At 40.1% G+C, this 71756-nt stretch overlaps 2 protein-coding genes across 3 annotated transcripts; both read left to right on the top strand.

Annotated features, from left to right (window-relative positions):
- Positions 1 to 20421: 20421 nt before the first annotated feature.
- Positions 20422 to 46611, top strand: F11R (F11 receptor). The gene is made up of 10 exons (XM_043964665.1): positions 20422 to 20562; positions 42568 to 42636; positions 42775 to 42882; positions 43086 to 43232; positions 43957 to 44159; positions 44292 to 44394; positions 44624 to 44731; positions 44972 to 44984; positions 45481 to 45529; positions 45690 to 46611. Exons 1-10 carry the CDS (start codon positions 20505 to 20507, stop codon positions 45723 to 45725), a joined length of 894 nt encoding a protein of 297 aa, XP_043820600.1. The 5' UTR covers positions 20422 to 20504; the 3' UTR covers positions 45726 to 46611.
- A 10822-nt stretch (positions 46612 to 57433) lies between these two features.
- Positions 57434 to 71216, top strand: PDCD2 (programmed cell death 2). Of its 2 annotated transcripts, XM_043999677.1 has the most exons (6): positions 57434 to 57807; positions 60715 to 60957; positions 62355 to 62507; positions 65973 to 66076; positions 67425 to 67538; positions 70815 to 71216. In XM_043999677.1, the coding sequence occupies exons 1-6, from the start codon at positions 57513 to 57515 to the stop codon at positions 70971 to 70973; spliced, it is 1068 nt and encodes a 355-aa protein (XP_043855612.1). In that variant the 5' UTR covers positions 57434 to 57512; the 3' UTR covers positions 70974 to 71216. The 2 variants fall into 2 exon arrangements, with proteins under 2 accessions (XP_043855612.1, XP_043855613.1); XM_043999678.1 differs by lacking the exon at positions 62355 to 62507.
- The last annotated feature ends 540 nt before the right edge of the window (positions 71217 to 71756 follow it).

The raw sequence follows: 71756 nt of genomic DNA, 5'->3' as shown, positions 1-71756 counted from the left end.
GTTCTTTCTCAGTTTTTGAGAATAATTTGTGAAGTAGGGCTACCAACTATTCTTTAAAAGTTTGATACAATTCTCTGGTAATTCCATCAGGACCAGGAGGTTTTTTTGTTTGTTTGTTTTTTGTTTTCCCTTTGGTGGTTCCTTTACAGCTTGAACTATTTCCTTTTCTGACATCAAGTTATTTAAGATCTCCATCTGGTCTTCTGATAATTTGGATATTTTATATTTTTGAAGGTATTCCTCTATTTTGTGTTCTCAGCTTTGTTAGAATATGATAGTGTAAATTATGTTCTGATTATTCTTTTTATTTCTACTGGATTTGCTCTGATTTTACCCTGCCTATTTGAAATTTTATTGATTTGATTTTTTGCTTTCTTCTTTTTAATTAGATTAGCTAAGAGCTCAATTTTATTCATCTTTTCCAAGAACTACCTTTTTGTTTTTATCATTTCTATTTTTTCAAATTTATCTATTTCTCCTCTAATGTTAATATATCCTCTTTTGTGATTGTTTTAGCTTTATTTGTTGATTTTCTAATTTTTAAAAATGCATATTCAGTTCATTAATCCTCTCTTTTTCTACTTTGTCATTGTATGATTGTAAGGATATGATTTCCCTCCAAGGACTGCTTTAGCTGCATCCTAGAAATTTTGGTATGTTTCATCATTATCATTTTCTTTTACACATGTATTAATTGTCTCTATAATTTATTTACTGACCCACTCATTTAAGATTTCATTATTAAGTCTCCATTTGGGTCAGTATCTTTTGTTTGTGGTCCCTGAACCAATTTCTATTCTTAATGCAACATAGTCTATGAAGGATATATTGACTATTTCTGCCTTTTTTACATTTGTTTGCAATATCTCTATACCCTAGTACATGATCAATTTTTGTAAAAGTTTCACGCAGTACAGAGAAATATGTGTATTCTTTGGCTGTCCCATTTAGAAGATGCCATAAGTCTTTTAACTCTAGTTTCTCCAGAAATGTGTTCAGTTCAGTGGCCCCCATTTTTCTGTGAGTTTGACACCACTGAGGTAGATCAATTAGGAGGCTATTGCAATAGTTCAGGCATATAATAATATTAATTAATTGATTGATATAATAGTTCAGCTGGAACCTTGGAAGGTGCTGTTCAGGAATTAAGGCTGAAGAGATGAGAACCAAAGAGTACAGTGACCTCTATAAAGAATTATTGGGGGGGGGCAGCTAGGTGGTGCAGTGGATAGAGCACCGGCCTTGGAGTCAGGAGTACCTGAGTTCAAATCCGATCTCAGACATTTGACAACTTACTAGCTATGTGACCCTGGGCAAGTCACTTAACCCCAGTTGCCTCACTAAAAAAAATAATAATAGAATTATTGGGGGCAGCTAGGTGGCTCAGTAGATAGAGCACCAGTCCTAGAGTCAGGAGGACCCGAGTTCAAATCCAATCTCAGACATTTGACAACTTACTAGCTGTGTGACCCTGGGCAAGTCACTTAACCCCAATTGCCTCACCAAAAAAAATTTTTTTAATTATTGTAGATTCAAATATATCCCAGAATCCAGTCTAAAAGGAGAGAATAACGCCACGATCACTGCAAGTAGAAATTGTCTTCCCATGTCTCCTTATGGTCTTCGTAGTCATTAGTCCTTTAGCATAGTACCATTCCATCATGTACCACAATTTACTTTGCCTTTCCCCATTGGATGAGTATCTTTGTTTCCAATTCTTTGCTTCTACAAAAAAAAAAAAAAAAAGACAAATATACATACTTTGGTGTATATGTCGCCTTTTTGTCTTCAAACTTCTTAGGATTTATACTTATCTGTGGGATCTCTGGGTCATTTAAATCATTTTCCAAGCATAGTTGCAAATTGTTTTCTAGAATTATTGTATCAATTCAGAGCTCCATCAATTGGGCAATAGTATCCCTGTTTTCCCTGAGTCCTTCCAACATTGTTTATTCACATCTTTCGTAATATTTGCTAATTGGCTCTGTGTGAGGTAAAACCTCAGAGTGTATTTCTTGGAAAATGAGGATTTCTAATATAGCTCTTTTATTTGAAGCTACATACCATGGGAAAAGAGATCTCAGGTTTGCTACATATCTTCTTCCCTCATCCCTTCCTCAGCCCCTATAACCATGTTCAATGTAATCAGAATAGGATTGAAAAGATATTTACTTTCCACAACATTCTAAACCACAGGGTGCTACTACAAGTCTTAGTGTGGGGAAAGTGTAGGATCCCTCCTCCTACCTTTCCACTCTCCTTATGCCATACTCCCCACCACATACTCTTTGACCCAGCAACAAGGACCTCTTGGATTTTCCTCTAAGACATTCCATCTCTTGGCTCTCTGAGCATTTTCTCTGTTTTTCCTCCATGCCTGCAATGCTCTCCCTCCTCACCTGTGCCTGATGATTTCCCTAGTTTCCTTTAAGTCCCAATAAAATCCCATCTTCTACAGAAAGCCTTCCCCATTTCTTCTTTTTTTTGTTTGTTTCTTTTTTTGTTTTTGCAGGGCAATGGGGGTTAAGTGACTTGCCCAGGGTCACACAGCTAGTAAGTGTCAAGTGTCTGAGTCTGGATTTGAACTCAGGTCCTCCTGAATCCAGGACTGATGCTTTATCCACTGCCCCACCTAGCTGCCCCTCCCCATTTCTTCTTAAGTCTAGTGTCTTCCCTCTTTTAATTATTTCCTAGTTATCTCATCCATAGCTTGTTTGTACTTATTTGTTTGCTTGTTTCCCCCATTAGACTGTGAGCTCCTCGAAGGCAGGGTCCGTCTTTTTGCCTTTTTAGGGGGGAGGGTATCCCCAGCACTTAGCAAGTTCCTGGCACATGATAGGCACTTAATAAATGTATACTGACTTACTGATTTTCCTGAAGCAACTCCAGGTGGAGCCAATGAGTCAAGATGACCCTCATGGATTCGGTTCCATGGGAGCACAGAGTATAGAAGTAATGTGGGCTAGAATTTGGGTCAAATTAATTGTGAGTCAGGGGCAGCTAGGTGGCGCAGTGGATAGAGCACCGGCCCTGGAGTCAGGAGTACCTGAGTTCAAATCCGGCCTCAGACACTTAACAACACTTACTAGCTGTGTGACCCTGGGCAAGTCACTTAACCCCAATTGCCTCACTAAAAAAAAAAAAAAATTAATTGTGAGTCGTCCCAAAAGAATTACAAGACTCAGTGATTCAGTTTCCCAAGTTTTATTGCAATATTGTGGGTGACCACAGGGAGAGAACCAGAATATTGGAAAGGTATCTCTCAAATAAGGAAAGGAAAGACAGTTATATTTATAGTATGGATAAACTGATTATCAGTCTCTTTATAATAATCTCCACCTTGGGGAGGTACAGGGGAAGGCCTATCCTAATTTGGAGTTCCTAGGGTCCTAAGCCAACCCCTGAGGCTGGTACCTTTTTCAGTGGAGGTGTGTTTTGGGGGTTTACATGTCATAAGGTGAATCTGGGAACAAATTTGGCCTTTTCTGTGCATGTCTCTTTCTGATTCCCATGGCTAGTTTCAAAATATAATCATTGTTCATCAGAATTTCTATAGGTTGTCTTTTTCCTTTATTGTTATTTTGACCTGACCCATTCTGGTCCATTATGGATGTTGATCACTATGGGTATGAAAACCTAACATAAGTTATCCATTAACTGGGGTCTGACTCCCTTTTAGAGCTAATATCTGTCTTAGAGCTCGGGTCTTGGGTTTTTCTGTTAACCCCTTTTTGCCTCCTACATCAGAAGGCTATTACAATTCTCAGAGCAGTAGAAGTAAGAGAGGAGCCAAAAATATATCTATTGATGAATTGAAAGTATTTAAATAGATGTTGGAGTAAAAGAGAGGGAAATGTAAAAGATAACTGAGTTTTTTGAATAGGGGATAGGAAGGAAGATGGTGATGACAAAAACAGAAATAGAAGGGGAAGATTTGGGGAGAGTAGAAGGCTGGGTTGAGTTTTAGACATGTTGAATTTGAGGTGCTTCTGAAAAGCCTAGGTGGAATTATCTAGTAAGAAGTTGACAGCATAGCATTTTAGGGAAGACTGCTAGGAGTCATTTTCCTAGAGGTAATAATTAAAGCTATGGGAATGGACACGAACAGGAAAGCAGAGTCTAGTGATAGAAGAGGACTTAGCATAAAATGTAGGGAGTGGAAGGAAAATGACCTAATTAAAGGGGCAGAGAGGAGAGATAAGAAGTAAGATAGAACCAAGAAAGGACCTAAAGACAGCAAGCTTTTGCTAAGTGCCTGACTTTGTGCTAAGTGCTGGGGACAGAAATACAAACAAAAAGAGAGTCAGTCAGGGCAGCTAGGTGGCGCAGTGGATAGAGCACCGGCCCTGGATTCAGGAGGACCTGAGTTCAAATCCAACCTCAGACACTTGACACTTACTGGCTGTGTGACCCTGGGCAAGTCACTTAACCCCAATTGTCCTGCAAAAAAAAAAAAAGGGAGAGAGTCAGTCTCTGCCCTTAAGGGAGCTGAAGAGTAGGGCCAGGGTATGGTAGGTTGGTAAAGTCCAAAGCACAGCCAGGTGGGGATTGAAGAATGACCAGCCTGAGCCCATCCCCAAAATGGAGGTCCTTGTAAGGGACTCATGATGAGAGAAAGAGGTCTGCAAGGCAGAAGGATGTTCCAGAATGAGAAAGCCCCAGGCACAAAGGGAAGTTCCAGGGTAAGAGGCAGCTCAGTCATGGTGGTGAAGTGCAGAGATCTGGAATCACAGCCATGAGGGGAATGAAGGACAGAAGCATGGAAGCCAAAGAGAGGCTAGTATCGGCCAGGAGGGGTAGTTAAATGTGTAAAATTATTCAAAGCCCTCAAGGAAGTTGAGAACTCGAAAATAGGCCTTTGGATTTGTTGATAAGGTTGTACTTAGTGACCTTGGAGATACCAGTTTCTGGGAAGTGGTGGAATGGAAGCCAAATTATGAAAAAAGTGAGTGGGTGGAGAGATACTAGAGAAGGAGGAGGCAGCCAGTATAGACTAATATTTTCAGAGGTTTGGGGAGGGAGGAAGGGAAAGGAGGAGGGAGAAAGAAAGGGAGTGGAGGAAGGGAGAAAGGGTGAGGGGGGAAAGGTGGGGGTCCTTAGGTATTCTTCAATAAAGAATTACACTGGGGACAGGTAGGTGGTACAGTGGATAAAACACCAGCCCTGAGGGGCAGCTAAGTGGATAGAGCATTGGTCCTAGAGTCAGGAGGACCTGAGTTCAAATCCGGTCTCAGACACTTAACACTTACTAGCTGTGTGACCCTAGGCAAGTCACTTAACCCTCACTGCCCCGGAAAAAAAAAAAGAATTACACTCACACACAGTCCAATTAGAATTGAAAAGATTTTTTTATTTGCTGCTAGAGTAGGTTACCTAGAGGAAAGTCAAAGACTTCACTCACCTCAAGGCGGGAGGTCTTAGAAACATTCTCCCAGAACAGAAAGAAGGCAAAAGATAGAGGATAAAGGGGGTGTCTACCTGAAAGTGGAAAATTTCTTTTGGGGGTTGGATGGGGAAAGCCTGGATGCTTGTCATATTCCTGAGAGTCCAGGGAGATTTTTCTGAAATGATGTGTCTGACCTTTGGGGTTATCTCTGTCTCCTAGCTCCTGTCAGGTAGTAGCCACACCTAATTGATTTTCCTGCTATAGAATTTTATCTCCCCTAATTTCTTAGATGCGTGGGTCCTGATATCTAGTTGGCTAATCTAAATTTTAATAGTTCCTTGATTCCTTGATATGTCTGTCCTGTTATCTGATCATCTTTGGTTTTGCTTCTCACAAGAGAAATTTCTGATTTATCCTAAACCCGAGAGAGGGAGAGGAAGAGAGGGAGGAGGGAGGGAGGGAGGGAGGGAGAGACAGCGATTGAGAAAGCAGTAGGTTTGGTGTAAACCCATAGGATGACAGATTTAGAACTGAAAAGGACCTTGGAGATAATCTAATCTAACTCATTTTACTGATTAGGAAATGGATAGCCCTGATTGACTTTGGTTTGATCAAGGTGACACAAGTAAGTAGCAGAACTAGGATTTGTACCCAGGTCATCTGACTCAAGATCTAGCATTCTTTTCTTCTGTTCTTACATGGACTCCCGGGAGAGCTGAGCATGTTTACGTGCAAAGAAAAAGGATTCATTAGAGAAAGACTAGGATACAGTGATCATTTACCACCATTCACCCCAACCCCCCACCCCAGGGTAAGTGGGAGGATCAAAAGAGATAATTTATATAAAGTGCTTTGCAAGCTTTAAGGCTTTATATAAAAGCTAGGGATTTTTATTATTTATCAATGTTCCTTTTTTTTTTTTAAGTGAGGCAATTGGGATTAAGTGACTTGCCCAGGGTCACACAGCTAGTAAGTGTTAAGTGTCTGAGGCCGGATTTGAACTCAGATACTCCTGACTCTAGGGCAGGTGCTCTATCCACTGCGCCACCTAGCTGCCCCATTTATCAATTCTTAAACCATGGAAACCAGAACTTCACCTAGGACTCCAGATGATATCCAAGATGGGCAGAACTAAGCCCCACTTAATACAGCCTAAGATTTCATCAGCTTTTTGGCTGCCATATTACACCACTCACCCACATTTTTTTGTACTTCAGTATAAGAATTCACATTCAACCCTGTAGAATTTTATCTTAGTGGATTGATTCTAGTCTGTCAAGATTCTTTTTTAAAAAAATTAAATTACACTATAGTAAATCATTATAGTAATCTAGTATATCATAAACCCAAGGATCCAAGTTTTTGGAACAAAAACTCACTATTTGAAAAAAACTTCTGGGAAAACTGGAAAACAGTATGGCAGAAACTAGGTATATACTAACATCTCATACTGTATACTAAAATAAGGTCAAAATCAGTACATGATTTACACATAAAGGATGATACCATAAGCAAATTAAGAGAGCATGGATATATTTGAAAGTCAAATTTTCTATTCAGTTAAAAAAAATAAAAAAGAAAGAGAATGGAATAATTTATCTTTCAGATTTATGGGCAAAGGAAGAATTTAGGACCAAAGAAGATATAGAGAGCAAAACAAAATGTAAAATAGATAATTTTGATTATATAAAATAAAAAGGTTTTGTACAAACAAAACTAATGTAACCACGATTACTAGAGAAACAAAACTGGGAAAGAACTTTTGAAACAAATATTTCTGATAAAGGCTTCATTTCCCAATTATATAGATAACTGAGTCAAATTTATAAGAATGAAAGTCAGGGGCAGCTAGGTGGCGCAGTAGATAGAGCACTGGCCCTGGAATCAGGAGTACCTGAGTTCAAATCTGGCCTCAGACACTTAACACTTACTAGCTGTGTGACCCTGGACAAGTCACTTAACCCCAATTGCTTCACTATAAAAAAAAAAAGAATGAAAGTCATTCCTCAATTGATAAATGGTCAATGGATATGAACAGGCAGTTTTCAGACAAAGAAATCAAAGCCATCTATAGTTATAAGAAAAAAATTCTCTAGATCACTATTGATCATTGAAATACAAATTAAAACAACTCTGAGGTATCACCTTGATGTAGGAGGTGAAAAAAGGGTTAATAGAAAAACCTAAAATCTAAGCTCTAATTCAGATATTAGCTCCAAAAGGGAGTCAGACCCCAGTTAATGGATAACTTACAAGTCAAAATGCTTGGTTCTTGTACCTACAGCGATCAGTATCCATAAGGGACCAAAATGGGTCAGGTCAAAATAACAATAAAGGAAATTACAAAGCTATAGAAATTCTAAAGAAAAATGATTATATTTTGAAACTAGCCATGGGAATCAGAAAGAGACATGTGAAGAAAAGGCCAAATTTGTCCCCAGATTCACCTTATGACATGTAAACCCCAAAAACACACCTCCACTGAAAAAAGGTACCTGCCTCAGGGATTGGCTTAGGACCCCAGGAACTCCAAATTAGGATAGGCCTTCCCCTGTACCTCCCCAAGGTGGAGATTATTATAATGAGACTTGTGAGGGAAAAATTCATCCTCTTCTCAATAATTCTCAGGAACTCAGCAGTGAGGTGACAAAGGCTTTATTTTCTTCTCATGAGAAGGAGGCACCCTAGTGTGCAGCTAGTGGGTGCCCAGAAAGGGGGCTGGCAGGCCTTGTTTTATACCCTAGTCCCTAATGCGAATGGACCCTCCCCTTTTTCATCCATGGTCCAATTACTCAAGGGTTACAATCTACTTGCAAAAACTAGCTAATCAGAACAAAGTATTCCCACCCCTCTTCCTTGTATGGGCATAAGTCAGAAGTGGACCTTATACTTCCTTATATGAACACAACTCTGGAGAGGACCTTATTGAGACCAGGGCTCCTTGAACCATGTGACCTTGCTAACCTGAAGGGTAGGAGGGGATCTGAGACCTTTGTCCTACAAACAGGTCAGGGGGAGTATGACTGGCTGTTATATCCACATTGAGAGGAGACAACTACCCATTTCTCACAATCCCTCCTCTTTATTTTTGACTATTTGGTTCCTCTCATTCCATTTATTGAATATTTCCTCTGCCTTTTGGTCTAAATCTGTGAATCCTATGCTATCTAGGCAGATTAGAGCATCAGATGACCCCTTTTGCCCCTCTGGGCTGTGTTTCTTTCTTGATTTAGACTCAGATTTGGAGAAATGCTCAGATGCCATGGTAAAGGGGGTGACCAGCCACACCATCCCACAAGTCCCAGCCCAGTTAGGGGGTAAGGTTGATCTTTCACCACAATACCACCATAGGTCGGCTTGGAGGGAGGATCAGGGATGAAAAATCTACTGAGTTGTTCTCGGTTACTTCCCATGTTTGGACACAACTCATATTATCCAAGACCAGAAAACCTCTCACCCATCTGGAGAGACAGGCAGGATGGTTTCCTGGGACTCCAACAAAAGTGGGTATGATCTTTTCTGCTGTTCTTTTTATCACAGGGAAGAGTAGCTCCAAATCCCTGCAACACTCACCCTTTGCCAACCCGTTCTGGTATAATTGAAGGAGACACCAGAGCCCCTCCAGGCTAAAATGTGGACTTAGAGCATGGGCAGCTGGTCTTCCCAAAGCACTGACCCATTCCATCCGAGCATCTGAATCTCCAAAGCCAGTCTCTGTCTCCACTGTCTGTCTCACATCCTTAACTTCACTGGCCTGTAACTCAGGAGTTTCAGGGTTTCCTAATTTCCCTTCTGGACTTGGAGAGGTTATTTCTGGAGTCTTAAAAGGATAGGGGGATGTAGGATCCATGAGATTTTCAAAGGATATTCCTATTCTTCCTACGGGATCAGTTCCTCCTTCAGATGCCCATATACCAAATCCTTTTTGCTCCTCCACTACTTGTTTGCCTGAGCAATTCCCACTACCCCAAAATGTTACCTCCCTTCCCCCTTTTTGTACCAGGCTTAGTATATTGTACATTAAAGTCTTTTTTAAACTTCACCCTCAGTTGATCAGATTCCTTATTAACAGTCCACTGCTCATGTTTTGGCTCTGGTTTTTCTTCTGGAAAAGGTGTCCCTTTTACTTGAGAGTAGTGAGTCCAGTTTTGCTCCTCAGTCCTCACTGCAATGTCAGTGAAAAGTAACACCAGGAACGGCCCTTCCCAATCAGGTTCCAACTTGTTGCTCTTCCAGGTTCTTATCAATACCCAGTCTCCAGGCTTAAGTTGGTGAGCTGGAAACTCGATGAGTCTGGGCCAGAAGTCTCTTCTGTCGGAGTAAAGAAACAGGCAGAGAGGCCAGAAATATCTGAGAAACATGCTTTTCATTTCTATTATTGGGAATTCTGTTTCCCTTCCCAAGTAAGGATCACATATACATTTAAGGCTTGGCATACCCGATTTTCATTAGATCCAAATTTAGGCAAAAAGTACTGAACCTCCCTTGAGGGGAACCCCAGCCCATATTAGGCAACAATATTTTATCATTCTCTTCTTGCATTTTCCTCAATACTTCTCAAGCTTATGCCAAATTTCTAATTTGTCTCCCAAAGGACTATCTTTGGGAATTTTAGGGAGGTGTACTTTCTTCCTTTTCTGTATCACTAGACATGGCATTCCTCATCTCTAATGAACCCTTTGAATTCTTGGGTACCACCCCCGCCTGGCACACTACTTGGCATCTCCTGGCACATTGCTTGACATACCAGGTGCTTATGGACTCCAATCGCCTGGCACACTGCTTGGCTTCCTGGTTGGCACGCTTGGCACCTACAGACTTTAACCACCTGGCACCTTGGAACCCCTGGCACCTATGGACTTTAACCACCTGGTACCCTGGTTGGCACACCTGGCACCTTGGCACCCCTTGGCACACCCAAAACCAAGAAAGAGAATCCAGGAACCCCAGGATCCTGCATCAGGGTTAGGGTCAAGAGAGAAAAAGCTAAACATTAGCAAACAATCATAAGGAACTAATAGGAGGAGATGATAACATGTGTCCTTTCAAAACTCTGTCATCATCAGGGGTCATAGTGGGACATAAATAGACTGAGGGCCTGGAATTGACTCTATTATATTCTGGTTATCTTAAAGGAAGAGAGAACCAGAAAAGTGGATTAGGTATCTCTTGAATAGTGAAAGAAAAGACAGTTATATTTCTAGTATAGATATTGATTTCTAAAGTAGAAATTAGTTTCTAACTAATTTAATAATTTTATTAATAAAAGGAGGGGCAGGGGCAGCTAGGTGGCGCAGTGGATAGAGCATCGGTCCTGGAGTCAGGAGTACCTGAGTTCAAATCCAGCCTCAGACACTTAACACTTACTAGCTGTGTGACCCTGGGCAAGTCACTTAATCCCAATTGCCTCCCTAAAAAAAATAAAAATAAATTTAAAATAAATAAAAATAAAAAGAGGGTTATTCACTGTCTTTCTCTGACCAAAGACCAAAATGGCAGTGGACTCACAGCTTACATACCCTTCTAACTGTAGGTGGTCCATCAAATAGCAATTAAGTCTAAGTGGTTGACATAATCAAATCTAATTGGTTAACAGCAATCAAATCTAAATGATTAACTTAATTTGGAGGTAGGCTATATTAAAATGAAGGGCTAGGGGGGCAGCTAGGTGGCGCAGTGGATAGTGCACTGGCCCTGGAGTCAGGAGTACCTGAGTTCAAATCCGGCCTCAGATACTTAACATGTACTAGCTGTGTGACCCTGGGCAAGTTACTTAACCCCAATTGCCTCACTAAAAAACAAAACAAAAACAAAACAAAAAATAAAATAAAATAAAATGAAGGGCTATACCAGACTTGGACTATTAATTCAAAGAATGCATACCCTTTTCAATGGATAGGCTGAGTGACTCCTCCCTGGACAGAGAAGCTTTCCTATAGAGACAAAAAGATGTGCTTCTGGGGCAGCTAGGTGGCGCAATGGATAGAGCATCGGCCCTGGATTCAGGAGTACCCGAGTTCAAATCCGACCTCAGACACTTAACACTTACTAGCTGTGTGACCCTGGGCAAGTCACTTAACCCCAATTGCCTCACTAAAAAAAAAAGATGTGCTTCTACCCTAGCTAGAGTAGAGCACAAAGAGCTTCTCCACCCTAGGATTACATTCCTTGCAAGATTGGATGGGTCTGATCAAAATGAAGAGAATTAATGTAATCTTTTCAAGAACTGGACATTGGAGTGGGTAGTGGTGGAAGAAAGGACTTTGAGAGAAGGGTAGAGCACTGAAACTCCCTAAAATATTACTTATTAATAATTATTTCTCGCATTGATTTCTTGAGAAGTGATGTTTAGTTTCTTTTTTTTTGTTCATGGCTTTTGGGTAGTTCAATAATTCTTAAAGTATCTCTCCTTAATTTGTTTTCCATGTCAGTTGTTTTTGCCATGAGATACCAGATATTTTCTTCTATTTTTTTTTCAGCCTTTTGACTTTGTTTTAAAATTTCTTGTTGCCCTATGGAGTCATTGGCTTCTTTTTGGTCCATTCTAATTTTCAAGGAGTTTGATGTTTGGGTAAGGCTTTATACTGCATTTGCTAAACTGTTAATTCTTTTTCCAATTCTTTCTTGCATAGTTCTCATTTCTTTTCTAGCTTGTCCCCCAAGTAGTGCTCTCATTTCATTTATATAAATCTTTTAAAATTCTTTAAAAAAAAACCTCTTGAGGAGCAGCTAGGTGGCTCAGTGGATAAAGCACTGGGCCTGGATTCAGGAGTACCTGAGTTCAAATCCGGCCTCAGACACTTGACACTTACTAGCTGTGTGACCCTGGGCAAGTCACTTAACCCCCATTGCTCCGCAAAACCAAACCAAAACAAAACCCTCTTGCTTCATCTCTTCCATGAATTCTAGTTTGAACTTGTGCCCAAGCCATGTTTTTCTTTAAAGCTTTGCCTGCAGATGTTTTGATTGACTTTTTTGTTTGTTTTTTGTTTTGCAGGGCAATGGGGGTTAAGTGACTTGCCCAGGGTCACACAGCTAGTAAATGTCAAGTGTCTGAGGCCAGATTTGAACTCAGGTACTCCTGAATCCAGGGCCAGTGCTTTATCCACTGTGCCACCTAGCTGCCCCCTTATAGATGTTTTGGAGTTACTTTCTCTGGATTTGTGTCTTGAGCAACCCAATAGATTTTCGAGGTGGGATTCTAATTTGGTTTACTCATTTGTATAGTCTATTTCCAGACTTTGGACTTTATGTCAGGGACAGACTTTGAGGATTTCTGAAGGCAATTTCTGCAATGACCTTTTGTCCTCTAGATTTCTTCTGCTGCTTTTATTGGAGTATTGAATATTCTGTTATTTTAGGATCTCTGGGATAGCTCATGCTGGAGACCTGCAAGCTTTCAGTGTTCCCAAAAAGGTCTCATCTAGGTCAAACTCACTGGACTCCAGCTCTTCAAGTTCTTGACCCAAGTTGTGTCAGATCAACATACTTATGAACTTGCCCTCATTTAAGTTACAGTAGATTGCTGCTAGACTCAGTTACTATGAGCCATCTGGAAAGCTCTGCTGGTTCAGAGTGACAGCACTGTAGGCTCCTCTTTGTTCTAGGATTCCTGCCCTAAGGATTCCTCTATAGATTTCAGACAGGACTGAGACCTGGAACTGAGACCCCTCTCTGTTCCTAGGATCAGGGTCACATAGCTTGTTTATAAACAAGCTCCTTGTTTAGTATACAGACTTTGAGTCATTCCTGGAGAGACCTTATCTCCAGGGTCATCAGACTTCTCCTTTGCCTCACTATGCTAACCTGGGCTAGAAAAATTATTCACTTTGATTTTTTCTTGGATTACCTAATCAGGACTTGGTCTGGTACATTTTCTAGATCTGTTTGGAAGAATTATAGAGTAAAGCTCAACTCTTCTTCCTGTACTTTTTTCTATCTTGCCATTCCCTGCATTTTTACTCACCATCCCCCATATCTGAAATTCTTCTCCTTCTGTCAAGATCCCTTTGGATTCTGACTCTATCACCTAATGTGTTTTCCACTTCCCTTCCTTTTTTTTTTTTTTTTGTCAGGGCATTGGGGGTTAAGTGACTTGCCCAGGGTCACACAGCTAGTAAGTATCAAGTGTCTGAGGCCGCATTAGAACTCAGGTACTCCTGAATCCAGGGCTGTATCCAGGGCTTTATCCACTGTGCCACCTAGCTTCCCCCTCCTAATATGTTTTCTATCTGTTCCAACTTCTGGCCAACTGTAAAGCTGATAAGCATACATCATCAATGCTTTTGTCCAAATCATGAATGAAAAAAATGTTAAATACCACATGTCCAAGGACAGATCCTTGGAGCATTCCACTGAAGACATCCTGTCACTTTGACATTGAATCATTAACTACATTTTGAGTCTAACCTTCAAACAAGTTCTGAATCTCTGTATTTTTATCTCTCGCTCTCCTCCACTGTAATAGTATATAAACAGAAAGAAGACTGGCAGAAATTAGGCATAGATCAACACCTTACACCATATTCCATAATACTTCTAAACAAAGAAACCACCTCAATATTAAAGATATATTCTTTTTTGTTTTGTTTTGTTTTTTTAGTGAGGCAATTGGGGTCAAGTGACTTGCCCAGGGTCACACAGCTAGTAAGTGTTAAGTGTCTGAGGCAGGATCTGAACTCAGGTACTCCTGACTCCAGGGCTGGAGCTGCCCCAAGATATATTCTTAAACAAAGGATAGAGGCATTTAGAAAAGATAAAATAGATACATTTGATTACATGAAACAGAAAATCTGCAGACAAAACTAATCAATCTAGGATAATCAGGGAAGCTTTCAAATGGGAAAACATCTTTATATCAAATTTCACTGATAAGGATCTGGTATTCAGGATGTATAAACAATGAAAAGATATATATAAGACTAATAGTCATTCCCCAATAGATAAGTGGTCAAAGGATTTGAACAGTTTTCATAAGAAGAATTGTAAAGTATTGACAACCACGTGAAAGAATTCTTTAAATCACTAATAATGAGAAAAAATCAAATCAAAACAACCCTAAATTTTTACCTTGCACCCTACAAATTGTCAAAGATGACAAAAAATGGCAATAGTGAATGTGGAAGGGATTATAGTATGATAGGCACACTGATGTATTGTTGGTGGAGCCATGAAACAACAGTACAACCAGTTTGGAAAGCAATTTGGAATTATGTAAATAAAGTGACTAAAATGTCTGTATCTTTTAACCCAAGAAAGTTATTGATTAAAAAAAAGGTCATTGAATGTCCTCATATACACTAAAATATTATAGCAGTGCTTTTTGTGACAGCACAGAATTGCAAACAAAGTCGATACCCATCCATTGAAGAATGGCTAAACAAATTGTGGAATATGAATGTATGCTGTAAGAAATATAAATGTGACAAATACAGAGAAGCATGGACAGATCTACATGTATGCATGCAGGGAAGTAAGCAGAATCAAGAAGATAATATACGGGACAGCTAGGTGGCACAGTGGATAGAGCATCGGCCCTGGAGTCAGGAGTACCTGGGTTCAAATCTGGCCTCAGACACTTAACACTTACTAGCTGTGTGACCCTGGGCAAGTCACTTAACTCCAGTTGCCTCACTGAAAAAAAAAAAAAGATAATATACACAATGACTTTAACAAATTAAATAGAAATAACAACCACACACAAAATAACCAAAAAATGAATGTTTTTCTCACATTGCAAAAGTAATAAAGATCAAACATTGACTTTAAAGAAGAGATATGAGATAAGGATTGCTACCCCTGCTTTTTTTACTTTAGCTGAAGCGTAATATATTCTGCTCCAGCCTTTTACCTTTACTCTGTGCGTATCTCTCTGCTTCAAATGTGTTTCTTGTAAACAGCATATTGTAGGTTTCTGTTTTTTAATCCACTCTGCAATTTGCTTCTGTTTTATGGGAGAGTTCATCCCATTCACATTCACAGTTAAAATTATTAACTATTTATTTCCCTCCATCTTCTTTTCCCCTTTGTACTTTTTCTCCCTTCTTTCTGCCTATTCCACTTGACCAGTGTTTTGCTTCTGACCACTGCCTCCCTCAATCTGCCCTCCCTTTTATCAGCGGCCCTTCTTTTTCTTGCCCCTTTTTTCCCCACTTGTGCCCTCCCTTCTATCAATACCACCCTTTCCCCCCTTCCCCTTTTGTTTCCTTACAGAGTAAGCTAAGTTTCTTTATACAAATGGGAGTGTATTTTATTCCCTCCCAGAACCAAGTTTGATGAGAGTAAGGTTGCAACAGTGCCCACCCCTCCCTTCTTTCCCTCTGTTGTAATGGGTTCTTTTTATGCTTTTTCCTATGATATAACCCCATTCCACCTCTCCCTTCCTCTCTTCCCCCTAATCTTCTTTTATTCTGCCCCTTAAGTTTCTTTATATCATCACATCAAAGTGGATTTAATAACAATACCTTTACAGAGAAACAGATCTCAAGAGTTAAAAGTATTATCCTCCCTCATATGGACTCAAGCAGTTTAATATCATTGAACAACCCTTTTCTCCCCTTGTTTACCTCTTTATGTTTCTCTAGAGTCTTGTATTTGGAGATCAAATTTTCTGTTCAGTTCTGCTCTTTTTCTCAGGAAGCCTTGTGTGAGGGCCAAAATTTGATATACAGAGTGTTATTTGGGTGACTTGCCTTAATATTGGGGTCCTGGAAATATGAGGGACCTTTAAGGTTTAACCCTCCCCTCTGAACGGCCCTTTTTAAATATTTCTCCCAGGCCAATAAGAAAGGAGCCTCTAAGCTTTAGTTCACAAAAGGATCAGATTTTATTACTTGAGAATTAATTAAACAACTCTAAACTTAAACTATACCACTGCAGACTGATTTCCATTTAAGCTAGTTCAAAGGAATTTAGGGATTTCCGTCATTAATTCACCCACGCTTGACCAGTCAGTCTAAAGTCGCTTGTGCGCTGCCAACTCAAGGGCCCCAGCAGAAAGACCCAGCATGAGCTCGCATACTGGAAGTAGCCTGCCTCCCTTCTGGGAGCGTTCAATGTCCTCTCCCCCAAAAGGGGAGGTCCTTCAAAAAGCTGCCTTCGTAACCTCAGGGTGGGCTAGGTGTGGCCCCTCCCAAATGAGTTAGCTAAAAACGGGAATATTAATCTTTACCCCCAAAATTTTTTTACCACATTCAGAAGTCCCCTAGTTCACTGAATATCCATCTTTTCCTCTGAAAGAGAATGATCAGTTTTTCTGGGTAGTTGATCATGGGTTGTAATCCAAACTCCTTTGCCTTCCTGTATATCATATTCCAAGCCCTGTGATCCTTTAATGTTGAAGCTGCCAGGTCCTGTGCAATCCTGACTGTGGCTCCATTGTATTTAAATGGTTTCTTTCTGGCTGCTTGGAGTAGTTTCTCCTTCACCTGATATTTCTGGAGTTTGGCTACAATATTCCTTGAAGTTTTCCTTTTGGGGTCTCTTTCAGGAGGTGTTTGGTGTATTCTTTCAATGATGATTTTATCCTCTGATTCTACAATTTCAGGGCAGTTCTCCTTAATAATATCCTGAAATATGGTGTCTAGACTCTTTTCTTGATCATGGCTTTCAGGTAGCCTAATAATTCTCAGATTATCTCCCCTAGACCTATTTTCCAGGTCAGTTGTTTTTCCAGTGAGGTATTTCACATTTTCTTCTATTTTTTCAGTCTTTTGATTCTGCTTGTCAGATTCTTGTCATCTCATGGAGTTATCAGCTTCCATCTGCTCAATTTTAATTTTTAAGGCATTATTTTCCACAGTAAGCTTTTGCAGTTCTTTTTCTGTTTGGCTAATTTTTTCTCTCATTTGGCCAATCGTATTTTTTAAGGAATTGTTTTCCTCACTCATTTTTTGTGCTTCATTTTGCAGTGTAACTCTAATTTCTCTTATTTCTTTTTCCATTTTTTCTTCTACCTCTCTTATTTGGTTTTTAAAAGCCTTTTTGAACTCTTCAAAGAAGGCTTTTTGGTCTCGAGACAAGATCATCTTCCCTCTTGAGTCTTCACTTGTGGGCATTTTGACCAACTCATCTGCGTTTTAGTTTTGGTCTTCCCTTTTACCATAGAAGTTGTCAATGGTAAGGGTCCTTTTTTGTTTCTTGTTCATGTTGTAGGCTATTTTTAAATTTATCAAGTTGAAATCTGCTCCTGAGGCACAGGGTTCATGGTTGCAAGCTTCTTACTGCTCTCAGTTGCCCCACTCCTAGCTGCCCCACTCCCAGCTGCATCAAGCTGCAACAGCATTGAGCTGCCCACTGCACCAAGCCTTGGTGAGGTGAGCTGCCAGCTGGGAAGAGTAGTGCTAAGCCACTCTCCCCTTTCACCAAGGTGAGACAGACCTTTTCTGAAGTCTTCTAAATTATCTCACGTAGAAGGATTTTGTCTCTCCTTTTGTAGGTTCTGTAGTTCCAGAATCTGTTTAGAGGCTTGATTTAATGTTGTTTTTGAGGGAAATACAGGAAAGCTCAGGAAAGTTCCTAGCTTCTCTCTGCCATCCTGCTCTTTTTGTGGTGACAAGGAATTGGAAATTGAGGGGATGTCCATCAATTGGGGAATGGCTGAACAAGTTGTGGTATATGAATGTAATGGAATTCTATTGTGCTGTAAGAAACGATGAGCAGGTGGAGTTCAGAGAAACCTGGAAGGACTTTCATGAACTGATGATGAGTGAGATGAGCAGAACCAGAAGAACATTATACACAGTATCATCAACATTATGTGTTGATCAACTGTTATAGACTGGATTCTTCTCACCAATCCAATGGTACAAGAAAGTTAAATCCACTGTGGAATATGGATGCTGATTGGACCAAACTATTTCTTTTGTTTTGGGTGCTGTTGGTTTTCTGTTTTGAGGTTTTTCCTTTTTTGCTCTGATTCTTCTCTTATAACATGAGTAATGCAGGGGGGAAAAAAGAAGAGATATGAGAAGACTCTTCCAACTCACTTTGGTGGGTATGAGAAGTCCATAAGTACTGTACTTTGCACATGTTTTTGAACTTTTTCCAGTGTATTGATCAGTTGTGGTGATTTTTTCCTCTTTTTCTTTTTTTGTCTTGAAACAATATTATTTATTAAATGGGATGGCTCTTTAGGAGAGAGAGTGGAGAGAAACAGGAAGGGATGCTGAAGAAAATTGATGATGCAAAACACAAAAAATCAATTAAAAACATTTTTAAAAAGAATATTATGTGGAACTTTATCAAAAACTTTCTAAAATCTAGGTAAACTATATCTACAGCATTCCCTTTATTTTTATTTCCCTTTAATGAGTTTAATATTTCTGTCAAAAAAGGAAGTGGGATTGGTATGTTCTTTAGGAAGTCATGTAAACTCTTTGTAATCACCACATCCCTTTCTAATTGTTTGCCAGTTGTCTCTTTTTACATCTAATTTAGATATTTTTCAAGAAATCAAAGTCAATCTCAGTAACCTACAGTTACAGTTACAGTTTGGTTACTCTACCTCTTCCTCTTTTTTCTTTTTTTAAACAATGGAGACAGTTCTCCTTCCCCAATCTTGTGTGAGAGGTACCACAAGATTGGAGAGGGGCAAATGTCCTCATTCTCAAAAGCAAACTGGTATATTGCAAAGAGTGTTGGATTTGTACTTAGACGACCTAGGTGCAAATCTCAGTTCTGTCACTACTTTTGTGACTCTGGGAAAATCAGTGAATCAACAAGCATTTTGGTAGGTTCAGGGGATACAAATAGGAAAGAAACAAACCCTACTCTAAAGGGAAAGTAGATTCCTTATTTATGAAATGGGGTTAGATTGAATGACTTCTAGGTCCCTTCCAACTCTAAATTTACGAGCCTATGAAGTATCAAATTGGGAGAAAGGCATGAGACAGGAGAGAATGTGATGATTTGGGTTGACGATTATCAAGAAGGAAAGTCATCCGCTCTAAGAGAGGAGAAACACTTAGCATGAGAGCCGAAAGTGGACTTTAGAGATCATCTAGTTGAACTTCCTTATTTTTTATAAAGTTGAGGAAAGTTAAGGCTCAGCAAGTTGAAGTGAGGGGGCAGCTAGATGGCGAAGTGGATAAAGCACCGGTCCTGGATTCAGGAAGACCTGGATTCAAATCCGACATCAGACACTTGACATTTATTAGCTGTGTGACCCTGGGCAAGTCACTTAACCCTCATACCCTCATTGCCCTGGAGAGAGAGAGAGAGAGAGAGAGAGAGAGAGAGAGAGAGAGAGAGAGAGAGAGAGAGAGAGAGAAAGTTGAAGTGAATGCGTAAGTCCATACTTCAGGTATGAAGGATGAGTCACAGAAAGTTGCAGAAGAGGGAAGTACGGGAGTCGAGAGAGCTAGAATTGAACGACCAAGATTTCCGTGAGTGAACTGCTGAGAGCAATGGGTGCAAAGGTAGATTTGGGAGCTTGAGAAGAGGTTTGGAAGCCCAGTGACGGATGTGATAGGATTAATAAGCCATGAATAAAAGAATTGCCTTGAATGTGGAAAGAACGACCTAGTAGAGGTTATACAGAACAGATCTGAAATGGAAACAGCCTTCTCAGGCTCTAACGATTTTCTCCCGCAGTTCCAAGGAGGCGCCTGGTATTCAAGGAACTTCAGATAGTGAGTTCCTAGACTTGGGGCTCCTCCCCCGTCTTCTTACCTGAAATCCTACCCAAATCACTCCGCCTCTTCCCAGGCCCCAGCCATCCATTCTATGGTTCACCACCAACAGGAATGCTGTCCAATCAGATTGGGCCTCACCTGGAGAAGGCTCCAAGTTAACCAAGAAGGAATGACGTTTGTCTAAACCAATGAGAAAAGTTTCGGTCTTGGAACTTTGCCAATCCTACGCGGGGGTTTTAAGTGCTGGGTGGGGTTGCACCTGGCTACGGTGAGTCACTCAGGATCCGAGGCAGCTCTCCTTACCAATCAAACCATACTGGGGCGGAGCGCCGACCAATCGGGAGTGTCGGGAAGTGGGGGGCGGGATCCCACCTGGTGGCTGTGGTTCAGTCTGGGCGCGGCGGTTGGGGAAGAGGCTACTCTTAGGCTCTGGGTAGCTTGGCCAGCGGCGGGGATCTGGAGATTGGGTTAGAATCGGGCTCAGGATGGCGGAGCGGGCCGGGAAGAGGCACCTTCTCCTTCTTCTCACGGCGGCGACCCTGTGTGAGTGCTCTGGGCTTTCACGGGGATCCTTGGAGTAGGATGGGGGTCCGGTGCTCCACCCCTCTCCCAGGCTCGGCCCTCACCTAGGGAAGGGTTTTGGCCCCTCCCCCCAACCATATACATTTTGCTCTCTCCCCTCCCCCCCAGATCTGCAGTCCCACTAAGGGTGTGTGCTGCTCTGTTCTTTCCCTTTCTCCCTCTCCTTCTCCTCTCCCTCTCCCCTCCTCTTCTTCCTCTCTTCTCCCCCCCTCCCCCTCCTCTCCCCATCTACACACACACACACACACACACACACACGAGATATTTGTAAAGCGTTTAGAACAGTGTCTGGCACATAGTAGGCGCTATATAAATTCTTCTTCCCTTCCCTTCCTCTATACATAAACTGCCATTTAGTGTCTTCCCACCACCTGCTGGGGTCATTGCTTTTGGTCGACTGTGGGCTGGGCAAGGGAGGGGGGCGGTGAAGATTTCTGTCCAGTTGCTGAGGAGACCTTTTCTTTAGCTAGTTGCCTGATTTCATGGGAATGCGCCTCCTCCCCTCCCCCCCTCCTTAGTTCCTTACCATTTGCAATTCATGGCTGTTGCATCTGGGGGCCACTTATTCCCTGAGTTGGGCTGAAGTTGAAATTTGGAATTCCATAAAGAGGCGGAGCTTCCCTAGGCTCCTCTCCTACTGTTCTACCCCTGGAGAACTTTATCTTTGTTGTTGACTAACTGACCATTCCCCTTGGGATGGGGGAGGTGTTTGTTGATTGGGTAGACTTTTTTCCCAGCCCAAGAGAACTCTGCCCTTCCTCCACCCCAGGGTCAGAGTTTTTATTTCTTTTATAGATTCCCTTTCCTCTGGAACAATGGGAAACGCTTTTGGTGGGGCCTGTGCCTTTAGATATATCCGTTTACGCCAGCTGTCCGTTGTGTGTATTGGTTAGTCTGTGTCACGGCCTATTTGGACCTGTATCTATATGTGTACAATGTCTTGGTGTTAGAATTATATGATTGTTTATCTGTCTTATCTGAGTGTATGTGTGCCTGTCATGTAAACAGTGTATGGGTTTGTGTATCTTTTTTTCTTCTCTCATTTCCCCTCTTTCCCTTTGATTTCTCTCTCATTTTCCTTTCTTTTTGCTCTTCCTTTCTCCTTTTCCTTTTTCCTTGTTGTCTGATTATGCCTTAGAAGTGTACTGATTTTGCGAAATCCCCTGTGCCATAGCTAAGATTCAAGAGTTGAAGAGCCCTTTCAGACAAAATGTCTTCTCTGAATTACCAAAGGCAATCTGACACTAGCCAGTGGCTTTTACGGGTCAAAAGTTACTGAATCATGGACTATTCTTTTCTGTCCTCTTCCCCTAGTTTCTTTTACATCTTGTGGGAATTCCCAGGCATTTTGACCCAAGTTGGGTAGTACCGTATTAAGCTGGGGACTGCCTTGTAGTCTGCTAAGAGAATGGAGGAATAGATAAACTAGAGAGATGAAAGAAAGAGGAAAGGACTCAGATGGTCAAACATTTATAGCAGCGCTTTTTATTGCAAAGAACTGTAAATGAAAGGAGTGCCCATCACTTGAGATAAGAATATAATGGAATATTATTGTGCCATTAGAAATTACGAAACGGACACTTTCAGAGAAACCTGGGAAGTCATTATGTCAACTGATATAAAGTGAAATGAGAATTGACTAATAGAATACAACTGCTGTCTTGGGGATCTTCCAGGGTAACGGGTGAGATAAAAAGAACTTGATTGATTTAATAGGGTTGGCTTAGGAGTAGAGTAAAGGACTTAGTATGTTCAGAGGATAGTGAAATTGAGTAGGGCGAAGAGTCAGGAGTATGGATCCTTGAGTAAATCACCTTTTTTTTTTTTTTTTTTGGTGGGGCATTGAGGGTTAAGTGACTTGCCCAGGGTCACACAGCTAGTAAGTATTAAGTGTCTGAGGCTGGATTTGAACTCAGGTCCTCCTGAATCCAAGGCCCGTGCTTTATCCACTCAGTCACCTAGCTACCCCATAATCACTTTTAATTTCTCTGAATTTCCTTCTTATTTGTTAAAAAAAAAAAATTCCTATCTTGTCCTACCTCACAAATTTGTGGTAAGGATGAAATAAGATAATAGGTGTAAATGTGTTATCAGGTCATTACTGCCATGGCTGTGATCGATCTGGGGGAGAGAGCATCATAGGATATTTAATAGGTTAAGAGGAAGCAATAAGGGGACGCATATATTTCTAACTCCCCACTGGTAATAGGGCTACTTCCTGGACTTCTAGTCTTGTTTGACTTCATCTCTCATTTGGCTGCTTGAAGCATCTCTAAAGCAACTCCTCAGGACTGTGTTGACCTGTCTCCCCACTTTCCAACCCACCTTCTCTGCTTTTATGGTTAAGGATGAGTTTTTAGGAGTCTCCACAATGGGCTAAGCTATCTGGACCTAATGTTTTATAAAGCGCAGAGTTCTATTAGAAGGATACCTCACAGGGCAAGGAAGGGACTTGAAAGTCCAGGATTATTCAACCAGTGTTTATTAATTGCTATTATGTATAAGATTCTGTACTAGGTAGGCACTGGGAATACAACAACCAAAATGCAATAGTCCTCAGGGGCAAGTGGGAAAGATAAATAGGCTTGCCCAAGTCTCAGATTGTGTGAGCTCTTTGGAGTGTAGTTCGTGTTGTTTATATTTATGGCCCGAGCACATAGCACACTTCCTTATATGGGGTGGGCCAAAAGTCACGAAGGGGTTTCAAAATTTAACAACTCCTTTATTTTTTGTTTTTAATTTACAATACCATAGCATCATAGACGTGTGTGTGTGCGCGTACACATATATTATATGTGGAAAGTCAAATCTTGCAAATGGTGAAAAATAAAGAAAAAGTCATTTTCAAAAAGTTATTAAACCATCGAGACTTTTGGTCCACCCTGCACATAGCAGGTGCTTAATAAATATTTGTTGAATTAAAAGCTGAATCTCAATCTGGGAAGTTTCTTCATGGTTATTATATGGAGGAAAGATAGCTGCTATTCTCATGTCTTCTGAGGATCAAATTAGAAGGAAAGCCTGGAAATTACAGTAACAGGAAGATTGGGGGGTTAGATGTTGAGGAAATGGGGGTTGTGAACTAGCAGAACGAGTGTCTAAGTAAGGTCGCTAGAATCTCCCTTCCAAGTGTTGGTTATTTCAACATAAGAGAGACCCCATCAGGCTGGGCTAGCCAAAGGGAAGTTCTGAGTGGGATGACCTCTGAAGTTCTGGTATAATTCTACATAGGAGAATGTTTTGTGGCATTTAAGGGACAGTAGACAACATAGGGCTTGAAAGAATTTGGATTGAAACTCTGTTGCAGTTTGTGCAGTTCCTATTTCTGGTTTTCTGTTTCCAGGCATTTCAGGTGGTGGAAGAAGGGCTTGCTGCCCAGCTCCTGGTTCTGTCCATCAGTTATGTCCCCGCGTTTCCTATGCTGGGTTTGCTTTTTTGGCCTTATTTCCTGAATTCCATGTAATTGTTATGGAAATGCTTGTTTTTAGGCTACAGATGGGTTCCTCTGGGGATTCTTACTGGCTGGCTGTAAGATAAGAGATGTGGTTAATGGTTCATTAGCTTCCTTGCGCTCCTCCTAAGCTGGAGATGTGGGGGCCTATCCTGCTCTGAACTTGTTTCCTTGAGTGGGAGGAGACAGGACACAGATGCTAACAGATCAACTAGGAACGAGAACTTGGAGAGGTGAATCACTTCTCTTCCTCCCTTCTACATTCTCCCATTCACCTTTGGCCTATCCTGGCACAGAAATTCCCTCAAAACCTGTGGCAGGCAATAAGAAAGTAAGCAAACAAACATTTACAAATATTACCCTGTTTTTTTCCTCACTACAACCCTGGAAAGTAGGTGCTTTTATTTTCCTCATTTTATAATCGAGGAAAACTGAGACAAATGCCTAGGGTCATCTGTCTGAGGCTGGATTTGAACTCAAGTCTTCCTGACTCCAGGCCCAGCCCTCTCTCCAATGTGCCACCTAGCTGTCTAGGAGAACTAGGAAATATACCTTGGAAGACGAACAATCTTTTCTCTCTCTTTCTACTAGTTCGGCTTTTCTTTCCTTTTTCCCTGGCACCTTTATTCTGTTTTCTTGTTTCCATTTCCAGTATTCCTCATGCTCAGGGACTAGTATGGTTGGCCACAAGTTGGATGTAGTTTTTTAAACCCACACCTTAGTTTTTGGCTTTGGCAATCTGATAGAAGGTTGTGTTTTGGGCAGATGATGGAAATAAACCCTCCCTTTTCTTAACAGGAAGCTGCTGAGTCTAAGGGGTAGTGATATGTTTGCACTTTTCCATGTTTGCACTTGTTTTGTGGACACAGTGTGATACCTCTTTTCCCACACAACCTTGCAGTCATGGGTTTAGGAAATAGACAAGTTGCTTGTATGTTAAAGAGGAAAATCGGTTCCCTCATATACAGAAGAGTTAGGGAGCTCTTGTAAAGATTTGGGTCTGACTCTGGAATCTTCTTATTTTCCAGAAATTTGAACAGAGCCTGGATGGTCACCTGTCATGTAGGGGGATTCTTGCATTGAATAGGAGGTTGGGATGATAATTTATAAGGTCTTTTCCAACTCTCTGATTCAGTGTCTGGCTATGATCTTGGTCAGGAACCATATGACAGCTGACTGGCCAGCCACAGAAACAGTCATGAACTAAAACTAGCCCTTCCTTGGGAATTCTGCCTGTGACTCCCTGATAAGTGAGGTTTCTGTCTAAAGTCCAGTTTAGGTAATCTGCTCTGTGAAGTGGGGGTGGGATGATGCAGTAGGTTGGGGAGGGGCAGGGACAAACAGGAAGTATGGCGCCAGGCCTCAGGACTGGGTGCTGGGAAGGTTCTCTGGTAATGATGCCTGGACAGGTCTGGCCCCAGCCTGAGGGAGGGATGAAGGGAGGAGGAGCTAGGGAGGAGGAGCTAAGCAGGTAGAACTGGAAATTCCACCAAGAGGGTGGGACGGAGAGTGAGAGTGAAAGCTTTAATTTTGCTGTTACTTACCCCTCTTTGCCATCCTCCTTGGGCCATGCCAGCTCCTATGTCACTTAGTATGCAGTCAAGGATGGACAGCTTAGACTCAGCCCAGCCTGTTGACAGTTTCAATGAGTCTTCTCACGCTACTCATTGCTACCCTGCTGTCTTTTGGAAAGTACCAGTTAGCATCAAACCCTTCTGGCTGAGTTGGAAGGGTGAAGCCTGATTTTCAAGAGCAATATATATATATATTTTTTTGGTGAGGCAATTGGGGTTAAGTGACTTGCCCAGGGTCACACAGCTAGTAAGTATCAAGTGTCTGAGGCCGGATTTGAACTCAGGTACTCCTGAATCCAAGGCCAGTGCTTTATCCACTCAGTCACCTAGCTGCTCCCCCAAGATTCTTTTTTTTTTTTTTTTTTTTTTAGTGAGGCAATTGGGGTTAAGTGACTTGCCTAGGGTCACACAGCTAGTAAGTATTAAGTGTCTGAGGCCGGATTTGAACTCAGGTACTCCTGACTCCAGGGCCAGTGCTCTATCCACTGTGCCATCTAGCTGCCCCAAGATTCATTTTTAATAAGGTTTTGAGTTCCAAATTTTTTTTCTTTCTCCTTCACATTTCCCCTTCTCCAAACCAAGACAGCAATTTGATATAGGTTATACATGTGCAATCATGTAAACATATTTCAACATTAGTCATGTTGTAAAAGAAGAAACAACAAAAGGGGAGAGTCACAAAAAACAAAAGTGAAAATAGTATGCTTCAATTTACATTCAGACTCCATAGCTCTTTTTCTGAATATGGAGAGCATTTTCTGTCATGAGCCTTGGAATTGTCTTGGATTATTTTCCTGAGAAGAGCTAAGTCAGTCATAGTTGATCGTTGTACAATGTTGCTATTAGTGTGTACAATGTTCTTCTGTTACTGCTCACTTCACTCAGCATCAGTTCATGTAATTCAAGGTTTTTCTGAAATCTGTTTGCTCATCATTTCTTTTCTTTTTTCTTTTTTTTTTTTTTTTTTTTTGTGGGGCAGTGAGGGTTAAGTGAATTGCCTGAGGTCACACAGCTAGTAAGTGTTAAGTGTCTGAGGCTGGATATGAACTCAGGTCCTCTGAATCCAAGACTGGTGCTTTATCTACTGCGCCACCTAGCTGCCCCTCATCATTTCTTATAGCACAGTATTATTCCATTACATTTATATTTTAACACAACTTGTTCAACCATTCCCCAATTGATGAGTGTCCCTCAATTTCCAATTCTTTACCACCACAAAAAGAGCTGCTAGAAATATTTTTGTACATATGTCACTTTTCCTTTTCTTTGATCCCTTTGGGATACAGACCTAGTAGTGAGTGGTATTGCTGGATCAAAGGTATGCAGTTTCACCACCCTTTGGGCATAGTTCCAAATTGAAGAGCAATACTTTTGCAGTATAGTTAAGACATCTATTTCTAGGAATATAGGAGTAGAGCAGAAAGAGATGATGGAAAGTGAAAACCCCAGGCCTAAATTCTAGCAATATTGTATGGTCTTTCTGAAATTTCTACTTCCTGGAAACTTCTCAAGCCCATATCTCTTGCTCTCAGGCCCTCACTTTCCCTCTGTTTCATTTACTAGTCTTGCATTACTCTGTCTCATTCCTTATCCCCTATATCTTCTCTTTCAGGTATTTTTTTTTCCTTTCTTTTTTGACTTGTATCTCTTGATCCCTTTCCCATATTTCCTTTTCTTCTTTACTTCCTGTTATCCCCTTCCCCCATCTTCATCTTTGTTTTTGTCTTCTCTTTTTTATCTCCCTCTTCACAGTCTCCTCCATCTCACCTGTGTCTGCCTTGTTTTTTTTTTTTTTACCATTCTTCTGTTCCCTATTGTCATTGATTTTCTAAACTTTTCTAAGAACAGAGCTTCCAAATGAGACCACTTTTGCCATCCACCACAAGCCAGGGCCTACTAGACTACTGATACCAAATCTGATTCTTGACCTTTGTCTTGGAAGTTAGTTCATCACTCTTCTACCTTACAGATCAAGAATGTTGACCAGTCTAAAGGACTGGTATCCTTTAGAGCTTTTAGGCCCATCTGCATTCTTTTGCATTCCAAACACCTGCATTTCTTCTTGAACCTTCCTCTTACCTCTCTTTATTTATCATGAGAAAATGAGTATAGGAAGGTATTCTTATAGTGGAAGAGCAACAGTTTATAACATTTATAGAAATGAATTGTGAGAAATCAAAGTGCTAAAAATTTATCCCTACTATTTCCCAAATCTATACTGGTTTCAAGCTTGGTGCCTAAGGACATCAGCCGTCTTTTAGTCTGGTTCATCTAGTCTACTTTGTGCATTAAGATTCTTTCTGAATGGTGTGTTTTTTCTAGGGTATTGTTCACAGATTTTGGTTCTGATCAGCATTTAGTCCCTGGATTTAATCCATTGGTAGATTTATAATTCCTATCCTGTATTAGCAAGGGGATCTACTATTCTGCAGATCCTAAAACAATAATTATATCTATCTATAGTTATATAAAATCAAAACAATGTAAATTAATATAACTCATCACTGATTCTTTTTCTTTCTTTCTTAAAATATACTTGTGATCAGTTGACTTGCCCAGGGTCATACAGCAAGTGTATCTGAGGCAGGACTTGAGCCCTGGTTGTGTGTTTTGTTTTGTTGGTGAGGCAATTGGGGTTAAGTGACTTGCCCAGGGTCACAGAGCTACTAAGTGTTAAGTGTCATGAGGCTAGATTTGAACTCAGGTCCTCCTGAATCCAGGGCCAGTGCTCTATCCACTGTGCCACCTAGCTACCCCCAAGCCCTGGTTTTTCTTACTCTGAAACTGGCTCTCTAACCACTTGGCAGCACTACCTCTTATTCGTCAATTGTTCCTTTCCCGTTCTCTCAATTCACAGATACCCATGGTACCTTCTTTATAACCTACTTCTTAGGACCTACCTTCTTCCTCCATCTTCTCTCTCTCCCCTTGGGAATAGAAAACTAAACAAAATCATAATTCATTAATTTAATAGCCTAGAACTGTCTAACCATACTGTATCCAGAAATAATGATAGGAGGCAACATATAAATGATGAGATTAATGGGGTTAATTTGTAAAAATTCAGCCCAGAGTTAGATACAGTGCTCTCTGTTTAATAATTTTAGAAACTGAGTGCCAGCATTTGAGGTATTGTTTTATACTGTTGTTTGTTGTTTTTATGCCCAGTAACACGAATATGTAATGCCTATGAGGAGTGGAATTTCATAAGAGGAAGAAATTTGAATAAGAGGAAGTGAAAATGCAAGCAAATTCTATTATGATAAACTTCAAGGGAGTGGTGTCCAGACTTTTTTGTTGTACCTTAATTTCAGTGTCATAAATGCTTACTAGCTTGAAAGTGGTCTTTGTGAATTACCCCAAAACATCTGTAGTTTACCTGTCTCACTCAGTAGTTTACCTATCATTGTAATCCTTTCTCTAACGTTGATTCTATAAAAATAGCAACATTTTATCTAGGAAACTATGTCATTGCAATTAAACAAATACTTGTTAAGTGTTGACAGTATGCTAAGCACTGTGAAGAAGATATAGATTGTCTCTGCCCTCATGAAACTTGGGGGCTAATAGAAGAGCTAATGTACATACACAGATACTAAGGTAAAATGGTTAACCTGAGGACTGTTGACAGGTATGTTTCCCCTGCCATGATAGGAATGAAAGAATTTTTGATTGGCTTGGTCTATCCCTTCTCCCTTTTTGTTGCTACTGTTCCTGACACTTTGGGCTAAATGATACCCTTCTTCCCTTCCACACTCATGATTTTATATATCTTTGAACTGGTTGCCAGAAATTTTTTTACGCTGCTTTGTGTGTTTGTACTGTGTATGTATACACACACACACCCTCTTTTCTGAGAGGTATTTTTCATTAAGTCCCATATGCAGAAATGGTCTAGTGAAAGAACCAGGCTGAAATTCCCAAATCCATGCTTCCAACCCTAGTCTCTTTCTTGAACTTCAGTTCTGCATCACTAAATGCCCTTTGGACAGTTTGAGTTCGATATCCCATAGGCATCTCAAAGTCAGTGTCCAATGCACAACTCATTAACTTTCTTCCAAAACTCTCACCTCTTCTTACTGTCTTACTGTTACTGTCTTTGTGCTATCTTTCCCTTCTGCCTAGAATGCTTACCTCCTCACTTGGTGGTAGACCGACCAGACAGCTTTCATGGTTTCTTCTAGATCTGGATCTGTGATCTCCATGAAGCATCTCACCTCTGCCTCATGGAATCCTGACTTTCCTTCAAGACCCAGCCCAAGTGCTCTGAACTGCAGATCTTTGTGCTCTTCCCAACCGCTGTCTTCCTCTCTACTGTTACCTTGTATCTGCTTTATATGTGGTTTATACACACACACACACACACACACACACACACACACACACACACACACACACACACACACACCTATATATGTTGCCTCCTACCTCTAAATATAAACTCCTTGAAGGCAGGGACTGTCTTCATTTCTCTCTCCTTCCAGTGCCTACTTTATTTTGTTGTTGTTGCTCAGTTGTTTCAGTCATGAAAATGACTCTTCATGACCTCATGTGGGGTTTTCTTTTTTGGCAAAGATACTGGAGTGGTTTGCCTTTTCCTTCTCCACTTCACTTTACAGATGAGGAAACCAAAGCAAACAGGGTTTACTGACTTGCCCAGGGTCACAGGTAGTAAGTGTCTGAGGTGGAATTTGAACTCAGGTCCTTGTGACTTCAGTCCCAGCACTCTATCCACTTAATAAATGCTTGCTTAGTTAATTGGCCCAATCATCTTCCTGGAAAACCAGTGTTACTTTACAGACTTCCCCCAAAGGAAAAGTGTACTGGGTACTGAATTAATTTCTAATCTTTTTCAGTGTTTTGGCTTGTGGCTCTGAGTGACTGAAGCTCAATATTTTGCTCCTTTGATCTTTAAAAACTTGTCCACTTTAACTGTCACTTTGACTATCATGAAATATTTTTAAGCATCCACCATTCCTTTTCTAGCACATTTACTGAATCCAAATATGTTTGTTTTCAGGGTTTATTTACAAGGGAAGAATATCTTAATATATATTACAAATGGGTACCAAGAATCAGAGTGCTTAAAAGCTTCTGACTAGAAGATATTTGGTTGATTCTGCAGCTTGTAAAACCTATCCTAGGCTAGCTTTCCATCTCCTAATAGATTCTGTAGTAATTGAAGGCATTGGAGTGGGAAGGAAATGAGGTCATGGTTATTATTTGGATTCGTATATGTAGTCCAACTGAGAGAAGAGGTAAGGTGTGATGACTGAAAAAATAAGGTGAATGAAGTACCCTTGTTAGAGACTGTAAAGCACTTTATCAGTGAGAAGCTAGAGCTTGATCTCTTTTTTTAATTGAATAGAATTTTATTTTCCAAAATATATGTAAAAACAAATTTTGACATGACAATGTCAAATCAACCATGATTCCAAAGGAAGGACCAATAAGGAAGCATGTTACTATATACTTCCTGACAGAGAAGTGATAGATTAAATATGTAGAATGAGACACACATTTTTGGACTTGGCCAGTATAGGAATTTGTTTTGATTGACTAAGTATATTTTATCACAAGGATTTTACTTTTTTTTTTTTTTTTTCAAAAGGGAGGGGGAGGTGGGGAAAGAAGATACTTTTTAAAAAGATAGCTTTGGTTGAGGCAAGACATTAAAAAAGTCTAGACTAGGGCAGTGAGTGAGAAGGAAGAAGAATGTATAAACTCTATGACTATATAATTGTGGGTGTAATCTCTAAGTATATATATATATATATATATATATAAAATCTATGTATCTATTACATCAAAGTTAGAACTATAGTTACTGATGTTAAATGGTCTGTAAGAATAGCTATCAAATATGTGAACTGTGATTTTGTTTAACTTTTTATTCCCAAGACTAGTTGCTATTTTAAGTAAGGGATATGCTTTCATTAGGTTCCATAGAAGAAGAAAATGGTTTTGTATTTCACATATGCACTTACATTTCCAAGTGTTAAGTTTCATATCTGGTATCCAAGCTCATCAAAGAAAATTTCAAGTGCTAACAGCCTTAATGATGACAGAAGTTCAAAAGAGGATTTGGTGTATTACTGCTTCTCAAATAGACCACTTTGTACTTTTTCCCATCTCTAAACTATTTTCTGGGCTCATTCTTTTTTTTTTTCTGGGCTCATTCTTAAACTCTACCAGTAGATGTTTTTAAATTAGACCTGTTTATTTTTTTCACCTTCCATCAATGTGATATAGCTATAGGTTTAAATCTGATTCTGATGCCTTTGGCAAGTCCTGAGCCTCAGTGTACTTATGTCTATAATAAGGGGGTAGAACTAAAGAGTCCCTTCTACATCTACATCTACATCTGTGGTTCTCTGGTTATCTTCCCTTCTCTTTAGCTACTCCATTTAGTGGAATCAGTTCTATATTAAGAGTGAAAAGACCTGTGTTCCAGTTCTAAGTTCTAACTAGTTCCTAATTCTTTCAGCTTGTTTTTATCACATTGTTGTCATTGTATAAGTTGTATTTCATTCTACATCAGTTCATACAAGTATTCCTAGGTTTCTTTGAAACCTTCTCCATTATTTCTATAGCAAAATAGTATTCCATCACACTTATGTACCATAACTTTTTTAAAAGCCATTCTCCAATTTATGGGTACTCTCTTAGATTCTCATTCTTTGCCACTTCAAAAACAGTTACAAATATGTTTTTACATTCTTAGAGGTTTTTTTTGTTAAAGACTAATCCCTCAGTCTATCCTTCCTCAGATTCCTTCCTTCTCTCTTTTCCTGTTTGCTTATTTTCCAGTTGAGTGAAATATTTTTATAACGAACTCTGTATGGTGTGTGTGTGTGTGTGTGTGTGTGTGTGTGTGTGTGTGTGTGTGTGTGTGTGTGTGTGTGTGAGTGAAAAGTTAATTCTTCCTCCTTTTGACCAGTTCAGATGAGAGTGAGATTGAAGTGTCAGCTGTTCCCCCCAGTCCCTTCTTCCTTGTTTCTATAGATGTTTAATTGTGTATCTTGATTGTGTGAGATAATTTTCCTTAACCTTCTTTTCTCTATTCCATCTCCTCCCCAGTCAGTATCCCTCTTTTTCTATTCTCCTAAGATCATCAAGTGATAACTGAACCACTCCTACACCTTGTCTAATTATCCTGATGATGATAGGGTTTAGAGGGGATATATGTATCATCTCCTCATTTGAATGTATGCATTTTATCTTTATTTAGTCCTTTATCATTTTTCATTAATATCTACCTTCTTAAGTTGCTGTTCAAACATTCCTGTGTTTGAACTTCAAAATGTTTTCATACTTTTGATCTTTTCATCAGGAATTCTTAGAAATCCTTTATTTCACTTAAAGTCTATTTTTTCCCCTGTAGCATTGTACTCAGTTTTGTTAGAAGAGTTATTCTTGGCTCTAAGCCCATATCCTTTGCCTACTCGAATATAGTATTCCAAGTTTGCTTCTCCTTTATATAATAACGGGTGAGCCTGACTGTGGTTTCTCAGTACTTGAGTTCTTTTTTTTCCCCTTCTGGCTGCTTGCAGGTGTCTTTCTTTCACTTGGAAACTTTGAATTTTGACTGTGATGTTCCTGGGAATTTTCATTTTGGGATTTCGTTCATGAGGGAAATGGTAGATTCTTTTTCTACCTTGCTCTCTGGTTCTAAGAGATCTGGGCAGTTATCTTCTTAATATACCTTTTTTCTTTCTTTGTTTGTTTTTTTTTTTGTGAGGCAATTGGGGTTAAGTGACTTGCCCAGGGTCACACAACTAGTAAGTGTCAAGGGTCTGAGGCCGGATTTGAACTCAGGTCCTCCTGAATCCAGGGCCAGTGTTCTATCCACTGCACCACCCTAGCTGTCCCAATATATCTTAAAAAAAAAATTTTTTTTTCAATTACATGTAAACAAAAATTTTTAACATTCATTTTTTTGAAATTTTGAGTTCCAAATTCTCTCCCCCCTCTCCCCTTCCTCCTCCTTGAGAAGGCAAACAATTTGATATAGATTATACATGTGTAGTTATGCAGAATATTTTCACATTAGCTATGTTGCAAAAAAAAACCACAGACCAAAATAACAAGAATAATAGTTTTTAAAAGTATGCATTCATACACCATCATTTTTTTTCTCTAGAGGTGTATGACATTTTTCATCATAAGTCTTTCAGAATTGTTTTGGATCATTGTATTGCTGAGAACAGCTAAGTCATCCACAGCTGATCATCATACAACATCGCTGTTACTATGTACAATTTTCTCCTGACTCTCCTTATTTCACTTTGTATCAGTTCATGTAAGTCTTCCCAGGTTTTTCTTAAAGCATCCTGTTCATCATTTCTTATAGCACAATAGTATTCCATCACAATCATATACCACAACTTGCTCAACCATTCCCCAATTGCTAGGCATCCCCTCAACTTCCAATTCTTTGCCATCACAAAAAGAGCTTCTATAAATATTTTTGTGCATATAGGTTCATTTTCTTTTGATCTCTTTGGGGTACAGATCTAGTAGTGGTATTGCTGGGTCACAGGGTAAAATTTTGTAGCCCTTAGAGCATAGTTCTGAGTTGTTCACCAGAGCTCCAAATTGTCCACCAAAAATGCATTAGTGTGTCCCATTTTTTCCACATCCCCACCAATATTTGTCATTTTACTTTTCTGTCATATTAGCCAATCTGATAGATGTGAGGTGGTACCACAGAGTTATTTTAATTTGCATTTCTCTAAATCAATAGTGATTTAGAGCATTTTTTCATGACTATTGGTAGCTTTGCTTTCTTCATCTGAAAATTGCCTACATATCCTTTGACCATTATCGATTGGGAAATTACTACTATTCTTTTTTTTTAAATAAAAGTATTTTATTATTTTCCAGTTTTGACTATTTACTATTAGTTACTATTTCCAGTAGAAATAGTTTTCAACATTTGTTTATATAAGATTTCCAATTTCCCATTTTTCTCCCTCCCTCTCTTCCCTCCCCCCCACCCTAGACAGCAGGCAATCTGATATAGGTCATATATATATATATATAATAACATTAAACATATTTCTGCATTAGTCATGTTATATGAGAAAGATCAGAGCACAAAGGAAAAACCTCAGAAAACCAACAGCATCAAAAATAAAGAAAATAGTATGGTCTAATCAGCATCCATATTCCACAGTTCCTTTTTTTTTTTTCCCTGGATTTGGAGAGCCTTTTCCATCATGAGTCCTTTGGAACATTCTTGTTCCGTTGGATTGGTGAGAAGAATCTAGTCTATCACAGTTGATTAACACATAATGTTGATGATACTGTGTATAATGTTCTTCTGGTTCTGCTCATCTCACTCATTATCAGTTGTGTGATTAAAATTGGATATTAGATCATAAATCTCCCCTACTTAACCTTTCCCTTAATTTATCTCCCAGACTAGTAAATGGAAGAAGCTTCTGATTTTCTAGATAGAGCCTTTATTGTATGGTAGTCACAAGGTGATGTTGATTAGAAGGATAGGAAAGTAGAAATACAATACAAATCGTCTTAAGTCTAGGCTTAGTCTATATTCTGTATAAAACTCACCAAAACCCAAGGCCACTTTTGGGGAGAGAGACCGAGTCAAGCGCATGCTGTTAACTGAGAGCCGGGCCGAGTCAACAGTCCGCGTCTGTCTGTGCAGCGCAGCCAGGAGACCAGCGGAGCAGGAAAAAAGCCCCACTTCCTTTCTCTCCTTGTTTTTTCAGCTCGCACCCCAGAAGTTGAGTGCATAGCAGGCAGTCTGACATGCGCAGCAGGCGCACTGGCGTGTGTAGCTCATGCCATTGGTCTCCTCCCCGAAAGGGTGGTCCTTAAAGAAAAACTGGCGTCTTTAAGTTATCCTAACCGACTGTTAAAAAACTTTCATATTTTTTTAACCACACAGTTCATGCAAGTCCTTCCAGGTTTCTCTGAATTCCACCTGCTCATCGTTTCTTACAGCACAATAGAATTCCATTATATTCATATGCCACAACTTGTTCCGCCATTCCCCAATTGATGGATATCCCCTTAATTTCCAATTCCTTGCCACCACAAAAAGAGCAGGATGGTGGAGAGAAGCTTGGAACTTTCCTGAGCTTTCCCATATTTCCCTCAAAAACAACATTAAATCAAGCCTCTAAACAGATTCTGGAACTACAGAACCTACAAAAAGAGAGACAAAATCCTTCTATGTGAGATAATTTAGAAGACTTTATTATTTTCCAGTTATATGTAGAGATAGTTTTCAACATTTGTTTTTATAAGATTTCTAGTTTCAATTTTTTTTTTTTAGTGAGGCAATTGGGGTTAAGTGACTTGCCTAGGGTCACACAGCTAGTAAGTGTTAAGTGTCTGAGGCTGGATTTGAACTCAGGTACTCCTGAATCCAGGGCCAGTGCTTTATCCACTGCACCACCTAGCCGCCCCTCTAGTTTCAATTTTGACAGGTAAAATATTCCATGCTCCCCTAATTTGCTTATAACACACTTTATGTCTAAATCATGTATGCATTTTGACCATATCTTGGTACATGGTATGAGATGTTGATCTACACCACCATGTTGATCTAGTTTTCTTCCAAACAGCTTTCCAGTTTTCCCAGCAATTTTTGTCAAATACTGATTTCTTGTCTCAAAATCTTGGATCTTTGAGTTTGTCAAACACTAGATTACTATGGTCACTTGCTACTGTGTATCATGTACCTAATCTATGCCACTGATCCACCACTATTTCTTAGCCTGTACCAGATTGTTTTGATGATAAACATTTTGTAATACATTTTGATGTCTATTAATGCCAAGTCAACTTCTTTCACATCTGTCAATTTTTTCATCATCTAGATTATATTATATATTATATGTAATTATGTTATGTCCTAGCTCTAGAAATTATTTTTTGATAATTTGGAATAGCACTGAATAAACAAATTAATTTAGGTAGAATTGTCATTTTATTATGTTGGCTTGCCCTACTCATGAGCAATTCATTAAATGAGCAGTTGTTTAGATCTGACTTGTGTGAAAAACATTTTGTAATTGTGTTCATATAGTTCCTGGGTTTGTCTTGGCAGGTAGCCTCCCAAGTATTTTATATTGTCTGCAGTTATTTTAAACTGAATTTCTCTTTCTTGTTGCTGGATTTTGTTGGTAATATATAGAAATGCTGATGATTGGGGCAGCTAGGTGGCGCAGTGGACAAGGCACTGGCCCTGGATTCAGGAGGACCTGAGTTCAAATCCAGCCTCAGACACTTAATACTTACTAGCTATGTGTGAGGATTGCTTGCCCCGTCCCCCGCCCCGCAAAAAAAAAGACATGCTGATTTATGTGGGTTTACTTTATATCCTCATCTTTCCTGAAGTTGTTTATTCCTTTTATTTCTTTTTCTTGTCTTTTTAATATAGCTAACATTTCTAGAACAACATTGAATAATAGTGGTGATAATGAGCATCTTTGCTTTACACCCTGATCTTGGAAAGGCTTCTAGCTTATCCCCATAACAGGTAATGCTTGCTCTTGGTTTTAGGTAGATATCATTTTAAGTGTTTTAATAGGAATAGGTATTGCATTGAAATAGTCACACTTTTTGTTGGATTCTTTTAAGATATCTTGAAATAGGATGTTTAAACTCTTTTTTTTTTAGTCATGGTGTTTTAGGTAGTCCACTGATTGGGAAAATTTTTTCTCCTTGATCTATTATTCAGTTGTTTTTTCTGAGATAACTTATATTTTCTTCTATATGTTTAGTCTTTTGACTTTGTTTTCATATTTCTTGTTATCTCATGGAGCCATTGGATTCTATTTGATCCCTTCTAATTTTCAGGGAATGTGTTGCTTGGGCAAGGCTTTGTACCTTTTTTTGCCAAGATATTGATTCCTTTTGCAGTTTTTTCTTGCATAGCTATTGTTTCTTACCCAATTTTTTCCTCTAGTGCTTTCATTTAATTTATTTTGTTTTTGTTTGTCTTTTGGGGGTTTTTTGCAGGGCAATGAGGGTTAAGTGATTTGCCCAGGGTCACACAGCTAGTAAGTATCAAGTGTGTGAGGCTGGATTTGAACTCAGGTCCTCCTGAATCCAGGACCAGTGCTTTATCCACTGCACCATCTAGCTGCCCCTCTCATTTAATTTATAAAAACATTTTAAATTCTTTTTTAAATGTTTGCTTCTTTTCTTCCAGGAATTCTAGTTGAACTTTTGCCTAATCTGTATTTTTCTCTGAAGCTTTGCTTATAGATGTTTTGGAGTCACCCTCTTCTTTTGAGTTTGTGTCTACCACCACAATAGCACTTTATGGTGGGATTCTTTTTTCTTTTGTTCAGTCTTCCAGCTGATTTCCTAATTTCAAACTTAATGTTAGGGCTGAATTCTGTTACACTTCTGAAGGGAAGGTCTGGGCTCATCTTGTTGCTGCTTTCTTGAGGTTTTTGAGTGTTGAAGTATCTAGAATCTCAGGGATAGGCTGGGGACTTGAAAGCTTCCTGTGCTTCCTTAGCAGTCTGATCCAAGCAAAGTCTGATTGCTATTCCTGTGGTCAGAGCTCTGTAAGTACCTGACCTAGGTATGGGTCTGAGGAACAATTGAAGTTGAAGCTCTGTTGGTTGGGAGTGGCAAAATTGTAGGCTCCCCTTTGGTCTGAGATTCCTGCCTTGGTTATTCCCCTGCAGATTGTGATAGATGCTGAAGCTGAGACTCTGCTCCTGGGCTCTGAGCCACATAGCTGCTTCTGAAATTCCTCCTTTCATTATATACCACCCAAGAGCTCCCTGTCTGGAAATGCCACTTCCATGAATAGATCCCATTTTCAGTTTGCCCTGCATATGTGATCCAGAACTGGGTAGTAGTAGGTAAAGAAGCTACCAGTCAGCACCTCTTGAGACCTCTCCCTGTTGAGATTCTCTGATGTGGATCTGGTGATGGCCTAGTATGGGTCTGAGAGCTTCTCTTGCTCTGGTACATAGCCCGTCTGGGCATCTGTCCTGGTCAGACCCTGTCTCCAGTGTCAGCAGACCTCTCTATCTCTCTTTGCAGAGCTGGGCTGGGAAAATGACTCACTATGACTTTTTATGGATTTCCCTATTTGATTTTTTTAAGTAAATATTTTTATTTATAGTTTTGAGTTCCAATTTTTATTCCTCTTTCCCTCCCTGAGGCAGCAAGCAATCACATATGGGTTATACATGTACTATTATGTAAAACATTCTGGTATGTTTTCTAGATCTATTTGGAGGAATTTTTATGGAGGGGACCTTGGCTGTACTGCTTCCTACAGTTCTGCCATATTGGCGCTCTGCTTCCTAAAATTAAATTTTTTTTGCTTTTCAGTTTTGAATTCACTCTTACCTCTTTCCTACCTATTGAGAAGGCAAGAAAAACAAAATTATTACAAATATGCAGAGTCAAGCAAAACAAATACCTACATTAGTCATGTCAAAAAGGAAGGAAAAGAAAATAAACATCAGTTTACACTCTAAATCCATCAGCTCTCTATCTAGAGATGGATAGCATGTTTTATCGTGAGTCCTTTGGAATTATAATTGGCCAATGTATTTCTTAAGTTTATTTTGAGGATCAAGTGGGTTGCCTGTTAAAATACTTTCAAAAATATAAAATACTCTGCAATTGCCAAGATATTATTATTCCCCCCTTCTATCTTTTCCCTGATTCCAGCAGTAATTACTGTTCTATGGAATCATTGGCTTCCATTTGATCTATTCTAATATTCTAAGAGTTATTTACTTTGGTGTAAGATTTTTGTGACTCTTGTTCTAAGCTATTTTCATAGCTTTCTTCCATAGCTCTCATTTCTTTTCCTATTTTATTTCCTTGACTGCTCCCATTTGGTTTTTAAAATCCTATTTTAGTACTTTAAAAAAATTCCTACTTTAATTCTCCCACAAATTCTGGTTGGACTTGTGTCCAAGTTGTATTTTTTCTTAAACCTTGCTTGTAGATGTTTTGATGCTATTCTCTTATTCTAGGTTTGTGTCTTGAGCTTCTCTTGTCATCATAATAGCTCTTTATGTTGGGGTTCCTTTTTTTGTTTCCTCATTCTTCCAGCTTATTTAGGACTTGATGTTCAAGCCGAGCTCTAAACACTTTTCAGGGGTCGGGGAATATCTGCTCTGAGCTTCTATTGTCTTGTGTCCTGCTTTTTTAACAGCTCAGGTTGGGGCCTGCAAGCTTTTGGAGTTCCAAAAGTCATGTGATTGGGGGTGGTGTTCCCTCTTGGTTTGAGCTCTGCAAGTTCCTGAACCAGATTTGGGTAGACTGGTGTAACGATTGGAATGACGCCACCTGCTGGAGACTTACTGTAGAAGAGTTCTGCCCATGAAGCGAAGGTCTTTGAGGGCAAGACCAGGAGTCTTTTCTTTGGCGTCAGGAAGTGACTCGGGCTAGTGGGAGGAGGAAGGAAGAGACTGGCGCTCAGTCTCGCGCTCTTTCCTCTGGACTCCGGTGGAGAGTGGACCTAGAAATGTGCTCTCCCTTTAATAGATAGGAATCTAGGCCTTTTTCTCTCTCTTTACCAAATTCTTATTCTCCTTAATAAATGCTTAAAAGTCTAACTCTTGCTAAAGCTTATAATTCATTGGCGACCACTCATTAGATATTTTAGACAGTTTAGCTAGAATTTTAGCCCTTAACACTGGTACTGCACTGAGCCACTACTATTAGCCCATTGGGAGGCTCTGAAGGTTCCCTTTTTCCTCTTTGGCCTGATACTTCTGCCCTAATTATTCCACTCCAGGTATCAGCCTGGTCTAGAGGCTAGAACTGAGTCCCCACTCTGTTTCTGGGATCAGAGCCACACAGCCAGGGCTCAGTAGTGATTTATTGCTCCTCTCCACCACCCCTATTGTCGGAGCTCCCTTTCAGTTTCCCTGGGGATTGGGTGGTGGATGACTAAGCTGTCAGATGGCATCCATTCCTGCATCCTTGCCTGAGATCCCTGGAATCTCTTTTTCCTCAAGTGCTTCTTCACTTGGTGCCTAGTCTCAGTTCTCTTTCATTCCCTGGGTGCTGGTGCACTTGGCTCTCTCCTGGCCTGACCTTGACCCCAGTATCCACAGACCTCTCTGTCTATCTCCTCAAGTTACCCTGGACTGGAAAAATGACTCACTGGAACTTTTTCTTACCTTTCCCAATTGGAATTCAGTCTTGGTGTATTTTCTAGGTCTTTGTGGAGGACGTTTGGTAGAAGAACTAGGCTTTCCTTCCATCTTGACTCCCACCACATTGAATAGTAATTACGTGCTAGCTAAACAGCCTTTAGCCAATCAAATGTCATATTAGAGATGGTTCCTGGGTAATCATCCAGTTGGAATTTTTGCTGTCACAGGGAGACAAATTAGAAATGAAAGAAGTTTTGTGAAAAGCTGTTTTTCCATCTTCACTGAGGAAAGAATAATTGAACTGAAATTGCAGGAAATATTTAAGCCATATATTAGGGGTAATTTCCTAATGAACATGGGTCGCAAGACTTGAAGTGCTGAAAGAGGAGAGTGACAGAATCTTCTTCCCTGGAAATTTCAGCACAAGAGAGACTCCTTCAGCAGGTTACAGTGGCAAGAATGTTGGACTTAGAATTGAAACACCTGAGTTCAAATCCTAGCACTGACACTAGGGTCCATGGGCACATCACTTAACTGTCTTGAACCTGTTTCCTTCTCTGTGAAATGATAACAATGACAGCCATTTATATATTATCTCAGTTGATCTTTACAACAGCTTTGGGGAGTAGGTGCTATTATCATCTCCATTTTACAGATGAGGAAACTGAGGCAAACAGTTTAAATGACTTGCCCAGGGTCATATAGCTTAAGTAAGTGTCTGAGGCCAGATTTGAACTTAGGTCTTCCTGACTCTAGGCCTGGCCTTTTGTGCCACCTAGTTTCCCAATAATAAATAACTACCGGCTTCACAGGTTTGTTATGCAAAAAAAACTTTGCAGATTCAACCAATTGGAGCAATTTGGAACTATGCCTAAAGGGTTATAGAACTGCGCATACCCTTTGATTCAGCAATACCACTACTGGGTGTATATCCCAAAGACATCCCCAAAAAGAGAAAAACACCTATTTGTACAAAAATATTTCTAGCAGCTCTTTTTGTGGTGGCTAAGAATTGTAAATCAAAGGAATGCTCATCAATTGGGGAATGGCTAAACAAGCTCTGGTATATGATGGTGATGGAATATTATTGTGCTATAAGAAATGACAAGGAGGATGATTTCAGAAAGGCCTGCAAAGAGTTGTATGAACTAATGTATAGTGAAGTGAGCAGAACCAAGAGAACATTGCACACAGAGACAGCAATATTGTTTAATGAAGAACTGTGAATGACTTAACTGTTCTCAACAATACAATGATCCAAGACAATGCCAAAGGACTATTGATGAAACATACTATACACCTCCAAAGAAAGAACTGATATTGATTGAACACAGACTGAAGCATGCTATTTTTCACTCTTTCATTTTTTCTTTCATTCAAGTTTTCTTATTTATTAATTTAGTAATTTCCAATTACTAATATGGTAATGTTTTATATAATCATACATGTTTAACCCATATCTGATTGCTTACCAGCTCAGGGAGGGGGGAAGGGAGGGAGGGGAGGAGGGATAAAAATTGGAACCCAAAACTATAAATAAAAATGCTTGTCACCACAAATAAATCAATCAATCAAAGAAAAAAAAGCCACTTTGCAAACCTCAAAGGTCTATGTAAATATGAATTATAAAGCTATTAGTTTGGAGATTCGAGGCTGGATTGAATCATTTATAAGTAGTTCTTAATATTTATCTTTCATCTGTCCTATTTGCCTTTTGAGCCAGTTGTTTCCCCACCAACACTCTCTTCTAACCTTCTCTCTTCTTTTGTTGTGTTTTTTCTTCTTTCTCCCTGATCCACCTCATCTTTTTCCTCTCCAGGTTGTACAACACTGGGCAGTGGTTCAGTCTATTCTTCTGAAAAGGAAGTTAAAGTAGACGAGCATCAACGTGAGTGGCATGAGGCTGGGGGCACGGTGTGATGAAGGGGGATGGAAAGGCTCTTCAAAGTGGGGGTAAAGAGAACCCAGCCAGGTGGGGGAGTCTCTTTGCTGCTGCCCCCCAGCCTCACGTGTCATGTTCTTGTAGCTGCCACGCTAACCTGTTATTACACCGGCTTCTCCTCGCCCCGAGTGGAGTGGAAGTTTGTTCAGGGAAGTACGACCAGCCTGGTTTGCTATGACAGCAAGATTACTGGTGAGTCCCTGGGGGGAGCCGATTCAGTGTGGACAGACAGAGCCCCTATAGCTCTTCTCTCTGATGTTACGGCACTGGCCAGAGGAGGCTCTCTGGGCCCTTGGGATCCAGGCTGTGAATTTGGTGGGACATTTCCATTCAACTTTCAGTCTTAATCTTTCTCCCTGCTTTCTCCCTTCAACATCGTCTCCTGGCCACCACAGCTTCCTACCAAGACCGGGTGGTCTTCTCCCAGAATGGTATTTCTTTCCATTCTGTGACCCGAAAGGACACAGGGACATATACATGTATGGTCACTCAAAATGGTGGAAACAACTACGGAGAGACCAGCGTGCAGCTCACTGTGTTAGGTACGGAGCCAAACAGACAAAGCTGCATCATAACCTCCCAACCCTCCTGCTTCCAGGTTGTCTTCTTCCTATATTTCTTTCTTTCTTTCTTTCTTTTGTTGCAGGGCTATGGGAGTTAAGTGACTTGCCCAGGGTCACACAGCTAGTAAGTGTTAAGTGTCTGAGGTCAGATTTGAACTCAGGTCCTCCTGAATCCAGGGCCAGTGCTCTATCCACTGCGCCACCTAGCTGCCCCTATATTTATTTCTAAAGGGAATTCCAAGGCTCAGAAGGGAGGCGGTTATTGAAAAGGTCAAAGGAAGAGGGACTCAGAAATGAATCTTTTGGCGCTTGGGGAAGGGAAGAGAGGGAATTTCTCCTGAGGGGTGTCAGGTCAGAGGCCTAGGGAGACTGGGGAGTATTGTGATTGAAATCCAGAACTGGATTCTAGCTTCCTATCACAGCCAAGCCCAGCCTGCCCACAGTCAAGGGGAGCCTGCTTTCAGGACTCAAGTAAGATTTTATATGTAAAAATATCTATATCTACATCTGTATGCACACACATTTTAAAAGAATAAAACATTATGCCAATGAAAGCTCTCATTATTCCTCCTTTTCCTTCTCTTTCTTGGTTTTTTGTGTTTGTGGGTTTTGGTTACAGAGCCCTCTAAAGGGCTTGTTTGTCAGTGGCCAGCTCTCCCCCCATCCAGCTTGTCCTGAAGATTGGTGTCCTTTCTCTTCCTAGTGCCACCATCAAAGCCCACAGTCAACATTCCGTCTTCAGCCACCATTGGAAATCGAATTATACTGACCTGCTCTGAGGAGGATGGTTCTCCACCCCCTCAGTACCAGTGGTTTAAGGATGGGCTTCTGATGCCTTCAGACCCCAAGAAGAGCCGTACCTTCAGCAACTCTTCCTATACTATGAACTCAAAGACAGGAGAACTGGTATGAAGGTCATGGGTCCTACGGGTTGATGAAGAAGAAGTAGGAAGGGAAAACTGAGCTGAATCCCTTGAATTGGGGGAGAGGCTTGGACTCTTGTTGGAGCAAGAAGCTAACTTCTCTCCTCCTCTCTAGGTGTTTGAACCTCTGTCAGCTTTTGATACAGGGGACTACTCCTGCCAAGCATCCAACGGGGTTGGGACTGCCATGCTCTCAGAAGTTGTGCGAATGGAAGCCGGTGAGTCGGGGTGGGATGGGGATGTGACACTGAGCCTCTCTGAGGCAGGGCTCGGGCTTCATGGGTGAGTGTTCCCCCACCCCCAGTTAAAACCCATCTTTGCCTGGCTTTGTGTCTGTCTGGCATTGGAGGTAGCTGGGTTGCCAGGGCTGGGGCTAGTGGCTAGATTAAGTAATTAGAAAAAGGCCTTGGGGTACAGGTTCCTGATGCTTCCAGTTGTGTTCCACAGTGGAACTGAATGTAGGGGGCATCGTGGCTGCTGTGATTGTGACGCTGATCCTCCTTGGGCTCCTGATTTTTGGTGTCTGGTTTGCCTACTCTCGAGGCTATTTCACCAGTAAGTGCCTCTCCCATTCTCCATTCCTGTTTTTCACCTTCCCGTCTTTCTCTACCACTCGTCCCCTACCTCCCACAAGGTGATGGATCTTGCCTGGGTTCTGTAGCAGTTATATTATCTAGTCCTCCATGGGATGGGGTGGGGTCAGGGAGTGGGGGACTATCCTATCATGTGAACCTGGAAGGGCATCAAGCAGAGGGCTGCCTGATCTTTATGGCCCCATTTTTTCTTTTCTTTCAGGAGCAAGTAAAGGGTGAGTGTGGTGCTGGGCTCTCCTCCCCAACCAGACATTTACAGTTTCCCCTAAGCAACAAGAGTTTCTGAAGCCAGAGGAAGGAGATGGGAGCTACAACCCAGACCTGTGACGGGGCTAGGGATGTGAATGGGAATGGGAATGGGAATGGGAATGGCAGGAGGAGTGCCCAGCCTGGGAAGGAAGATTACTGAGTTCATGGGCTTCTGTATATCTTTGGGGGGGGGGGCGGGGCAATGGGGGTTAAGTGACTTGCCCAGGGTCACACAGCTAGTAAGTGTCAAGTGTCTGAGGCCGGATTTGAACTCAGGTCCTCCTGAATCCAGGGCTGGTGCTTTATCCGCTGCGCTACCTAGCCGCCCCTCTGTATATCTTGAAATATTCCATTCCTGGTAACCTATAAGTAAAGTTGGAGGTGGGGAATTCATCTCTGGCTTTTAAACTGCATATCAGGGGTGAGAGGACTGACTATCTGTCTTTGCTGATTTATTTTCAGGAGCACCAGTAAGAAAGTAATCTATAGCCAGCCCTCTGCCCGTAGTGATGTGAGTGTGCTCGGTTTGGGCAGCATGGGTGCGGGCCTTTGGGAAGAAGCGGGGCGGGTTGTCCTGCCAGAATGGATGGGCTTTCTAGTTTGTGACAGGTAGTGGCACTCTTCATTCGGTGGGGATTCTAGGGAATTTACATGAAGTTCTGTTTTCCCAGGGAGAATTCCGACAGACGTCATCATTTTTGGTGTGACCCCAACCTATCTCCTCTCCTGTCTTCTGAGTGTGTCCTTTTTGGAATCTGCTGGACTCTGACCTCATTTTTATGGATTTCACAGGATGCCTTACTTAATTTCTTAGTCCATCCCCTGTTAGAATTTTTATAATGACTCTCTCCAGCCACGGTTTTTTCATGTGTGTTTAGGAATGAAGTGGAGCAATAAGACCCCGTCCTGCCTTCTCTTCTTCCATTACTGATGGGCTTGCCTGGACCATATTTATGGTTTCTATTCCCCATCTCTTTTTAGAATCAGGCAGGTTGAGTGATGCCTGTCTCCTTCCCCCCCACCCCCAAACAAAACAAACAAACAAACAAAAAACCCACCTCCTTACCAGCAGGAGTGGCCAATGACCCCAAGAGTGACTATCTTCTTTCATGTTTTCTGAACTTAACCCTAACTTGGGGTCGTATGATATTTGGACTCCTTGAGGACTGGGGAGAAACTGGGGCCTGAGGCCACAACAGTGTTTCTCAAATAGGCTCAAGAGATTGGAGCTGTGGACTCTGAATAGTAGCTTGGTAGTGAAAAGTCTTCTGTTTTCTGGGTCATCTTCTCAATTCCTTCCATGCGAGAGAATCTTCTAGCATCTTCCTGGCAGGTTGGCCACTTCTGCAAGACCAGCTGGATCTTTGTTGTGTAGGGGGCTCCAGGGCCATGAGAAGTCTAAGGAAAAAAAGCACAGGATGACAATATTCAAGACCCACTCATCTACAGAAAGTATATCTGGAGTTGGAGGCTCAAAGCACTGACCAGGACAGATAGGTTTGTGCTTGGGAAGCCTGAGCACCCTGCTGCATGACAGGGTGAAGTATGTGTTGTGTATGAATGTCATTTTAAATAAAAAGATGTTTTGTCTAAGCGAGTTGTTTGGTATATGTTAGGGGTCGGAGATCTCAGGGTTGAATAAGTCAGTTAAAATCACGCAGAGGACTTCACCAAGTTTCCTGGTTCTTGTTTACAAGAGGGGACATCTTTGTTCAAGGATAGGCCCCTACTGCCCTCTAGTGTGCAGTGTCATCATCACTGCTGTGGGAACACAACACGGGCTGGATGGAGCCGTGAATCGGATTACCTATTATTGGAGGGTAAATGTTAAAACCTCACGTCACATGGCTCCATGAAGTATCACTTGATGACCTGGGATTGCAAATAATCTTGCAAATCTTTGGCCTTTAAAAAAATCCTTTTTATTGTGAATTTAACAATTATCAACAAACATTTCAAAGCACATACATGCAAAGAAAAAACTGTTATATGGAGTTTGTTTTTTTCCCTGCTCTTTTAAATTTTTATTTTGAATCACTTAAAATTGTTTACATCAGTGATTCAGATAAAAGCATAGATGGCATGCATATCAGTTTCATGAATATTATAAATCTGAGAAGACCAGTTAAGTTGTTGGATGACAGTATGGGAATCCAAAATGATCTCAACAGGCTGGAACAGTGGTCCAAATTTAGTAAAATGAAATTTAATAATAAGTGTAAATTTTTACACTTGAGTTCAAAAAAGCAACTTCACAAATACAAGATGTGGGGGTGGGGGGTGGGGAAGCATGGCTAGATAGCAGTTCATCTGGAAAAGATCTGAGAGTTTAGTGGATTGTACCCTCAATGTCAGTTTTCTCTCCCAGTCAGCTTTATTATTATAGTCAACTATCCATCTTAAAGAATATCCTAAACTCCACTGAGAGGAAGTAGTCTGATGATGAGAGACTCTAGTCCTACTGGACTCTTTCCTGGTCAGACCACATCTGGCTTGGCTTTAAATTCTGAGTCTAGAATAGACATTGATAAACTGAAGAACATTCAAAGGAGGGTGAATAGGGTGGTGAAAGGCTTGAGAAGTCATACCATGTTATAGTTGAGAGAAATGGGAGCCATTAGTCGATAGAAGGTAAAATTTAAGGTAGCTGTGATATTGTTCCTTGGATATTTGAAGAGCTGTTATTTGGAAAGGGGATCCAATTCATTCTGTCTGCCTCCACCTCCTGGGTATCCCAAACTTGATTGCAAGTGTGAGTTGGTGAAGTAGTCCTAGAAGTTCTATATGACATTCTAGCTTTTCTGGACTTATAAGTTCTTTACACTACTTCTTTTACCACATGAATGAGAGTTACTTGGGTCCACAGAAAACAGCTGAAAGTGAAATGGAACAGGTTCCCATATCTAAATTTTTCAGTCATGTCTGACTCTTTGTGACCCTGTTTGGGGTTTTCTTGGCAAAGATTCAGGAGTGGTTTGCCATTTCCTTCTCTAGCTCATTTACAGATCATCAACTGAGGCAAATGGGGTTAAGTTGCCTTACCCAGAGTCACATGGGTAAGTATCTGAAGCCAGATTTGAAGTCAAGAAGATGTCTTCCTGATTCCAGGTCTGCTCTATCCACTGTTCCACCTAGCTATTAGCCTATATCTATATTCCCTCTTACATTTGAGGCACACAGCTAGTAAGTGTCAAGCGTCTGAGGCCGGATTTGAACTCAGGTACTCCTAATTCCAGGGCTGGTGCTCTATCCACTGCGCCACCTAGCTGCCCCGAGGCCAAATATTTTTATGATAAACTAACATACCCACACAGAGGAATACACAGAATTTACATATCAATGACGTTTATTGAAGGATAGACTTCACAGGTAGTGGGGTCTCTGGAAGACTTAAAATGAATTGAGACATTGCCTAATCTATACTGGCTTTATACTAGATGAGTAGCAGTACTATAGAGGCCTGAGGTTTCAGGTCAGCCATATGGGGTGATGATGGCTGATACAGGTTTCAGTACCAAAGATGAGAAGGTGAGGTTGCATATGTGAGATGCCAATGCCGTTGAGGAATAATGATTAGAGGAGAGGGAGTGTGGACTTCAAAGTTGGCTCACCAGCTTTTCCTTTATGTACAGAAAGAAGGTCCCATGTCTGATATAAATCAAAAAGGACTCTAGGTCAGTGATTGACTAGATGAGATTGTAAAGATGTAGGATCAGAAGGCTCATCATTTATATCTCTGCAGAATTCAGAAACTTGTCATCTATAGGAACGAAGGTGCTAAAAGAAACTATTTCATTTGTGCTAAGCTGAACTGAGCATAATTTTTAAAAATAATTTTTATTTATTTTGAACTTAAATACATAAAAACCAAAAAAAGAGAACATTCCCATGTACACAGCACAACCTAAAAAGGGGATTCACGATAAAACCATGAATTTACATTTCATACCATTTCCTTTTTTAAAAAAACTATAAGGGGGCAACTAGGTGGCACAGTGGATAGAGCACCAGTCCTGGAGTCAGGAGTACCTGAGTTCAAATCCTGCCTCAGACACTTAACACTTACTAGCTGTGTGACCTTAGGCAAGTCACTTAACCCCAATTGCCTCATTAAAAACAAAACAAAACAAAACAAAACAAAACCTATAGAATAAGTACTTTCCGGGGCAGCTAGGTGACGCAGTACATAAAGCACTGGCCTTGGATTCAGGAGGACCTGAGTTCAAATCTGACCTCAGACACTTGACACTTACTAGCTGTGTGACCCTGGGCAAGTCACTTAACCCTCATTGCCCTGCAAAAAAAAAAAATTTAAAAAAACAAAAACAAAACAAAAAGAATAAGTACTTTCAAAGCTACTCTGCCTTTTATGCTTCTACAATTTCTTTTGTTCTCTGCTGTGCACTTTTTTGGGTGGTTTTGTTTTTGTTTTTTGCAAGGTAATGGGGGCTAAGTGACTTGTCCAGGGTCACACAGCTAGTAAGTGTCAAGTGTCTGAGGCCGAATTTGAACTCAGGTCCTCCTGAATCCAGGACTGGTGCTTTATCCACTGCACCACCTAGCTGCCCCTCTGCTGTGCACTTTTTATATTTTTGCCATTCCCTCTCCCACCCTCTGTCCCAGAGACTGCTACCATCAGAGGCAAATATGTATATGTGTGTATGTACATATGAATTTTATGCATCTATCAATTTTTCCTTTGGAGGCGTACTATTTTCTTTCATAGTTAGTTTGGGTATTTATAAAATTCAAAATGACTTATTCACTCAAAGTTGTTATTAAAACAGTATTGCTATTACTGAATAAACATCCTGGTTCTGCTCATTTCACTTCATTCTTTCATGCAAGTCCTTCCATGTTTTTCTAAAATCAAGTTCGTCATTACTTATATATATATATATAGCACAGTAGTATTCCATCCCAATCATATTCCACAATTTATTTAGCCATTCCCCAATTGATGGGCACACTGGCAATTTCCAGTTCTTTGACACCACAACAAGTTGCTACAAATATTTTAGAACATACACGTTTTCCCTTTTCCCTAATCATCTTGGGAAACTGACCTAACGGTGGTGTTGCTAGGTCAAAGGGTATAAGGCAGCTTAGTAACTCTGAGCATAATTCCAGATTGCTCTCCAAAATGGTTGGATCAACTTACAGTTCCACTAACAATGAATTAAATGTCCCAATTTTTCCACATCCCTTCCAACATTTGTTGCTTTCTGTTATCATTTTAGCCAATCTGATAGGTGTAAAGAGAGACCATGGGGTAGTTTTAATTTGCACTTCTCTAATAATGATTTAGAGCATTTTTTTTTATTACTATAAATTGTTTTGATTTCTTCATCTGAAAACTGCCTGTTCATATCTTTTGACCATTTATCAATTGGGGAATGACTCATTCATATAGATTCAACAAAGCTCTTCATATATTTGAGATATGAGACCTTTATCTGAGAAACTATAAATTTTTTTCTCAATTTTCTGCTTTCCTTCGGATCTTGATTACATTTGTTTTATTTGTACAAACCCTTTTTAATTTAATGTAATAAAATTATTCATTTTAGACCTCAATGCTTTCTATATCTTGTTTATTCATAAATTGTTCACCTGTCCATAAGTCTGATAGGTAATATGTTCCCTGTTCTTCTAATTTTCTTGTAATATCTTCTAATGGTATCTTCTAATTTTCTTGTAATATCTTCCTTTATATCTAGGTTATGTATACGTTTTGACCTTATCTTGCTAAATGGTTTAAGATATTGTTCTATGCCTAATTTCTTCCAGACCACTTTCTAGCTTGCATAATGATTTTTATCAAATAATGAATTATCCCCCAAATTTAAGTCTTTGCACTTGTCAAACATAAGGTTACTTATAGTCATTTGCTGCTGTATATTGTATGTCTACTTTTCCACAGATCTACCTTTCTAGTATCAGAGAATGTGATAATTATTGCCTTATAATATAGTTTAAAATCTGGTACTGCTAAACTCCTTCCTTTACATTTTCCCCATTATTTCCTTTGATATTCTTGACTTTTTGTACTTCCAAATGAATTTTGTTACTATTTTTTCTAACTCAGTAATTTTTTGGTAATTTAATTGGGATGGCAATGAAAATACAGATTACTTTAGGCAAAATTGTAATTTTTTTTTGTTGCAGGGCTATGGGGGTTAAGTGACTTGCCCAGGGTCACACAGCTAGTAAGTGTCAAGTGTCTGGAGCCGGATTTGAACTCAGGTATTCCTGAATCCAGGGCCGGTGCTTTATCCACTGCACCACCTAGCTGCCCACCAAAATTGTAATTTTTATTATATTGGCCCTGCCTACCCATGAACAATTAATATTTCTCCAGTTACTTAAATCTGATTTTATTTGTATAAATTAAAAAAAATAATTTTGTTTATATAGTTCCTCGGTTTGTTTTGGCAGGTGTACTCACTCCCAAGTATTTTATACTGTCTACAATTATTTTAAATGGGGTATGTCTTACCATCTCTTCTTCTTTTGGGGGGGGTATTTAATTTTTTTTTCCGTTTTTTTGTTGTTTTTTTTTTGGTGAGGCAATTGGGGTTAAGTGACTTGCCCAGGGTCACACAGCTAGTGTTAAGTGTCTGAGGCTGGATTTGAACTCAGGTCCTCCTGAATCCAGGGCTGGTCCTTTATCCACTGCGCCACCTAGCTGCCCCTTTTTTCCGTTACATGTATAGACAGTTCTCAACTTTTGTTTATACAAGCTTTACAATTTCAGATTTTTCTCCCTCCCTCCTCTCCCTCCCCCCCTCCCCTAGACAGCAGGTAATCTGATATAGGTTTTATATATATACACACACACACATACATATACACACACATATATACACATGTATACATATAGAATAAAATTAAACATATTTCTGCATTAGTCATGTTATAAGAGAAAAATCAGAGCAATGAGGAAAAACCTCAAAATAGAAAAATAACAGCACCAAAAACAGTTGTTTTTTTTTCCCCTGGATTTGGAGATCCTCCTGCATCATGAATTCCCTGGAACCCTTCTGTATCATTGCATTGGTGAGAAGAATCTAGTCCATCACAGTAGGTCAACACACAATGTTGATACTGTGTACGATGTTCTTCTGGTTCTGCTCATCTCACTCATCATCAGTCCACGCAAGACCCTCCAGGTTTCTCTGAACTCCTCCTGCTCATCGTTTCTTACAGCACAATAGTATTCCATTACGTTATACCACAACTTGTCCAGCCATTCCCCAATTGATGGGCATCCCCTCAACTTCCAATTCCTTGCCACAACATAAAGAGCAGCTATAAATATCTTTGTACATATGGGTCCTTCTCCCCTTTCTTTGGGAAAAACACCCAAAAGTTTACCATCTCTTCTTACAGGGTTTTGTGGGTGGCGATCTATATATAGGAATACTGATGATTTGTGTGGGTTTACTTTATATCTTGAGAGGTGAGCATTATTATAAATTTGGAAGTAGAGAGAAATCTTCCCAGTAGGTCAGAGATATAAGACAAAATAGTAAAATCGCAATAAATTTCCTAAGTGGAAAAACAAAGTATCTTTCCATTACCAAGGAAATGACCTGGAGTCATATGCTCTGGGGAGTGGGCATTGGGTAGGAAGAGGTGGAGGAGGAAATAATAGAGTCTTTGCCCAAAATAGTTTGAACTCTCCCTTGGTATTCTATTTGTGAATGTTGACAGTTGGGAGAAAACTTAAGGTTTCTAATGCTAGGGAGAAAAGAACTCACCTTTTACAAATAGCTTTGTATAATATGTATGTATGCATGCATGCATGCATGCATGTATGTATGTGCTTGTGTGCCTGTGGGGGTCTGTATGTATGCATATATGCATTCACTAGCAAACAATATCAATTTGCATTCATAGTGGAAGGTATTTTGTAGGTGTAAAAATCTTAGAGTGGGGGCAGCTAGGTGGTGCAGTGGATAAAGCATTTGCCTTGGATTCAGGAGGACCTGAGTTCAAATCCAGCCTCAGACACTTGACACTTAACTAGCTGTATGACCCTGGGAAAGTCACTTAACCCTCATTGTTCTGCAAAAAAAAAAATAAAAATCTTAGAGTAGGGGCAGATAGGGGGCAAAGTGGATAAAGCACTGGCCCTGGATTCAGGAGTACCTAGTTCAAATCCGGCCTCAGACACTTGATACTTAACTAGCTGTGTGACAGTGGGCAAGTCACTTAACCCTCATTGCCCTACCAAAAAGACGAAAAAAAAATCTTAGAGTGACTATCTTCATATTGTGAATAGGGGTATAGAAGTACAACTCAGCCATTATGGAATGTATTGTCATACTTTGTTGAGACTAAAATAATGTTCTATAATGTGATTTTTTTTGTTTGTTTTTTTGTAAAGGCATTGTTGATACAAAAGAAGTAGACTCCTTAAAATTCCCATTCAACAATCATGAAAGATCCATTATAGCCACATTTTCTAACATTTTATTTAGATCCTTAAGTTTATATATTTTATATATATATATATATAATTTTTTTTTTGCGGGGCAATGAGGGTTAAGTGACTTGCCCAGGGTCACACAGCTAGCAAGTGTCAAGTGTCTGAGGCCAGATTTGAACTCAGGTCCTCCTGAATCCAGGGCTGGTGCTTTATCCACTGTGCCATCTAGCTGCCCCTTATTTATATTTTTATGAGATTTGTCAGAAAGAAGAATGTTAAAGCCACCTGTAATTATTTTCTTATTCTTTAGGTCTTATTTGAATGCAATGCTGAATATGTTAGAAGTGTTTAAATAACAAAATCTCAGCAGAGTTGGTGTGTGGCATTTCTAGTACATATATACATTCCACCAGGAATAGATATCATTAACTTTATACCATACTTGTTCAAGTTTGGAAGAGAGCCACACCTACCTAATGAGATACTCTGGAGTGTCAGAAGATGGAAAAGATGAAAATACTCAACGTTTCTCAGCTAATGGAGAGGCTAAAAGTAGCCTGCCAACTAGCTGTCACTTCTAATTATAAGAACTCTGGCAGAAACAAGTAATGGTATCTTGCCTGAGTCTGTCATTAAGATCTTCAATAAGGAGATAGTATTGCTAAGAAACACTGATGTTTGGGGCAGCTAGGTGGCATGGTGGATAAAGCACTGACCCTGGATTCAGAAGCACCTGAGTTCAAATGTGGCCTCAGACACTTGACACTTACTAGCTGTGTGACCCTGGGCAAGTCACTTAATCCTTATTGCCCTTCGGGGGTGGAGGGGGGGGAGAAAGAAAGAAAAGAAAAAAAAGAAACAGTGATGTTCGAGGGACACACAGATTAGCAGAACAGTGGGAAATTTAGGCCATACCAAGTTGTTGAGAGATTGGGTAACTTTCTTGTTTACAGAATTGCCACAAACACTGGCAGTGAAGATAGGAGAGTTACATGGACTGTCTGATGAACAAGTCAAGAGAAGTGATAGGCATTTACCTCAGTGGATTCTATGTAAAAGAGACCATCAATTGTACAAGGACTGTCTAAACTGGATAACAATTCATAAAGTAACATTTCCATTGGAAAAAAACCAAACACTGTGTACTTTTTTTAATTTTTTGGTCGGGCAATGGGGGTTAAGTGATTTCGCCAGGGTCACACAGCTAGTAAGTGTTAAGTGTCTGAGGTCACATTTGAATTCATGTCCTCCTGAATCCAGGGATGGTACTTTATCCACTGCACCACCTAGCTGCCCCCAAACACTATGTACTATTTACCTAACCCTGCCTCAAATTGAGGAGAATCCTAATTCTGACAAGGGGAGAAGGACTAGCTGTAGAGACAACCCACAGAGTGTGGAAATGTTGGCCCTTCACCAAGTTCAGGTGTAAAAAATGAAGGACTTTGGTTGTGAAGAGTATGAAAATTGGCTTGGTATGTGAGGTCTAGGGACAGAAAGGTCACCAAGGAGGTTATAGGTCACACGTAAAACCAGGTGACAACACTAGAAACTATCCAAAGAAGTACGCCTTGGATATAATTGCATATATATGTTTGATTTGTGCTCTTGCTTTATTATTTGTGGCTGTTAACATGTTGTCTGTGCCAATATAATACCATAACTCCTGTCAATTCACTGTTTTGCTGCCTGTTGGCATGTATGCTAATGCTTATTGTGAAATTTAAAATTGGATATTAGATCATAAATCTCCCCTACTTAACTTTTCCCTTAATTTATCTCCCAGACTAGTAAATGGAAGAAGCTTCTGGTTTTCTAGATAGAGCCTTTATTGTATATAAGGTGTTGTTGATTAGAAGGATAGGAAAGTAGAAATACAGTAGAAATCATCTTAAATCTAGGCTTAGTCTATATTTCTTATAAAAACTCACCAAACCAAAAAAGGCCACCTTTGGAGTGAGGGAGACCGTCTGTGCTGCGCCGCCAGGAGTCCCGCCAAGCAGGCAAAAAGGCCTACTCTGCTTCTCTCCACCCCGGAAGTAAAAAAACCCGGCAGGCAGTCTGACATGCGCAGCAGGCGGACTGTACATCTCCTCCCCAAAAGGGTGGTCCTTGAAAAACTGGCGTCTTTCAGTTATCCTAACCGACTGTTAAAAACTTTCATATTTTACCACATTATGCATGTTTTGTTCCTTTTTAGGTCTATCCATACTACTATTACTGGTTTTGTTTTGCCATTATGAAACAGAATGGAAAAGCATTTTATTAAACAGTTACTGAGCACTGTACTAAGTCCCTTCTCTCAAGGAACTTAAATCTTAATTAGGGAAGATAAAAATAAAGGAAGGTTTAGCTTCTAGAGGATGAAAGGGCCTGGCAGGCAAAGCTACAGGGTTATGATTATACTTTATAAGATGACTATACTTTAAGCAGCTAGGTGAGCACCAGCACTAGACCTGGAATCAAGAAGACCTCAGTTGACACGTAGCTTCAGACACTCTTTGTTTAGCTACTGTTTTTTTTGCCATCTCCAGTCTCTTGCTGGGCTAGGTGTTAACCTAGGATTGGCAGCAGCTTTATTCTCTTTGACCTCTTGCTCTCTCAAATCTGACATCCCACCAGGGAGGAGAGATGGGAGCAGTTTGATTCTTCTGCTTGACAGTCTTTGCCAGCTCAGGTCAAGGTTCCCTAAGGGAGGGTGCCCAACTTTGCTATGGTAATCACATCTGTTACAATTTCTGGGGTTCTTGTTAGGTCTCCTGCAGATGAGTGGCTGGGAACAAAGCTATGGAGACAGTCTATGTCCTAGGGGCAAGTTCAATCATAAAATACAGATATAGATCATTATATAAAATATTCCAAGGGTAGGATTGGTCAAAGGTCACAGTCGGGGTCACCTGGATTCCTCATTGCGGCTGAAAATGACTTCTTTTCACTTGTGAGAATACAGTTCCACAACATTCAATAAACTCAGGATTACAAATAAGGTTCTTTTAAAAGAATAATCTTCATCCTTTACAGATGAGGTTCAGATAAAAGTTAAAGCAGTTCCATCAAGAAAGAAGTCCTCTCTATTCTTTTTCTGGGCTACCAGGTGGTGAAATGGGCAGAGAGGTGGTGCAGTGAATAGAGTGCCAGGACTGGAATCAGAAGACTGGAGTTCAAATCTGGCTCCAGACAGTTACCAGCTGTGTGACTGTGTGCAAGTCACTTTACCCTGTATGCCTCAGTTTTCTCATCTGTCAAATGAGCTGGAGAAGGAAATGACAAACCACTCTAGGATCTGTGCCAAGAAAACCCCAAATGGGGTCACAGAGAGTTGGACACAAGTGAAATGACTAAACAACAAAGGTGGTAAAATCGATAGAGTGATAGATCCGGGGTCAGGAAGCCCTGAGTTCAAATGCAGCCTAGACACTTTAGTGGTGTATGATCCTGGACAAACCACTTATCCTCGGTCTCAGTTTCCTCATCTGTCAAATGGAGAAAATAACACCTATCTTGAAAGTTGTTGAGAGGATAAAATGAGAAATATGTGGGGCAGCTAGGTGGCGCAGTGGATAAAGCACCGGCCCTGGATTCAGGAGTTCAAATTCGACCTCAGACACTTGATACTTACTAGCTGTGTGACCCTGGGCAAATCACTTAACCCTCACTGCCCCGCAAAAAAAAAAAAAAAAAAGAGAGAGCGCGAGAGAGAAATATGTAACCCCATATTGCAAAGCTTAAAGTAGCATATAATTGCTATTACTATTTGCCCTTTGCAAACTTAAAATGTTACATAGATGCCAGTTGTTATTTCTCAATAATCATTATTTCTCAATGATCTCCGCCCCATAATACAACCCGTTCTAGTAACAGAAGAACACATCCAAAAGACTCTCTGACTGGGAACCTATTGTCCACCGTCTCGGGTCTGCGACGGGCCCGTTTCTCCAGGGCCCATTTCTCCATGGCCCGTTTCCGGCTCCGGCTGGCAATTTCCGCTAGACTGCACACGGGAGGAGATGTGAGCTCGCTGCTCGGATCTTGCACTAGTGTTGCTGCCGCCGGCGGCGTCATGGCATCGGCCGAAGTCCCGACTCCGGTCCCGGTAGTGGAACTGGGCTTCGCCGTCGAAGCGCCGGGGTGGCGCCTGCGGAGCGAGCAGTTCCCCAGCAAGGTGGGCGGGAGGCCGGCGTGGCTTTCCGAGTGTGGCCTTCCGGGCCCGGCGGAGCTCGCCTGCCCGCTGTGCCGCCGGCCGCTCGCCTTCCTGCTGCAGCTGTACGCACCGCTGCCGGATCGCGCCGACGCCTTCCACCGCAGCCTCTTGGTCTTCTGCTGCCGGGAGCCCCCCTGCTGTGCCGCCCTCCGAGGTCAGGGTCCGCTCGCCCTCCCCGCCCCGCCGACCGCGGCCTCCTCCCGCCCCCCGTCGTCAACTCCACCCAGGCAGGGCAGGCCGACCCCTTGGTGAATAATGCCTGCCCTCTTTGGTGAATAATGCCTGCCCTCCTTGGGCTTGCCGAGAGAGAGTGCAGCGAGTGAGGGAAGGGGAAGCCGGGGCAAGCCCGCTCTTAACGGTTATTACCTCCTTTGATCCTCGGAACAACCCTAGGAGGTAGGTGCCGTTATTATTCCCATTTTACAGGCGAGGAAACGGAGGCAAACAGGGTCAAGTGACTTGCCCAGGGTCACAGTGTATGAAGCCGAACTTGAACTAGGCCTTCCTGACTCCAGGAGCGAGCCGCCAGCTGTCCCAGAGGGAAGGGAGACGTGGGAAAAAATAGGAGAGATGGCTGGAAGTCCTGCGGTGTGTGCGTTTGGGGAAGGAGGTTGGAAGGAAGATGATTTAGAGTTCAAGTGTTTTTAGCTATTTCCCAGTAGCCCCTGCTTTCTTTACCCCCCAACCCCCGCTTTCCTTTTTCTAATATGTTTTCTTGCTCCTTTAAAAATTTCCCTTTGATTCCCCTCTACTCCCTTTTTGAATTTTGGCGTGTTTAAAAAAAAAAAGCTCCTTTGTATTGAGAGCTCAGAAGTACAAAGGACAGTTATTAGCTTCACTTTATAAGTGAAGAAACAGACCCAGAAAAATTAAACGAGCTGGCAGAGGCAGTATTACAGTGAAGATGGGGGCAGCTAGGTGGTGCAGTGAATATAAAGTTCGGGGCCTGGAGACCTAAGACCTGAGTTCAAATTTGACCTCACACGCTAATTAGCTCTGTGACCCTGGGGAAGTTACTTAATCTCTTTGGCTCTGTTTCATCATCTGCAAAATGGGGATAATAGTAGCATCCAATTCCTAGTGTGGTTGTGATCAAATGAGATAATAATTGTAAACCCTCTTGCACATAGTGTTGTAGAAACTATAGTTATTATTGTTAAATCTCTTCATTGTTAGTGTGTGCTGTGTTTGATTGTGTAGGGCATATTATCTCTTTTCAAGTGTTTGAAAGGCTGACACGAAAGAAGGGTTATATTCTGTTTGGCCTCAGATAACAGTATTAATGATGATAATAACATCACGTTTATTTAAGGTTTACAAAACCCTTTAGAAATACTATTTAATTTGAACCTCACAAGAAGCCTTTGAAGTAGGTACTGTTAATACCCCAATTTTACAGATGAGAAGCTAAGTTGAGAGAGACTAAGTCATTTGCCCAGGATAAAACATGATTAAGGGGCAGCTAGGTGGCACAGTGAATAGAGCACCAGCCCTGGAGTCAGGAGTACCTGAGTTCAAATCCGGCCTCAGACACTTAACACTTACTAGCTGTGTGACCCTGGGCAAGTCACTTAACCCCAATTGCCCTGCAAAAACAAAAAACAAAAAAAGACCCATGATTAAATATCCTAAGGAAGAATTTAAACCTAGATGTGCCTGTTTCATGCATGGCTTTTATCCACCAGTTTGGATTAACTCCTCAGAGTATAAACCTACAAATAGTGGGTGTAATATGCCACAGAGAAGCAAATTTAGGGTTAGTTACAAAATATCTATGGAACTAAATATATGGGCATGATTGGAGCACTATGTGGAAGATGTTTTGCAGAGGAGAAAGACTGGAGGCAGGAAGACCAATTAGAAATCTATTGCAGTAGTCCAGGTAAGGTTGTGGTATGAATGGAGAGAATGAGACAGATGAGAGATGTGGTGGAGGTAAAATTCATTGGATAGATGTGTAGGGGTGAGTACAAGGAAAGAGGGCCTGAAAGGATAGTGATTTCATTTATGCAAATCAGGAAATTTAGGAGGATGAGTTTAGGGTAAAAGGTGTATTTTAGACTTGCAAAGTTTCAGATATCTCTGGAACACATAGGTAGAGATGTCCAGTAGGCAGTGATGGGTCCAGGACAGAACCCTAAGATACACCCACATCAAGATTGGGGCGGGGATGTTGATGTTTTAAAGGAGTTTGAAAAGAATCAGTGAGGTAGGTGGGAAGAGAACCAGGGAGGAGAGAGCCAGAAGATGCAGTGGTCAGCAACTTCAAATACTATAGAGAAGTCAGGGAGGATGAGGACTAAGAAAAAGATTTTTCTAATTCTTATTTATGATTTGTGCCATGTTCATGTTTACAGCTAGAAAGTAAAAGAGATGGGATTCATATCCAGATATCTCTTGACTCAAGTCTAATGCTGTCTCTGGTAGATCATACTGCTTCTGCTAGAAAATAGAAGATATTTTTCTTCCATTTTTTAAATAGTTCAAACTGATAGACAAGTTATTCATTATGTTGAACTGAAATTTGCCTCCCCTAAAAAATTACCACTTGTTCCTTTCTGCATTTTATGGAATCTAGGAGTTGGAAAGGATCCTCAAAGATTATCTTGTCTAGTCTGTGCTTAAGCAGAAATTCCCACCAACATATTTCTAAAAGGTTGCCCAGTAAGCATCATTTCCGTTTAAAAAATCAGATCAAATGGGGGGTGAGGGGGGCAATCAAATTACATCTGATAAACAAGTGAAATGGAAAACCCGCCTAAAAGGAATGTGCACAACAGTGTAACATTCCCAGTTACCTTTAGGCTAACCTGGAGGCAAGAACCTGTATTTTACTAACTGTGCTGCTGTTCAACCAAATTCTCCTTGTGGTCACTCAGTAACAGATAGCTTTGGCATTATGAGCAACTCCAGAAGCATTGAAGGAGCATCAGTGTTTTTGCCCTAACATCAGCTTCCCATGAATACTATAATTTTTCCTTTGACATAATTTAAAGAACCCCTTTTAATGGCATAGTATTTTTATGAATATCTTTTGATTATTTTCATTCTACTTTTCTAGTTTTTAGGAATCAGCTACCCAGGAAAAATGACCATTACCCTTATGAACCACCATCTGAAGAGCCACCGGATGAAGAAGATGATTCTCTAAGTCTACAGCTTCGATCTGGTGTTCATCTTTGTAGAGTTTGTGGCTGTTTGGGACCCAAAGTTTGTTCCAAGTGTCATAAGGCTCATTATTGTAGTAAGGATCACCAGATTCTTGATTGGAAATTGGGACATAAGCAGTCTTGTACAACATCAGGTAAATTAAATACTTTTAAAAAAAATTAATTTTCCAAGTAATTTTCCTTCAGCTCCCTATCATTCTGTTTTGTGGTTCTGAGTCTTCAATAGCGATGTCAAAAAAGATACTGTTTTTAAAAGATGAGCCACTGGGGTGTCCTTAATTTATTTATTTTTTCTTTTTTTGCTGGGCAATGGGGGGTTAAGTGACTTGCCCAGGGTCACACAGCTAGTAAGTCAAGTGTCTGAGGCCGGATTTGAACTCAGGTATTCCTGAATCCAAGGCCAGTTCTTTATCCACTGCGCCACCTAGCCGCCCCTCCTTAATTTAATTTTAAAAGTTAATTTAATTTTTAAATTTGTTTTTAAAATAAAATTTAATTGCTGTATTTTGTTTACATCATCCACATTTTGCCCTCTTCTCATCTCCCTCCTAGAGAGTCAAACCTTTTATGATAAAGAATTTTAAGAGGAAAAAAGAAAAGTTATATAAAACTAACCAAATATTGAAAAGTCGGATATTACACATAGTATTCTACATCTGTAGTCCCCCTTCTTTTGCAAAGAAGAGGGAGAAGGATATGCTTCCCTGTAAAATGACACTTTGTTAAAGCTGGGAGAGATGATTACTTTTTATGAAGTTTATCATATTATATCGTATGATGTGTTTTTGGTATCTTCCTGGAAATTAAGTACTTTCAGGATACATATCATTAATTGAAATATTAAAACATGAATGGAATTATCAGAAAACGTGTTAAAATTTCTGATAATATTCCTTAAGAATCTTGATGTTTAGGGGCAGCTAGGTGGCACAGTGGATAAAGCACCGGCCCTGGATTCAGGAGGATCTGAGTTTAAATCTGGCTTCAGACACTTAACACTTGCTAGTTGTGTGACCCTGGGCAAGTCACTTAACCCCCATTGCCCCCCCCCAAAAAAAGAATCTTGATGTTTAAAAATAGGTAAATCTCTTCCAAATCTTAATCTAGCATAGGTCAGAGGATTGAAAAGGGAGTCAGATACAGTTCTACCACATCCTTTTCTTCTTTTGTTTTGTTTTGTTTTTTTTTGCAGGCAATGGGGGTTAAGTGACTTGCCCAGGGTCACACAGCTAGTAAGTGTCAAGTGTCTGAGACTGGATTTGAACTCAGGTACTCCTGAATTCAGGGCCAGTGCCTTAACCACTGCACCATCTAGCTGCCCCCTTCATCCTTTTCTTCTAAGCCTTTGTTAGCATCCATTACTAGCATCTTCAGCATCCATCATTCCTGAACCCAACAAATAGTTTTAGTTGAAGGGCTATAGTATACAGATCATGAACTCCTTAAGAGGTCCACAGAGTCATTTTTCTGTTACCCTTGAGTTGATTGTCTATAACTTTACATGGTAACTAATGCAGATATATTCTTTTAGATAATTTGAATAGTGCAATCCCAGACCACAAGTTCCTTTTTCCGGAATATGAAATTGTAATAGAAACAGAAGAAACAGAGCCTGACAATGTTCCTGACTGCATTCCTGAAGGCCTGGAAAAGTGTGAAGAGTCAGAGCTTATAGGCAGTATGGGTAAGAAGTAAATTTTAAGAAGAAAGTTCATTCACAGATAAATAGACCATTATGTCAAAGATAATCTCATTATTATTAGGCAGACACGTGCAAACTGTAAGTGAAGGAAAAAGAAGGCTAACCTTCTGATTTCCATTCTGATTTCATTATGGAATAGGATGAAAGCAGAGGTAGTGTGGAATAGTGGATAGAGATATGACCTTAGGTTCAAGTCCTGCTTCTGGCATATACTTGGCTGTGTGATCCTGAGGAGGTCATTTAACTTCTCAATGATCTAGCCAGCATGCATTTTTAGAGGGAAGTTCTTTACTCAGAGCATTGGTGAAATCACAGGACCAGTCAAAATAAAAACAAAAAAAACCCCACCCAGGATAAAAGCACAGATGCACAAGATACCAGAAATTACTTTTTTTAAAGACATTAATAATAACTGATTATTTGGTTTCCTGGCCCTCAGTAATCCTTTTCACCTCAGACATCAGTGAGCTTTCTCATTAAACTAGGACTCCATACCTCCCTAGTAGGGAAGAAGAGTGCTAGCTTTCCTTCCATATACAGTCATTTCATTTGGCTCAGGTCCACGCCAAATGTCACTAATCTAGGCACTTCACTAAGCTACAGCCTATAAATAACAAATAACTTTGCAGATGAAAGAATATTATCTTTTCCCACTTAGCTTCCTTAGCTGTAGTTCAGCTTTGCAGTCTTTTGTAGCTTTATAGCAACAAAAGAACTTAACCCATTATACTCTGTATAACATATATTTATATATATAATCTATATAACATAGCTGTTAACATCAGGCAGAGAAGTGGCAGGAGAAGGTTTGTCAAGAAAATTTTAATCCGTTTGTTAATGGGAAGCATTTTCTAATTAATGGTGGCCATTATAGTAGTTAGACAGTTATACTCACCTATAGGAATTAGATGGTTTGTCTTAAGGAGTTTACCCTAATTTAGTCTATTCATACAACCCAACTTAATACCTTGAATATAACAGTTGCCAATGATTAAAATTTTTTTTTAATTGCCAATAATTTTAAAGAATAAGCCATTTTGGGGCAGCTAGATGGCACAGTGGTTAAAGCACCGGCCCTGAATTCAGGAGTACCTGAGTTCAAATCCGGCCTCAGACACTTGACACTTACTAGCTGTGTGACCCTGGGCAAGTCACTTAACCTCCATTGCCTGCAAAAAAACCCCAAAAAACCAAAAAAATTCAAGAATAAGCCATTTCAAGGTGATTTGAAAAGTATTAAATTTATGTTGAGAGTTCAGGTTTAAATCCAATTCTAGGGGATGTGGAGTTTAGAAAAAGGTGAATTTCCCAGCTACACAATGAAATAACACATTCAACAAAATTATATATAAAGTATTTGAAAGTTACATAATAAATTACATTTTTATAAGTATTTTTAAGCTACTATGATAAGAAAAGATTGTCAGTGCCAACCACATGTAATTTGAATTATAAATAACTTGAAGGCTGATTTGGTTTTAATTTTTTTCCTCTCAGAATATCAGGTTGCATTTAAATTCTGTTGGACTTGGGAATTTTGAATTCCTAAAAGCTTCCCTTCCCCCCCCCCCCATTCCTTTACTAAGAAATAAAAGTCATTGGGTATGGGTTTACTCATTTTTCATCTTCTTAGCTTAATATTCCTCCCTTTACCAATCCCATTTATCTCTTATTTTTGCTACCACAGAAAAGTGTGCCTGTAAATTTTTTTGTATATGTTCTTACATTTGTCTTGAGCCTCCAGAGTCATACAGCATATGTTGATTTTTTTATCATACGTCCAATAGTTTGACTAATTTAGCATTTTAATTTTTTGGTCATTTTTGCCATTCTGGTGGATGTGAGGAGACACCTCAGTTTGTTTCTTATTTGTGTTTTGGAGTCTTCTTCCATATTTTTGTTGATAGTTTTCAATTTTTTCATTTAAAAACTATTTGATGTCCTTTAAAGACTCTCTATTGGGAAATCATTGAATTCTTGCCCTGAGTATATGAATATGTCCAAATCTCTCCTATCTTGGAGGAAAAATTTTCTTTTACCTTGCTCCCACTCTGTAATCCTTTCTTCCTTTTACAGATTTTTTTGAACAGTTAGTCTACATGTGCTAACTCTTCTTTCTCACTGCACTGCAATAGCTCATGGTTGGACTGTTATAATAGCTCGCTAGATCTTTTTCCTTTTCCAATTCCTTTGGCACTCTTATGCCAGCCGGATGGTTCAGTGGATAGAGTGCTGGGCTGAGAGTCAGGAAGACCTGAGTTTTGATCTGTCTCAGGCATTTCATTAAGCTATCCTGATTTTGTTCTTGTATGGTAATGGCGAGACTGTAAATGCAGTAGCAGTTCAGTGTAAGTTAATTGTTCTGTTTCTTTATGTTATGTGTTAGTCTCTAGTCTCATGTGGGAAATTATAATACTTTTTAACTTGTACATAGCACTTTAAAGTTTACAATGTACAGACATTACCTCATTTGAGACCCTATAAGGCAGTGGCTATTATCATCTCCATTTTATAGAGGAGGAAACAGAGAGGGAAAGTGGTTTCTGCAGACAAGATATATTCACAAATGATCATACTAGAAGACAAGGGCCAGAGTCCATATGTTGCAAAGGAGATAACTTTCTCTCTGGGGTAATCAGCAAACTGAATGGAAGTAACATGTGAGCTGGATAAAACCTTCCTATTGAAGGCTAAGAGGCACTTCAGGTAGAGGTGATAGCACAAGGAAATGCTTAGAAGAGGGCAAGACAAATATGAGTTCAGGAAAACTGAGAAGACAAGTGAGCTAAATATTGACACAAGGGAATAATGATAAAGTTTAATATATAGAAGTTGTGACCACTTTATGAGAAGACTTGAATGACAAAACAAATCAAGACTACTTGGCAGGCAATAGGACATTATTATAGGTTTTCAGGCAAGAGGATGACAAGATCAGAGCTGCCTTTAATAATCACAGTGTCATTTGATCCTCATAAGATAAGTGCTATTATTATCATCATCATATTACAGATGAGGAAACAGAGACAGACAGAAATTAAGTGACTTGCCCAGGGTCATACAGTTAGCTTCTGATTTGAACCCAAATCTTCCTGACTCCATGGCCAGCACTATCCACTGCACAACCTACGTGCCTTACTTAAATGTTTAGAAATAAAGGAGATGTAAAAACAGAAGATGACACCATTAAAAAAAAAGATCTGAGTGCAGGAATGCTACTTTGAGTAGATTTACATTGATGTGGTATAGCAGGAAAGACCCCTGACAAGTTCCTCAGTCTCTGATGAGTGTCCTAATCTTAATCTGTAAAATAGGGATAATGTCGTTAGCAGTTACCTCCTAGTTAAGAAACTACTGGGTGAACTCAAGTGCTAAATAAATGGGCTATAATTGCTGCATATCTGCTGCTGGGAGAATTTATTTGTGACATTTGTTTGCTTCTTTCAGATGAAGCACTTGAGGCAGACTTGGATTCCATAGCAAAGCATGAATCTAGGGAAGATGAAATATTCCAGAAATTTAAAACTCAAATAGCTCTGGAGCCAGACCAGGTAAAGTCAACAAGGCAAAATTGCTGCTTTACTTACCTTAGAAAAATATTTTGTTTTCAGTACTTATCATAAAAGGTAAAATCCATCACAAGTATTTTTACAAAGGGCTGTGCCTTCATGGGCACCCTATGTAAACAATGCTCTGGTATGGTTATGTTGATTTTATTTTATTTTATTTTTTTGGTGGGGCAATGGAGGTTAAGTGACTTGCCCAGGCTCACACAGCTAGTAAGTGTCAAGTGTCTGAGGCCAGATTTGAACTCAGGTACTTCTGAATCCAGGGCCGGTGCTTTATCCACTCCCCCACCTAGCTGCCCCCGGTTATGTTGATTCTTTATGATTCATCATCTTTATAAAACATTTTTCTTCTTATGATGCCTGTGTATCATCGTATGATGGGGCTATGCAGTTTGCCTTTTTGGAAGGGAGAAGATAATTTACCCTCCATTTTTGTTCTGTCACTCATGGAACAATGTACCCTTCATTTTGTCTGACTTCTCTTCACCTTAAACATGCCAGCTACCTGAAAAAAGTCCACTTAAGTTTGTGTAAGGCCTATTCTAAAATATAATGAAACCCGGGCAACAAACTCAGAGGTGAGCAAGGGTGTAAGCGGGAGTGAGTTGAGAATATTCCTTCATATCAAAGTTCACTAGTCATCTCTGATGTTTGGATCCTGTGAGTGAAGTGTGTGATTTCTAGCTGTGTATTAATTTTCACAGCATCTTAGACCGGAACAACTGATATTTGGTAGAGTTGATTTATTAATGGGTTTTATCTTTATTTTTAGTCTTGTTCCATAGAGTGTTTCTTCTGACATTTGTTTAGTTTTTCTAATTTTGTTTCTTAATTTATCTGGCCAACCTTAAAAATATACCTTAAGTATAGGATGCTAAAGACCCAGAGAACTGCACTGGAAATGTATTCTCTTGAACCATAGGCTAGATTTGGACTGGATACTCAGCCTCTTTACTCACTGCTGTGCCAGCAGCTGCACTGAGCGGAATGCAAATTGTGATCAGTGGAGTAGGTGTGGAGTCACAGTGCCTTCATTCCTGATAAACTGGGTTGATTTATCAGCCTTCATGTTAGCAGCATATGCTTTGAGAAAGCATTACAACCGCATAATAATGGGGATTTTCTGGGAAATGGTATAGAGAACACTGCATCAGACCATTTCAGATAAATATTTCTGCCTTATTTAGGGGAACTTTCCAGAGCTCTGTAAACTTTCCAAAGCTATTTGTAAAACCACATTATTGATGAAAAATCTTTTCCTCTTAACTTTTTGTAGGATTTGTGAGTGATAATATGTTAGTAATTTAAGGACTTTGCTGTTTGATTTTAGATTCTTAGGTACGGCAGAGGAATTGATGCCATCTGGATTTCTGGTGAAAATATTCCTCAAGAACGAGATATTCCAAATTGCCCATGTGGTGCCAGGAGGATATTTGAATTCCAGGTAGGAGTTGTGACATCTTTCCTTGCCACATAAAAGGAATAGGTCCTCTATGGAACATTTATGAAAAGTCATAAATTGGAATCACATGGGATAAGGAAACAAAGGTGATCTGTATCATAGCGATGGACGTGGCTCTATCAGACTGTAAGGAGTGTTAGGTGTAAACAGGCAAAAGGACCTCTGTGTACAAAGATATTTATAACAGCTGTTTTTCACAGTGTCAGAGAACTGGAACCTGACAAACAGTTATAGTGTATGAATGAAATGGAACACTGTTTTGCTGGAAGAAAGGATGAAAGGGAAGATTTCAGAAAAACCTGGGAAGCCTTAGGAACTGATGCTGAGTGAAGTGAGCATAAGTAAGAAAGTAATTTATACAAAAACAACAGTATTCTGAAGATACACCTTTGATAGACTTAAAAATTCTTAAGCAACACAGTGACCACTCATGATTCCAGAGACCCATGAGAAAATACTTCTTGATCTATGGTACAGAATGAGACATGTTTTTTTAGACATGGCCAATGCAGAAACTAGTTTTGCTTGACTATGTATAGTCATTACAAGGATTCTTCTACCCTGCCCCCAATGGCTAGAGAGAATTGGGAGGGAGAGAACTAGATCTCTTTTTTAAAAAATCTAGATGTTTTTATATCATATGGACTAGTACCCATTAAAATTTATATGTATGGGAGCAGCTAGGTGGCACAGTGGATAGAGCACCGGCCCTGGAGTCAGGAGTACCTGAGTTCAAATCCGGCCTCAGACACTTAACACTTACTAGCAGTGTGACCCTAGGCAAGTCACTTAACCCCAATTGCCTCACTTAAAAAAAAAAATTATATGTATGTAGTAGAAATGCTCTGAAAACATAGTTTTGTTATTAGGTGGTGAATAGGGAATATTGTAAGAAGATTTTTAGGTAGGAATTTTACTTTTTCTATAAATCAACTTGAAACTGATTTAAAAAAAATTTTTTTTTTTTTTGGTGAGGCAATTGGGGTTAAGTGACTTGCCCAGGGTCACACAGCTAGTAAGTGTTTGAACTCGGGTCCTCCTGAATCCAGGGCTGGTGCTCTGTCCACTGTACCACCTAGCTGCCCCCCAAAACTGATTTTTAAAGCACTCGGTATCTTATTAAGTTGAAGTGTGTCTCTTAGTGGGTGATTTTGGAATTGCAGTGTTTTTTAGACTAACCAGTATGTGATCTATTATAGAACACAATTTCAAGTGGAACTATTGCCACAATTCTATCTTTTTACTCTTTTCTCAAAATCAATTGGTTATAGTTTTTGTATTCATTGTTATTAATCATACTCTTTATTAACATTAGAATGTTTATAAATTTTTAATTAAAAAAATACAAAAATTAATTTTTTTCATTCTCCCATGCCTCTGCCCCCAAGGGAGGGGAGGTGGAGGGATCAGAACCTTTGTAACAAGTATGCACAGTTATTAAAACTTAATTTTGGGGGCAGCTAGGTGATGCAGTGGATAGAGCACCGGCCCTGGATTCAGGAGGACCTGAGTTCAAATCCGGTCTCAGACACTTAACACTTACTAGCTGTGTGACCCTGGGCAAGTCATTTAATCCCAATTGCCCGGCAGAAACAAACAAAAAGCCCTTAATTTTTTCATTGACGATGTTTAAAAATGTGTCATTCTGTACCCTGAGTCAGGAAGTGCATAGCATCTTTCCTCATGGGTCCTCTGGAATCATAGTTGGTTATTGAGTTCCTAAGTCTTTCAAGGTAGATTCTTTTTAGTCTTCTTGTTATTGTATAAATAGTTCTCTTGGTTCTGCTTACTTGACTCTTATCTGTTCATATATGTCTCTGGTTTTCACCTTTAATTTCTTACATTTATATATATCATAACATGTTTAGTTGTTCCCCAAATGATAGGCATCTCCTTAAGATTCCAGTTCTTGGCTACCACAAAAAGCTGCTATGACTATATCTGTACACATGGGCCCTTTTCCTCTTTGATCTCTTTGGGTTTTAGTCCTAATAGTGGTATCACTGGATGAAAGAGTATGCATGGTTTAATGAATTTTAGGTTATAGTTCCAATTTTTATTATATTTTATTTTTTTTGTGGGGCGATGAGGGTTAAGTGACTTACTCAGTCAGGGTCACACAGCTAGTATGTGTCAGGTGTCTGAGGCTGGATTTGAACTCAGGACCTGAATCCAGGGCCAGTGCTTTATTCACTGTGCCACCTAGTTGCCCCCAGTTCCAATTTTTTTTACAGAATGACTGGCCTAATTCACAGCTTCATCAATGGTGCATCAATTTACCAGATTTCCTAAGGCCTCTACAACATTTGTCATTGTCCTTTTTTGTCAGCTTTGCCAGTCTGATGGATGTGAATTGGAACCTCCAGAGTTGATAATAATTTACATTTTTCGGGGTGGCTAGGTGGCACAGTGGATGGAGCACCGGCCCTGGAGTCAGGAGGACCTGAGTTCAAATCCGGCCTCAGACACTTGACACTTACTAGCTGTGTGACCCTGGGCAAGTCACTTAACCCCCATTGCCCCGCAAAAAACCCCACAAAAAAAAATAATAATTTACATTTTTCTGTTAACAAAGTAGAACATTTTTTTTATATGGCTATTGGTAGTTTGAATTTCTTTAGAAAACTGTCTCTTGCTATCCTTTGACCAATTGTAAATTGGGGTACCGTTAGTATTCTAATATTTTTATTTAACCTGTTAGAGCTATTTTCTTTTTTAAAGGGCATTGAGGGTTAAGTGACTTGCCCAGGGCCACACAGCTAGGTGTTAGAGCTATTTCAATTAAAAAACAACAACCAGGACAGATGATCTCTCCAGGACCTGTAGATTGTGAAGTGAGAAGTCACCTACTTACTTGGCCGCTCCTTCTCAGCAAACAGGCATATTAAACCGAGGGCCACATGGAAGTTGAGCCATAGAGGGGGCCAGGAAATTTGCTGAAAATGTCAGTTGCATAGTAACTATGATCTTTCTTAAAGAGTTTAATGAGTGGGGGCGGCTAGGTGGCGCAGTGGATAGAGCATGGGCCCTGGATTCAGGAGTACCTGAGTTCAAATCTGGCCTCAGACACTTGACACTTACTAGCTGTGTGACCCCAGGTAAGTCACTTAACCCCCATTGCCCCGAAAAAAAAAAAAAAAGAGTTTAATGAGTGAAGATAAAATTGATTAAAAATCAAGCTTGTTATAATTAGCTTTAATCTAAACAAGAACAGGGGTGGGGTGTATTATGCTCTAATTCTATGTTGTCTTTTCTCAGGTTATGCCACAGCTTCTAAATTACCTGAAGGCTGACAGACTGGGCAAAAGTATTGACTGGGGGACTCTGGCTGTATTTACCTGTGCAGAAAGCTGCAACTTGGGCACCAAGTACACAGAGGAGTTCATTTGGAAACAAGACTTTACAGACACAAATTAAAATCATGAAAGACAAATCTCTAGCTTGGTCACTTTGTAATCTCCACATTTTCAAATACCTAAACAATCTTTGTGCCTTTGTATACATTGATTGTAATGAGGAGAAAAGCAAATGTAGTAATCTACAACAGCTCCAGTGTCTGATGACAGGCTGATTGTGATGGGCACTTTAATGTACATGCTGATGTACCTGCCAAAATATGGCAGAGAACTTATGCTTAGCTCATAATCACATAATCAAGTATCAATTTATTGATGGTGATTTCTTGTTTTCATAATTAACAGTCTTTTCCCAAGCCCAGTACCATTTTTTACATACTCGATGACATATGATAATGCAGAGCCATGACTTTATCTTGGTAATGATTAGAACTCAGCTATTACCAACATCCAGTTTCTGGTGGGAATTGATAGGAATAATTGCATATGAGGTTGCTAATCACTTTATTCCTTAAGTTTAAGGTTGGATGTTTTGTTTTCCCCTTTGCCTTCTGTCATCTTTTCTGTTTCTTTTTTCTTATCTCCTTATTTCTCTTTCTGTTCTGTGTACCTCTCAGACACTAACACCTCCCTAAACCAATCCTTTTTGCCTTAACTGCCAGGAAGTTCAGAGCTAGGTTCAGTACTCTGCTAGAGTAACTTAGCATATCTGTTTCTTTTAATTGTTTAAAAAGTAAATATCTCATCTTTTGTATTAATGTATACATTGCCTCACACTGTCTCTGAAAGTAGCTGAACTATAAATCATAAATTTAAAAACATTCTAGCTTAGGCTTCATCCCCT

The sequence above is a fragment of the Dromiciops gliroides genome, chromosome 4 (assembly GCF_019393635.1).
Source record: "Dromiciops gliroides isolate mDroGli1 chromosome 4, mDroGli1.pri, whole genome shotgun sequence".
NCBI lineage: Eukaryota > Metazoa > Chordata > Mammalia > Microbiotheria > Microbiotheriidae > Dromiciops > Dromiciops gliroides.
Note: the sequence above shows the minus strand (reverse complement) of the source record. Positions and strands in the feature narration are given on the sequence as shown.

Bases quoted from the DNA above. Each gene is read 5' to 3' on its own strand.
- PDCD2 (XM_043999677.1), top strand. From the start codon at position 57,513: ATGGCATCGGCCGAAGTCCCGACTCCGGTCCCGGTAGTGGAACTGGGC. The intron at 57,808-60,714 runs GTCAGGGTCCGC...CTACTTTTCTAG, and splicing joins CTGCTGTGCCGCCCTCCGAG to TTTTTAGGAATCAGCTACCC. The intron at 67,539-70,814 runs GTAGGAGTTGTG...GTCTTTTCTCAG, and splicing joins GGAGGATATTTGAATTCCAG to GTTATGCCACAGCTTCTAAA.
- F11R (XM_043964665.1), top strand. From the start codon at position 20,505: ATGGCGGAGCGGGCCGGGAAGAGGCACCTTCTCCTTCTTCTCACGGCG. The intron at 20,563-42,567 runs GTGAGTGCTCTG...TTTCCTCTCCAG, and splicing joins TCTCACGGCGGCGACCCTGT to GTTGTACAACACTGGGCAGT. The intron at 42,883-43,085 runs GTGAGTCCCTGG...TGGCCACCACAG, and splicing joins CTATGACAGCAAGATTACTG to CTTCCTACCAAGACCGGGTG.